This window comes from Nicotiana tomentosiformis, chromosome 1, assembly GCF_000390325.3.
Source record: "Nicotiana tomentosiformis chromosome 1, ASM39032v3, whole genome shotgun sequence".
In the NCBI taxonomy this organism is placed as follows: domain Eukaryota; kingdom Viridiplantae; phylum Streptophyta; class Magnoliopsida; order Solanales; family Solanaceae; genus Nicotiana; species Nicotiana tomentosiformis.
Genome location: NC_090812.1, coordinates 36604523 through 36676611, shown reverse-complemented (window position 1 = coordinate 36676611; position 72089 = coordinate 36604523). Strand labels below are relative to the sequence as shown.

The 72089-nt window shown below is 39.7% G+C and overlaps 3 protein-coding genes and 1 long non-coding RNA gene across 6 annotated transcripts; 2 read left to right on the top strand and 2 right to left on the bottom strand.

Annotated features, from left to right (window-relative positions):
* The first annotated feature begins 42441 nt into the window (after positions 1-42441).
* On the top strand, positions 42442-43841 carry LOC104097858 (carboxylesterase 1-like). Its single transcript, XM_009604475.3, has one exon. The coding sequence runs from the start codon at positions 42533-42535 to the stop codon at positions 43535-43537; it is 1005 nt and encodes a 334-aa protein (XP_009602770.1). The 5' UTR covers positions 42442-42532; the 3' UTR covers positions 43538-43841.
* A 14530-nt stretch (positions 43842-58371) lies between these two features.
* On the bottom strand, positions 58372-61400 carry LOC104097857 (pentatricopeptide repeat-containing protein At5g03800). The gene has a single exon (XM_009604473.4). It carries the CDS (start codon positions 61216-61218, stop codon positions 58546-58548), a length of 2673 nt encoding a protein of 890 aa, XP_009602768.1. The 5' UTR covers positions 61219-61400; the 3' UTR covers positions 58372-58545.
* Positions 61401-62568: 1168 nt separating this feature from the next.
* On the bottom strand, positions 62569-70593 carry LOC104097856 (probable serine/threonine-protein kinase At1g54610). 3 transcript variants are annotated; one of them, XM_009604471.4, is made up of 8 exons: positions 70445-70593; positions 69339-69832; positions 68948-69232; positions 68519-68836; positions 66827-67054; positions 65087-65187; positions 63693-63807; positions 62569-63192 (listed from the first exon to the last, which is right to left on the bottom strand). In XM_009604471.4, exons 2-8 carry the CDS (start codon positions 69741-69743, stop codon positions 62905-62907), a joined length of 1740 nt encoding a protein of 579 aa, XP_009602766.1. In that variant the 5' UTR covers positions 69744-69832; positions 70445-70593; the 3' UTR covers positions 62569-62904. The 3 variants fall into 3 exon arrangements, with proteins under 3 accessions (XP_009602766.1, XP_009602765.1, XP_009602767.1); XM_009604470.4 differs by lacking the exon at positions 70445-70593 and adding an exon at positions 70215-70410; XM_009604472.4 differs by lacking the exon at positions 70445-70593 and adding an exon at positions 70272-70397.
* Positions 70282-70551, top strand: LOC138896420 (uncharacterized). The gene is made up of 2 exons (XR_011409505.1): positions 70282-70404; positions 70488-70551. It is a non-coding gene; the product is annotated as an uncharacterized lncRNA (long non-coding RNA).
* Positions 70594-72089: the final 1496 nt, after the last annotated feature.

The window sequence follows — 72089 nt, the reverse complement described above, 5'->3', positions numbered from 1 at the left end:
GCTCGCTGTTTGGCCTCGTCACAGGTGGTGGTGGCGGGATTGTATATACCGGTGCGCCAGACACGACGAGAGGAGTGTCCCTGACTGGTGCGACTGGAGGTCTCACATTAGAGCTACCATGGGTAGCATGGAGGTTGTAGTTTGGCACATACCCTGGTGGTAAATGTGATCGCTCGTTGCATGGAGCGGTGGTTGAGTAGCCAGGGGTACGGTGGAAGTTCCCTCTGAGGGACCCCGGGGTGGAGGCTGACCAGAAACCCAAGCTTGATATATATCAGACAATTGCTGTCTCAATTTTCTTATTTCCTCCGACTCTTGCTCAACTGACTGACCCTGGGGGTCGTCACTGACCAGCTCGATCTCATCATCGTTAGCCATTACTACCGTTCCCTTAGATCTGGTGAAGTAATGATGTGTTTCCAGTTTTACCACAAACTAACCACCTTAAGCTTACTATATAAGAGACAACAAACATATTAGGGTTAAGCAATTTTATAGATATGAATCACAAGTAATATGCCATGCTCCTATCATTATCACTATTTCTAACATGCTTTTGGAGGCTTCATGTTTCATTCCGGCTTATCATGTTGCTTCTTATTAACACTCTTATTTTCTTCTCTCCCTTTTTTTTCTTTTCACTCACGCCTTATTTTGATCCCTCATCTTAGAATCGTTGAAAAATATTTTGATAGAACCTTTTGGGGGTTGCCTACGTATCATGTCGCCGCATGAATCAGATCATTACGTAGTTTAGGGACATGACCAATTTTTTTTATTACTCATATTTACAAAAACAACAACAACAAAAAAATCTTTTTGGTTCATTTTTGAATTTTTCTAAAACAATATCTTTTTCATTGATTTTCAACTTTTATTTTTTTTAATACAAGACCCAGAAATAGAAAGTACACAAATACGAACATCTAAACAAGACCAGACTTGACTCAAACAAACTTTTTAAGATGAAAAGCAAAACAACAAGACTCAACACACCAAAAGACTCTTATAGACTCAATGACAACAAATAAACAATCAAAATGCACTGCCAAGTAAAAGGAGACTCTGATATTTGCGGGAGAATCCAATGGCATCACTGTAGTCAAAGCACTTATTCCTGTGGCTAACCCCCAACATCGTGATATATCCTCTCTAGGTCTGCAGATATGTGACGGGCGACGTTCAATGATACTTCTGCAAACCACTCAGGCGTCATTCCCTGGCAACTCCTGTATGCTCGAGAGGTGTATGTGGCTACCTCGAGGATCTTTTCCTTAATGTGTTCCTGAGCCAAATGTAACTCTTAATTTTGCTGACCACGGGTCTCAGCTAGATTCAACGCATCATGCTCGCGCTCCATTGCCATATCTTTCTGGTACCGAATTTCTAGTGACTCTCCCTCCAAACGATTGATCATACTTTGGTAGTGATGTCTTTCTATTTCAAACTCCGCGATTTGGCGCTCCTTGCTTGACTCAACTCCCCCTATCTGATCCCTCATACCTTGGATTAATGGAGAAAAACCTTTGCGCTCATGATCATGGACCACCTTGAACTGAGCTTCTCTTTCTTCTTGTTATTGAGCAGTAGTGATCACTTTTTTCTATCTAATTTGAGCTTTGAGTGCTCACCTCTTTTGTGCCCACTGAGCCTTTTCCCGCTTGAAATCAACCTGTTGTATGTCCATAGCTGTCTCCAGAATGCCCTTATCTTCTTGTAAAATGTCAATACGAAATTGGTACTCTTGTGACACTTCCCTTCCATTTTCTCTAACTCTGACCTTGATCTCCTCCTCCCAATCAAATGCATTCCGTATGGATCTTTTTGGCCTTTGCTACGGGACAGCCTGGTGGTGAAACCACTCAAAGTATGCGAGTCTTACCTCCCCACATTCAAGATCAACTGCCATCTCGTCCAAGTCGGAAAATCGACCACCGAACCAAACCTTTTGTGCATATGGCTCCCTTGGAAGTTCTTCTTCCTTGAATTCCCACACAAACTGACGCATGTCCTCAATCGGGGCCCTCTTTTGCTCTCTCCCTAGCTAGCACATGACACGTAGGGGTGCGTAGGGTTGGAAACCTCTGAAACCCATGAGTATAAAGAACGGGCGATACGTCGACATATGCATGACCCTAGCAGAAGGGAACCAATAATAGTTCCAAGTGATTTTATTGGCACTCAATGAACCAAGTAATGTCCGCCATGCCTTCACCCCCTCTAGAAGATTATAACTCGCAGCCCTGTATGGGTGACATCCAATGTAATTCAGCCAATTATCATTGAAATTTACTACTATTGGATAATGATAAAGGTGCTCTATGATCCGCATATTCAGCAGAATGTTGCATCCCTCAAAGTAATCTTTACCCTCTTGGCAATGGGTCAAATCTCGAAAAATATCTCCCATAATCATGGGAAGAATGTTATGATCCTCGCTACTTTGCAAATACAAAACTACCGCAGCCAATCGAATTCTGAGGTGCCCACCATGTTCTAGAAAGACCATGGTCCCCAGAAATGATATCATGAACGCAAAGATTGTCAACTCCCTCCAAGCGTTGTAACTTAATTGGTTGACGAATTCTGTGCCCGAAAAGTTCTCAAACCCTTTCTCGTCCACAAATCTGTCTTAGAAATATTCCAAAGGAACCCAACCTTCATCCAAGCAATCCATTAGAATTCGACGGAGGCATAACTTTTTCAAAAAGTTGTTCACACCAACTTTTCTCGGAGCAGCAGGTTTTTTCCCAAGAAGGTCTCTCCCCAATCCGTTAAACCCACCTAATTCTTCCAATGTAGGCGTCATTTGACAATCTTTGAACCTGAAGACATTGTTCTCGGGGTCCCAAAAACCCACTAGAGCCTCGATTAAATCTCTGTTAGGATTAATTCCCATAATGTTTGTGAGGAACTTGAGGTACTTAAATACTTGATTTTGTTCCCATGTAGCAAAACTAGCCCACCAATTACAAAGACTACTCGGGATTTTATCTCTGATCAAGAACATAGGAGGTGTCTCGTCCCTTACCCTTTTCTGACTGCTTCTTTGTGGAGAATTCATGGTGAACCTAAGAATAAGATAAAAAGGGGTCAGGACTTACCTAATATATGCAAATTCTAATTATTCCTTTTTTTGCCAATTTAGGACTCGATCTATTTTTATATTATTATTATTTTTGAAATTACCGGACACAAAAGTTGAAATGATAAAAGTAGAAATAATGGCTATTATTATGAAAATGGCCCTTTAATACTTCCAAAGAAGGCTTAAAGGATGTCTCGGCAAAAACGGCCAAACATGGGACAAAATGATAAAAAGTAGACAAAATAAATAAAAAGGCTATTTTTACGAAAACGACCCTTCGGTACTCCCGAGAGAGGTTCAAAGGCTGTCTCAGCAAATATGACCAGATAAAACTAGATAAAATAGCCATTTTTATGAAAATAACCCTTCAGTACTTCTATGGAAGGTTTAAGGTTGTCTCGGTAAAACGACCGGACAAAACAAGATAAGATGGTTATTTATATGAAAATAGCCTTTCGGTACTTTCGTAGAAGGTTTAAAGCTCTCTCGGCAAAAATGGCCGGACATAAGGGCAAAATGATAAAAGGTGAACAAAGATGGATAAAGTAGCTATTTTACAAAAACGGCCTTTCAACACTTCCGAGGAAGATTTTAAGGCTGTCTCGGCAAAACGACCGGACAAAAACTAGATAAGATGGCTATTTTTATGAAAATAGCCTTTCGGTACTTCCGTAGAAGGTTTAAAGCTTTCTCATCAAAAATGGCCGGACATAAGGACAAAATGGTAGAAGGTGACCAAAAATAGCAATTTTTTTATTATTTTATTTTCAAAATTTTTATGCACATGCGTAATTTTTATGCTTTTTTTTTTTTTGAAAATATGGGTTGAACCCGATGGAGGTTGCCTACGTATCTCACATTCGGTGAGAATCAAACCCGCGTAGTTCGGTAAAATCGACTATGTTCTCTTTTAATTTTTATGAATTTTACACCTCACGCGAGACTACTAAAAAATCTTTAGTAAAAAAGAATTATTTGTACTAAACTAGGAGAATGTTTTTTAAAATTTTTTATTTTATTTTTATAATTTCGCTCAACTAATTTTCTAAAGTCGGTCAACAATGCAAGCAAACCTTCCAAATGATATAGCAAGTAGCACACAAGTGAACATGATGGTCTCAAACAGGATACCTGTCTTATATGGACCCGGCCCCAGTACCGAGTTCGCTAAGTCAAATGCATGAGATACAAATAAAGCGAACTTACTAGGTATATCGGGCATGAGGTTTGTTCTTCTAGGTTTAAATCCTATTGGAGAGGGTATCTAGACTGGCTTACTCGAGCGGACAACTCGAGCCGAGGAGGGTCAGCGTACCGGTAGCATTGCTTTCCGGCTTAGCTGGTGGTGATCCCCACCTAAAATATGTGTGACTAAAATCCTTCACCCGGTGACAAACACCTCGGCTATCTCAAAGAAAGCGGGCTATGTCAAGCAAGTGCCCAATTTTTAATTTCAAGAAGATTTCAAAGGGGGTGCGTGAGAAGACAGTTTATATGTACAGTTCAACAATATCAAAGCAGTAAAAAGCAGGCGAGTAGCACATTAGGCCCAAATAAATCACAGTATATACAAAATTAATAAAGCCAAATAAAAGTCAACATGTACAAGCTCGAATTCTGGTTGTCCCCAACAGAGTCGCCAGAGCTGTCATACCCTTTTTCTACACCCGAAAGATATATGTATATGGATTGTTGCAGGTTAAAGAGTTTTTCCAATTAAAGTGACAAACTTGAGTAGGGATTACTTTATTTACAGAGTCTCCGCTTGGAATTGATTTTTCGGTGTTCCAAGTCACCTTTTATTTGAATCTCTATTCAAAGAAAGATTTGACTCTTTTATTATTGGTCTGTAAAAATAAAGTTCGGGTAAGAAATTCTGTTGACCGGGGAGAAGGTGTAAGGCATTTCCCGAGCCCCGTGGTTCTAGCACGGTCGCTTTATTGACTACAACTTGGCTTGAATTAATTTTGAACAAACTCTGTTTTATATGATTTTCATATTTTTTTCCTATGTCCGCTTTTATTGCTTGATTATTAAAATTATTAAAGGATGTTTTGAATAATAAGATGTCGTAACCACACTACGCAAGCGAATGCGTGATCGAGACGAGATTTTTTTTTTGTGGTCATAATAGCGCTACGCAAACAAATCCGCAGTCATGACAAGTTATTACTTTTGGGAAAAAATACTACATGTGTGAAAATTAATTTTGAAATTCATCAAATGTCAAGTATCGCGCTATGCAAGCGAATCCGCGATTTTCGCAAAGGATTAATTAAAGATTAACTAAAACTAATGGATATGGTATTTATTTAATTAATTAATTAAATATTAAACATCACGCTACGCAAGCGAGTCCGTGAATAATAAAAAAAAGATAAAGCGCGCCTACTAGTTGCCTAGCTTTCAACTAAAATAAATAAGTTATCGAAAAGATTATTATTAAAGAAGTTCACTTTATTGGATCTTATTGAAAGAAACCTGATTTTCTAATCAACTAGGCCAACTGAAATACTCAATTGTTTTTATATGATATGGGCTTTATTAGCCAACGGACTGCTGAAAATTAATCGGCCCAACTCTTTTCTCAATTTCTAAACTCTCGTAACACAAACCAATTACTTTGAGGCCCACATCTGATTTAGCAAAAGAAAAAATAAATGATCCATATCTCTACCTTTTAATGGATAATTAATACACTACTAAACTGAGAAAACTCTAAATAATAAATAAATAAAACGAGCAGCCAGCAAAAATACAAAATAATAATAATAATTTAGATTAATAAATTAAAATGCATGGATAGATCTCCTTTTACTTAACAAATTGTTACCACCCAACTCATGCGCTAAAAGAGAAAATGCACATTCACTTGCTAAGATTGTATACTTAACTAACCTATTAAAGTTAATTAAAATTGGAGACCAAAAATTAGTTCACTCCAACACCCGAAAATCGAACTTAATGAACTATGCTAAAATCTATCAACCTTCAAACACCTCTCTTTATAACGTGCTTGCTCTAACCAATTTAACTTGAACATTGATTATAAGAAACACCTAACAATAGTACATGCTTAAAAACACCTCATCTTTCGAGAATTTAGACAAAGTAAAACATGTCAAAAACATATTGGCTAGTCAATAATCTTTTCTGTGACTAGACGGGATTAACATAGTGCTTCAACTAACATTTAAGGAAGAATAGAACTTCAAGCTATCAATTACATATTCACACGCTTGAGCCATACATAAAAACGTTAAAGCACTTAAACAAACTCATAAAGTGAATTCAACTCTATTCCAGCAGTCCAAAAAGGTTCAAATCTTGATTTATTGCTATGAAAATCTGCATTACAAAGGTTCAAAAGTTACCCGAAGAGCAGAAATACAATACAACAGTAAAAAACGAGTAGAAATAACATCGGAAATAGCAGAAAAATAGCAGCAAAAACGAGCACAAACAGCAGGAAAACCCCAGCTTTGTGACCAAGAATAACCCCAAAAAAAAAAAAACCAGCAAGAAGCACCTGAGACTAATCCCTAGTAATTTCAACAATCACCTAAGAGATCCTTCTATTTTGCGCTCTAAGATTCAACTCACAAAAACTCGTAATTTTCAGCTTATTATTAGATATTCAGTTGCTCTCTTACTCTCAAAGATGTATCTTTTTTTTAGTGAGTAGAGATGTCTAGCAGATGTGTGATCGATTGTGCGTAAAGTGAGGAAAGAGAAGCCCCTTAAATAGGCAAATAAAGTCACTTTTTAGACAGATTTTGGTTCACCAAATGTCTGTCCAAAAAGGACTGACTTTGTATGCTAAACACTGTTCAAAGGTTATCCTAAAGGTGAAAGGACAGCCTGAAAATCTGCTATGTCAGAAGCAAGGAGAAAAAACATCATTTCAGCCACCCTAATAGTAAAAAGTAAACCACTAGTACCCTAAGTCATGATCAAAACCTATCTAAACTTCAGATTTTAACATCAATACCATCCTATTGATTTTGAATCAAATCAAACTCAAACAACTAAGAATTGACAAATCAGAAACCAGACTTCAAATGGATTTAAAACTCAAACTGACTAGATTAAAACAAATTGATTTGTGCAAACTAAACATAGAACAAACAACTGAATTCACAAACTAATGCTCAAAACAGAACGAGCATTGTTAACAATCGGACGACGACGTTCAACAACTAAACAATCGATTAACTAAGTAAACGATTTAACTAACACACTAAAGATTACGTTTAATCAATAATAGTCTAACAAACAACTAAACTAACTTGAAACTCTAATTAACAACAAACAACCAAAACAGAAAAATCAAAAGTCAGAAACTAACCTACTAATAATAAAAGAAAAAAATCAAAAATTAATAAAAGAGATGACGATTATACCTAACGAGCGTGCTTGAAACTGTTCGAGCCACGAGAAGACACCAGAGATGACAAAAGGCGGTTGTACAACCCCAAAACACAAGTTTCCTTTTAGCAAACTCCCAAAACAAGTAAGATTTGGCATCATACTAGAAGGGAACATGAGTCTTTGGATCGAGTTGGCTAAAGAAAAATGAGGCGGTGGTGACCTTGGGGAGGAAGGAATTTGGGGGGGGGGAGGGGGAGGGGGGAGGGAGCGGCGGTGGTGCAGTGTTTGGGGGTGAAATGGTTAGGAAATAATAGATTTCAAGGAGATCTATCTGTTTATGTATGTATTTCAGGGTGTGGAAGGTTAGGTCTCGCTGGATTTAGGGTGGCAGCTGCTAGGGTTTGCGGTTTTAGGGGTAGATTTGGTGAGATTGAGGGTGATTTTGGGGATTTGGGGTTTGGATATGAGCAGAGGATGAAGAGAGGAGAAGATTGGTGTAATTTTGGGGTGTTTGGAGGATGGCCACTGCCGGTGGGCGATTTGCTGCAGGCGCCGCTGCCGTGGAGGGTGCAGGCGGTAGAGATAGGGAGAGGGAGAAGAGAGAGTGAAAGAGAGGAAGAAAAAGAAAATAGGGCAAAATGAGGGCAAATTTTGGGCTCTTTAGGCTTTAAATAGCCTAAGTGAAGATTAAATTAGGATCGTTGGATCAAGTCAAGATGTGTGGCTAAGATTAAATCTCAGCCACTTAACCAAAATAACATCGTTTTGGCGCGTCTCGTTGGGGTCTTGAGCTGGGCGGGTCGAGTACAATTGGGTCGCAGATTTGGTCCATGTTTTGGGCCAATTGTGCTTTAAAACAAACAAAATCAATCCCTATTAACCCCATTAACAAACTACTAAATATAATCTAATTCTAAAATCTATACATAATAAACCTAAAAGAAATATACAATGTAGAAGAAACGAAAAAGTAAAAATTAGGCATTTACATACCTGACTCACAACAGCCTTGAATTTCAAAGGATATTCTTACTCCCTCAATAACTTTTCGTTGTTCGTCAAAAAATCAGAAGGGAAGATCACTATACTAGATGTCTATATCTTAGTTACAGGGGATGAACCTATTTAGCATCTTCACCTTAAAGAGTTCCTTAATACTGAGTTTAAGATCAAGTACCTCAGGCAGGCACACTATTTTTTGAGTATGGAAATCATACGTGAACAACATGGTTTAATCTTGACACAAAAGCGTTATACTTTGGACTTACTAGACGAGTTTGCTTGTTTTGAGTTAAAACCAGCCCCCTCACCACTTGATCCTACTAGAAAATTACGAGCCGATGAAGGAGACTTGATACCTGATCCCACTTTTTATCGCCGACTTTTGGGAAAGTTGAATTTCCTGACTCACACTCGCCCAAACTTGTCTTTTGCGGTTCAACATCTAAGTAAATACATGAAATCTCCTCGTCCATCACACCTTGATGCCACTTTTCATTGTCTAAGATATCTCCTAGCTGAACCAAGTTTGGGCCTTTTTATGAATTCTGATTAATATCTCCGCCTCGTCGCCTTTTGTAATTCTGATTGGGGAACCTGCCCTGAGTCTCGTCGATCCATCAGTGGTTTCTATATCAGTTTTAGGGGTTCACCTGTCTCATGAAAATCAAAGAAGAAAACTTTAGTTTCTTTATCCTCTGCTGAGGAAGAATATCGATCTATGAGGAGGGTTGTAGTAGAGGTTACCTAGTTGGTTCGTTGCCGATCTCGCAATTTCTCCCTCTCTGCCAATCACTCTTCACTCTGATAGTCAGGCGGCTATCCATATCGCAAATAATCCAGTGTTCCATGAGCAAACTAAGCACGTGAAACTTGATTGTCATTTCGTCCGACAATAATTTCTTGTCGGGATAATCTCTCTCTTATGTGCCTTCTCGCACCTAGCTCGCTAATTTTTTTACTAAACCTTTATCGGGGCTAGTTCATCGTTCTATCATTGGCAAGTTGGGTGTGACTTCCCCCACCTCCAACTTGAGAGGGGGTGTGTTGGAACCAACTTCACAAAGTGTACAGATGAAGTGAAGAATGAGGGTTTGAAACAAAATGTCGATACAAACAAAGGAGATCAGACCATTTTATCTCTAGTGGGTCAAGTTAATCAGGGCCATTCTTCAAGTGTTATTACAAAGATTTAATCTGGTCCATTGATTCTTAGCACAAGCTGAACACGTGTCCAAGTACAGTCATCTATATCTAGAAGCTTCCCTATTCAGATAAAATCAGTGATACTGTTTGTATAGAAATAATTTATTTGTAAAATTCTTTGGATTATTTTAGTTAGTTATGAGCTAAGCAATAGAGGTAGGACCCCTGTAGATATGAATAACAGATTTTATTCCTTTTTCTTTGTTTATATAGATGTACAGTCATTCAATGAAAGATACAGAGAAGAAAATTTTCTACATTTTTCGGTTCTTATTCCAATAAATTGTTCACAAGTTAGACGGATTGACATGATTTTCGATTGACTTCAACATTTGCACACTAGTCATAAATGATATAACAGACCTATTAAAAATTTTAGAATCGGATTTTCGACCCCGATATCAAAAAGTCAACCCCCCGGTCAAACTTTCCAAAAATTCAACTTTCGGTATTTCAAGCTTAATTCCTCTACGGACTTCCAAATATTTTTCCGAACACGCTCCTAAGCCCAAAGTCACCATACGAAGCTATTAGAATCATAAACATTTAAATCCGAGGTCGTTTACATATAGGTCCATATCCGGTCTACTTTTCTAACTTAATTTTTTAATTATGAGACTAAGTGTCTCATTTCACTCCGAATTCCTTCCGGACCCGAACCAACTAACCCGATAAGTCATAAATCAATTACAAGGAATAAATTGAGCAGTAAATGTGGAAACAGGTTTATAATATTCAAAATAACTGGCCGGGTCGTTACAATATTTTTATTGGAATTAAATTCATGATGGGTTCTTTATCTGCAAATATTTATTAAATAAGTTTAAATTGAGGAGTTAATATAATTATCAAGAATTTGTATTAATGAAGGTGTTGTCCTATATTGAGTATTTTTCAGCTCTGTTGATTATTTTTGAGGTTTTATATACGTTGTGTGGAGCCTTGAGCTATTTGTTGAGAAATTTATTGATTCTGCTATATATTTAGAATTTGGTTGTGGTCAGTGACAAATTGTGATATGAATTATTGTATTGTGTTGTGGTTTATACACTCTCCTTGATGTTATTTATGCTTCCTACCTTGCTTGTTAATGATATACATGTGCTTGGTAAGGAAGAGTGTAAAGCACGAAGGGTGATGCCGTGCCATTTGAGAGTGTAAAGCACGAAGGGTGATGCCATGCTATTTGAATTATATTATCATGTGAGGGAGAGTGTAAATCACGAAGGGTGATACCGTGTCATTTAAGAGTGTAAATCACGAAGGGTGATACCGTGCCATTTGAGAGTGTAAAGCATGAAGGGTGATGTCGTGCCATTGAGAGTGTAAAAGCACAAAGGGTGATGCTGTACCATTTTATTTATATTATCAGGTGAGGATGAGATTAAAAGCACGAAGGGGGATACCGTGCCATTATTTATATATTATCATGTGTTCATGGCACGAAGGGTGTTTCCGTGCAGGCGAAGACAAGAGACATACCTTATATTGTGATATCTTTTCGTCGTGTATACCTTCATGCCTTTATCTTGAGATGTTATTGCGCACCTATGCTTTCTATGTGACTTGTAGTCGTTGTTTCTTCCTGTGTGCCTCCCACTTTATTTCTTTTATTGTTATTGGTATTTCTCCCACCTAGTTGGTATTGTTATGTGTATGCACGGTGAGAAAGAGATAAATGCATGAACGGTGTTGCCATATATATATATATATATATATATATATATATATATATATATATATATATATATATATATATATATATTGTGGGTGAGAATGAGACAAGTGCATGAAGGTATTGCTGTGCCATTTGATGTGATATGCTGAACATATTTCTCACACCAGAAAAGTTAAATGAGGTGTCACATGGTGACTTTTATTTGAAAAAATTATATTTGAAGGATATTTACTTGAAAGAATTATATTTGAAGGATATTTACTTGAAAGAATTATATTTGAAGGATATTTACTTGAAAGAATTATATTTGAAAGATATTTACTTGAAAGAATTATACTCGGAAGATATTTATTTGAAAGAATTATAATGAAGAAAGTATATTCGAAATATATTTATTGGAAAGGATTATATTCTAGAGACTTTTATTGAAAAACTTATAGATAAAAGATGTATATTTTGAAGGACTTGATTAATCGACTATACCTGTGTTTATTATTCGTTTGAGCAATATTTATGGTGTTCTTGTTGCATTGCTAGTTAAATCACTAGTTGGTTGGTGTTGCTATCACTACTATTTGTTTTCTATTATTTTTGTATGCTATATTGCGCAGGTTATTTGACTAGTGAGTGTCTTGATTGTACCTCGTCACTACTCCACTAAGGTTAGTCTTGATACTTACTGGGTACCGACCGTGGTGTACTCATACTACACTTCTGCATACTTTTGTGCAGAGCCATATATTGGAGATATCGGACTCGAACAGAGTTAAAGTGAGATCGCAAGGATTCAAAGTAGAGCTGCTTGACCGTCGCAGTTCCTTGGAGTCTTTCCATTTTATTGTAATGTTAATTATTTTTCAAACAGTATTGAGTATTCGATACTCGAGATCATTTTATGTATTCAGTTAGAGTTCGTGACTCAGTATTACCAGTCTTGGGAGGTTTTCATGTTTGTTTCCGTTGTTGGTTTCGATTATCAAAAATAAAAAAGGCTTGAAATGTAATTGTTATCGGCTTACCTAGTCTTAGAGACTAAGTGCCATCACGACGCATGTGGTGGGATTTTGGGTCGTGACAAACTTCTAATAAACGAAAAATCCATTAATTAAGAAAATATTTCCAATTAAGACTGACACTCTGAGAAGAACTTAAGATACTTAGGTACGCAGATTTAGGTAAGAGATTTTTACCTTCCTATACACTATTTGAAACCTTATTACCCTCCCTACTCAAGTTTCAATTTAATTACATAGTCATATATATTTTATCAATTATATACAAATAAGTTTTAAATGAGTATCACTTTATATTAGGAATTGAATAAGGAATATCAATTATTTCCTTATCCATTTATACTCGCCCACTCTCTCTCTCTCTGGCTCTCTCTGTCTCTGTCTCTCTACTCCCCTTCTCTATTTTTTTTTTCAATTTTTCTTCATTCGATGTTCACTGTTTTTTTATAATTTCTTGTTGTATAGAGTTTTAATAGAATTCATCAATGGATTTCAATAAATTTAACTTAGCATTTTCCTTTCATGTTTCACAATTGGTGTTCAAATTGAAATTGTCAATCAATAAATTTTGAAAGTGTTTGACTCTCCACCATTGACAGCCATTAAAAAGGTTTGAAGCTTTGAAATCGAGTTTGGGTTTTCAAAAACTATTATTTTTTTGGATTGGGTGTTGTTGCAAACAATTGGGAATACTGTCTGGAGTTTATATCTCAATTTTGAGGGTGTTTTGGTGAAGATTAGACTTGATTTTGGCTGAATTTCAGATTGAAACTCGAAGAAGAAGAAGAAGAAGAAGAAGAAGAAGAAGAAGAAGAAGAAGAAGAAGAAGAAGAAGAAGAAGAAGACATGACATACAATATACTTACGAAATTATAGTAAAGTTGTAGTATAATTGTATGTAAATTATATTCTGTTGTAGTTATATATTTTTTTATTTGAATATTGTATGAAAGTTGAAAAATAGTTGTATAATGTATGAATTGTTGTATAAAATTTGTATTTAAATTATCAATACAATCTTTTTACATAAAGTTATTGATATGTATCAAAATTGTATTAAGAGAGAAAGTTTTGATTGGAATTTTATAGAGGAAGATGCACACACCACAGACAAAATATATACAAATCAGATACAAAATATATACAAAATACATATTATATAAAATTTATATGAAATTTGTATTTAAGTTGTATGATGTTGTAGATGTATTTAACTGGGTAGAAATAATGTATGAAAGTTGTATATAAGTTATAAATAAGTTGTATAATATATAATTAGGTTTATGAAATTTATTTTTACTATGTATGTTGTTGTAGATATTCAAATTTGCATTAAATTTGTACGAAATTTATTTTTAAATTTGTATGTTGTTGTACCATCAAATTGCATAATATTAATTGTAAGTACGATGTATCCATTTTAGTGCTGATTTAAATAGGTTTCGTTAATTTGTGATAGATTAGTGTATTGGGTAAGTTAACCAATCAAGTGAAGCATAATACTTTACTAGCCCCGCACGATAGTTATTAACCTCGTAAAATCTTTTGACAAATTTGATACATATCAACAAATTTATGTAAAAAGATAGTATTGATAACTTAAATACAAATTTTATACAACGATTCATACATTATACAACTATTTTTCAACTTTCATACAACATTCAAATAATAAAAATACATAACTACAACAGAATACAATTTACATATAATTATACTACAACTTTTTTACAATTTTGTAGTACATGGTATGTCATGTGTTCTTCTTCTTCTTCTTCTTATTCGAGTTTCAATCTGAAATTTAGCCAAAATCAAGTATAATCTTAACCAAACACCCTCAAAATTGAGATATAAACTCCAAACAATATTCTCAATTATTTTCAACAACACCCAATCCAAATAAATAATGATTTTTGAAAACCCAAATTCTATTTCAAAGCTTCAAAGCTTTTTAATGGCTGTCAATGGTCAACAATCAGCGTGTGCTCCTATCGTATCCAACTTTTGCACAATCTGACTGGCTTATCAACTTCAATCCTCTGGATCCTTTATCTTTGTGTCGTTTACTCTTTCAAAAACATTAGGGGAGAAACTCGTACCCAGCCTAAGGCAATAAAATTCAATATCATATTTGAAGTGGCTCGCCATCACGCTGGAGAATATTTTAAACTCGTTAGAAGTTGTTGGCTGATAAAATTTTGTAATTGGTCGGACCTAAGGTTGGCCAATCAGCCACTAGAATTCTCTTTTTTAAGGCTTAAAATAGGTAATACACCTGGAAAGAATTTTATTAAAAAAAGAATGGGGAGAAAAAAGGAAAAGGGTGTAACTAAATCTCCTAATTTAAGTGTGATGACCCAAAAGGTCATCTTATATTTTAGAACTCGAATATGTTCTCTTAAGCCTTAAAAATCTCATTTTTACCCTCATCGATTTGCGTGCGCAGTCCGTGTAGGTTTCCGGAAAGCTTTTATGTTGAAAACTAATGAAAATAAGAATTTTTGCCTTAAAAGTTAATTTTAGTTGACTTCGGTCAACATATTTGGTAAACGGGCACGGATCCATACTTTGACGGTCCCGGTAGGTCCGTATCGAATTATGGGACCTGGGCGTATGCCCGAAATCCAATTCAGAGGTCCCTAGCTTGAGTTATGAATTTTTGATGAACATTAAAAGTTTGGAAATTATTTATTTTTAAGAATTAACTGATATTTGGCATTGTTAGTATCGGGTCCGTATTTTAGTTTCGGAGCCCGGTGGTGGTTCATTATGATATTTAAGATATGTCTATGAAATTTGATGAGAACCGGAGTTGATTTGACGTGATTCGGACGTCCAGTTGAGAAAATAGAAATTTTAAAGTGTTCTTGAGAATTTCATTTGATTTGGTGCTAAATTTAGAGTTCTATGTGTTATTTTGACGATTTAATCACGCGAGCAGGTCCCTATGATGTTTTTAGACTTGTGTGCGTGTTTGGTTTGGAGCCCCGAGGGCTCGGGTGAGTTTCGGATAGGCCACATGATGTTTTGGACTTAGAAAATCTAAGATTTTTGCTACAGCAGTTATTCTGGTGTGCCCTTCTTCGCATTCGTGTAGGTAGTGTCGCGAATGCGAAAGGTAAAATGGGGGCAGGGGAATTTTCTTCTTCGCGAATGCGATGGACTGGTCGCGAACGCGAAGCGTTGGGGGTGGTACCCTTCGCGAACGCGATTTGTCTCACGCGAACGCGATAGTCTAAGGGACCTGGGGGAGGGGAGTCATGTTCTTCTACACGAACGCGTCCATTGGGTCGCGAACACGAAGGCTTGGGGGGAGCTCCCTTACGCGAACGCGTAGATAGACTCGCGAAAGCGAAGGCCTTAGGCCGCTGTGCATCGCGATCACGACAGGCCTCTTGCGAACGCGATGAAGGCTTGTTGAGTGACTTAAAACAAACTCCAAACACGGGTTTAAGCCATTTCTTCAACATTTTTCAATAACCAAACGGGTAGAGGCGATTTTCAAGAGCCATTTTCTTTCCCAGAGTGTTGGTAAATGATTCTAAATCATTTTCTTTCAATTATCCATTACATTTTATGAATTATCAACCTAAAAATCTAGAATTTTCATGGTAGAATTAGGGCTTAGGGTAGAAACTAGGAATTTCAGAAATTTGAGGATTTAGACCCCAATTTGAGGTCAGATTCCAAAACTAATTACATATTCGGGCTCGGGGGTGAATGGGTAAAAGGATTTTGGTCCGAACCTCGGGTTTTGACCAAGCGGGCTCGTGGTCAATTTTTGACCTTTCGGAGTAAAATTTGGGAAATTTGATTTATGAAATATAATTGATTCCTTTAGAAATATTTGATATTATTGAATCATTTTTGAATAGATACGAGTGATTTGGAGGTGAATTCCAAAGGAAAAGTTGTGATTGAGAATTAAGTGGCCTTCGGAGCGAGGTAAGTGTCGTGTCTAACTTTGGCTTGAGGGAATAGGTATTATGTGTTCATTTGCTACGTGTTTGGTTGTTAAATACGATGTATAGGTGAGGTGACGAGCATCTATGCGTCGTTGTCGAGTCATAGCATGCGAGTGAAAGTTTATTCTTGTCTATTTTGTAGCCTTAAATTCTACTATCCATGCTTAGCGGGTTATTTGAAATATTGGGTGACTCATATCTAGTTTTACTAAGATTTGGTAACTTTCGAATATTGATTCATATTGTGAGGAAGAATGTAAAGCACGAAGGGTGATGTCGTGTATATTATGAGAGGTTTAATGCACGAAGGGTGATGCCGTGCCGTTCTATTTATTTATTTGGTAAGGTTGAGAGTAAAAGCACGAAGAGTGATGCCGTGCAGTTTTCCTTTGCTGTTTTAATTGCTCAATTCGTTTAAGGATTTTCTGTTTAATTCTGTCTTTTCATTATTCTCACTCTTTATGTTGTATTCCTCACTGTATGTCCCCTTCCTATTATTTCTGCACTATTTCTTCATTTACTGTTGTTGCCACTAGCATGATTATATTGTTCTGGTTATATGTGTGTGTCTTGTCCTAGCCTCGTTACTACTTCGCCGAGGTTAGGCTCGATACTTACCAATACATGGGGTCGGTTGTACTGATGTTGCACTCTGCACTTTCTGTGCAGATTTTGATACCGGCTCAGGTTGATCGAGATTTGCTATTAGTCCGCTGTCCGGAGACTCAAGGTAGATCTGTCGTCGTTCACAGACCTTGAAGTCCCCGACTATCTTTTATGTCCTATTATTTTCTTTCATTCTGACAGTTGTATTTTTTTAGACTATTACTTGTAGTAAATTCTATAATTCTCGTGAATTGTGACTCCAGATCCGGGTGGTAGTAATTAATACAGTTTTATAATATTCCGTACTTATTATATTTTATCTTAGTTAGTTATTGTTATTTACTGAATGGAAATAAGGAATTGGTTTAATGATTTTCTAATGTTGGCTTGCCTAGCAAGTGAAATGTTAGGTGCCATCACGGTTCCGTCGTGGGAAATTTTGGGTCGTGACAGTTGGTATCAGAGCCCTAGGTTGCTTAGGTCTCACGATTCACGAGCAAGCTTAGTAGAGTCTGAAGGATCGGGCCGGAGACGTATGTGCTTATCTTCCAGAGGCTATGAAGTTTAGGAACAAGTTTCACTTCTATTCTTCTCTGTCGTGCGATTTTGCTTTCTCAATACTGATTGAACTCTTCTACTCTTATTCTCTCATATGGCGAGAACACTTACCGCTTCCTCAGCTGAGCAGCAGCCAGAGCCTCCAGTGACAGCTTCTACGCGGGGCAGAGGTCGAGGCCGAGGATGTGCCAGAGGCCCAGGCATGACTCAGCCTAGGGGCCAAGCAGCAGCCCCGGCAGTGGAGCCTCAGATAGAGCTTGACGAGGAGGTTCCAGCCCAGGCTGTTCCTGTTGGACCAGCTCAGGTTCTAGAGGGGTCCATTGCTACCCCAGAATTTCAGGACGCTTTGATCCGTTTGGTGGGCCTTATGGAGAGTGTGGCAAAGAATGGTGCATTTCCCATGGCACCAGTAGTCTCTTAGGCTGCAGGAGGAGCCCAGACTCCCACCACTCCCGCTCCGGAGTAGATAGCTCCCCAGTATCAGGCTCCAGCAGCTCAGCCAGTCGGATTAGTTCAGCCGGTTATTGCGGCACAGGTCGGAGATGGGCCAGCTATGTCTTCTGAGGCTTTATGAAGATTGGACAGGTTTATCAAGCTCTTTCTTGTTCACTTCAGTGGTACTCCTTCAGAGGATCCCCAGGAGTATCTTGACAGCTGTCACGAGGTTTTACGGAATATGGGTATAGTGGAGACCAATGGGGTCGATTTTACTGCATTTCAGATGACTGGTTCCGCCAAGAAATGGTGGAGAGATTAGTTGTTGACCAGACCAGCTAGGTCGCCTGCTCTTACTTGCGACCAGTTCTCTCAGCTCTTCATAAAGAAATTTCTGCCTATCACATTGAGAGAGGAGCGTCGCCGTCAGTTTGAGCGTCTCCGGCAGGGCAGTATGACTGTTACTCAGTATGAGACCCGTTTTATGGATTTGGCCCGTCATACTATTCTTCTGCTTCCCACCGAGAGAGAGAGAGGGTGAGGAGGTTTATTGATGGACTTGCTCAGCCTATCAAATTGCAGATGGCTAAGGACACTGGGAGTGAGATTTCTTTTCAGGTGGTTGCTAATGTCGCCAGACGAGTCGAACTGGTTCTTACTCAGGGAGGTCAGGGGTCTGACAAGAGACCTTGTCATTCCGGTGAGTTCAGCGGTGCCACATATAGAGGCAGGAATACTTTTGGTAGAGGCCATCCTCCCAGGACGTTTCATTCAGCACTCCAGGCATCCCACGGTGCCTCAGGTGGTCGTGGCCCTCAGATGCATTATTCTGACCAGCTAGCCTACAGTGCATCACCAGCTCCTATTAGTGCACCTCCACTCCAGAGTTATCAGGGTGGTTATTCAGGTCGACGGGGTCAGTTTCAGGGTCAGTAGTCACAACAGCCGAGGTTATGTTATACTTATGGTGATCCGAGGCACATTGCTAGATTTTGCCCTCGGGCAAACAGGCAGCTCACAGTATCAGAGTTCTCGTGCCATGGTTCCGGCACTAGTTGTTGCACCACCTGCTCAGCCAGCCAGAGGCAGGGGTCAGGAAGCCAGAGGTATAGGCCAGACTGTTAGAGGTGTAGGTCAGGCCGTTAGAGGTAGAGACCATCCAGTTAGAAGTCGTCCCAAGGACGTAGTTCTGGGTAGTGGGTCCCAGCCCCGGTGTTATACTTTCCCAGCTAGGCCTGAGGCTGAGTCATCTGATGTTGTTATCACAGGTACTGTTTCAGTTTGCAGTATTGATGCTTCAGCTCTATTTGATCCGGGATCTACTTACTCCTATATGTCATCCTATTTTGCTTCATATTTGGTTATGCCCCGTGATTCTTTGAGTGCTCCAGTGTATGTGTCCATACCAGTGGGAGATGTTATTGTTGTAGATCGTGTTTATCGTTCGTGTGTGGTCACCATTGGGAGTCTTGAGACTCGTATATATCTCCTACTTCTCTACATGGTTGATTTTGATGTCATACTAGGTATGGATTGGCTATCACCTTATCATGTTATATTATATTGTCACACCAAGACAGTGACCTTAGCCTTGCAGAGGTTGCCTCGATTAGAGTGGAGAGGAAATCTTGGCCATTCTGCCAGCAGAGTTATCTCTTATGTGAAGGCTCGACATATGGTCGAGAAGGGGCATCTAGCTTAGTTGGCTTATGTCCGCGATTCTAGTACGGAGGTACCTTCCATAGATTCAGTGCCGGTTGTTCGTGAGTTTCCAGAGGTGTTTCCTGCAAACCTATCGGGGATGCCACCCGACAGGGATATTGATTTCTGCATTGATTTGGCTCCGGGCACTCAGCCTATTTCCATTCCGCCATATCGCATGGCCCCGCTAGAGTTGAAAGAATTGAAGGAGCAGTTGTAAGATTTGCTCAATAAGGGCTTCATCAGACCTAGTGTCTCGCCCTGGGGTGCACCTGTGTTGTTTGTGAAGAAGAAAGATGGATCGATGAGGATTTGTATAGATTATCGGTTGTTGAACAAAGTCACCATCAAGAACAAGTATCCATTGCCGAGGATTGATGATTTATTTGATCAGCTTCAGGGTGCCTAGGTGTTTCAAAGATTGATTTGAGATCTGGCTACCATCAGTTGAGTATTAGGGCATCCGATGTTCCTAAGACAGCTTTTCGGACTCGGTATGGGCATTATGAGTTTCTAGTGATGTCATTTGGGCTGACAAATGCCCCAGCATCATTCATGGATTTGATGAACCGGGTGTTCAAACCCTGCTTGGATTCCTTTATGGTTGTGTTTATTGATGATATCTTGATCTACTCCCACAGTCAAGAGGAGCATGAGCAGCACCTTCGAATCGTTCTTCAGACTCAGAAAGGCAACCAATTATATGCTAAGTTCTCAAAATATGAGTTTTGGTTGAGTCCAGTTGCTTTCTTAGGTCACGTTGTATCAGCAGAGGGTATTTAGATGGATCCTAAGAAGATTCAGGCAGTTTAGGACTGGCCTAGACCCACATCAGCTACAGAGATCCGTAGTTTCCTGGGTTTGGCGAACTATTACCGTCGATTTGTGGAGGGGTTTCATCCAAAGCAGCCTCGTTAACCAAATTGACCCAGAACGGTGCCCCGTTCAGGTGGTCAGATGAGTGTGAAGCGAGCTTTTAGAAACTCAAGACTTCTTTGACTACAACACCGGTATTGGTGTTACCCACAGGTTCAGGATCTTATACAGTTTACTGTGACGCCTCTCGTATTGGTCTGGGTGCGGTATTGATGCAGGGTGGCAAGGTTATTGCATATGCTTTATGGCAACTAAAGGTTCACGAGAAGAATTGCCATGTTCATGATCTAAAGTTGGCAGCCATTGTTCACGCGCTGAATATTTGGAGGAACTATCTTTACGGCATTCCATGTGAGGTATTCACTGATCATCAGAGCTTGCAGTATTTGTTCAAGCAGAAGGAACTCAATTTGAGGCAGAGGAGGTGGCTAGAGCTATTGAAAGACTACGATATCACCATATTGTATCATCTCGGGAAGGCCAACGTAGTGACCGACACTTTGAGTAGGAAGTCAGTAAGTATGGGTATCCCTGCATATAGTCCAGTTGGTGAGAGACCGCTTGCATTGGATGTTCAGGCCTTGGCCAACCAGTTCGTGAGGTTAGATGTTTCTGAGCCTAGCCGTATTCTAGCTTGTATAGTTACTCGGTCTTCTTTGTTTGAGCGCATCAGAGATCGGCAGGATGACGATCCTCATTTACTTGTCCTTAGACACAGTGCGGCACGGGGGTGCCAAGCAGGTTACTGTTGGAGATGACGGAGTTTTGAGGATGCAGGGTCGTATTTGTGTGCCTAATGTGGATGGACTTCATGAGTTGATCCTTGAGGAGTCCCACAGTTTCCGGTATTCTATTCATCCGGGCGCCGCCAAGATGTATCAGGACTTGAGGCAGCATTATTGGTGGAGGCGAATGAAGAAGGACATAGTTGCCTATGTAGCTAATGCCTAAATTGCCCGTGGTAAAGTGTGAGCATCAGAGACCTGGTGGTTCACTTCAGAGGTTAGATATTCCTGAGTAGAAGTGGGAGCGTATCACTATGGATTTTGTTGTTGGACTCCCACGGACTCAGAGGAAGTTCGATGCAGTTTGGGTTATTGTGGACAGGCTGACTAAGTCAGCTCACTTCATTCATGTGGAAGTTACCTATTCCCCGGAGCGGTTAGCAGAGATTTATATTCGGGAGATCATCCGTCTTCACGGTGTGCCTGTGTCTATCATTTCTGATTGAGGTACACAGTTTACCTCGTACTTTTGGAGGGCAGTACAACGTGAGTTGGGTACGCGGGTTGAGTTGAGCACAACGTTTCATCCTCAGACGGACGGGCAATCCAAGCGTACTATTCAGATCTTGGAGGATATGCCCTGCGCTTGTGTTATAGACTTCGGAGGATCGTGGGATCAGTTCTTGCCCCTTATAGAGTTCGCCTACAACAACAGCTACCAGTCGAGCATTCAGATGGCTCCCTATGAGGCATTATATGGTAGGTGGTGTCGGTCGCCAGTTAGGTGATTCGAGCCGAGATAGGCTCCGTTGGTGGGCACAGACTTAGTACAGGATGCCTTGGATAAGGTCAAGATTATTCAGGATTGATTTCGCACAGCTCAGTCCAGGCAGAAGAGTTATGCCGGCCGTAGATTTTGTGATGTTGCACTCATGGTCGAAGAGAGAGTGTTACTCCGGGTATCACCCATGAAGGTTGTAATGAGGTTCAAAAAGAAGGGCAAGTTGAGCCCTAGGTATATCGGACCTTTTGAGATTCTGGAGAGAGTGGGAGAGGTAGCTTACAGGCTTGCATTGCCACCCAGTTTAGCAGTTGTTCATCCGGTATTCCATGTGTCCATGCTTCTAAAGTATCACGGTGATCCATCCCATGTATTAGGTTTCAGCTCTGTCCAATTGGACAAGGATTTGACTTACGAGGAGGAGCCGGTGGCGATTCTATCCCGGCAAGTTCGCTAGTTGAGATAAAAGAGTTACCCTTTAGTTTGAGTGCACTGGAGTGGTCAGCCTATTGAGGCAGCTACTTGGGAGTCTGAGTCCGATATGCAGAGTAGATATCCCCACCTTTTCACCAGCCCAGATACTTTTCTCTGTCCGTTCGAGGACAAACGGTTGTTATAGAGGTGGAGAATGTGATGACTCAAAAGGTCATCTTATGTTTTAGAACTTGAATCTACACTGTTAAGCCTTAAAAATCTCATTTTTACCCTCCTCGATTGGCGTGCACAGTCCGGGCAGGTTTCCGAAAAACTTTTATGTTGAAAACTAATGAAAATAAGAATTTTTGCCTTAAAAGTTGATTTTAGATGACTTCGGTCAACATTTTTGGTAAACGGGCCCAAATTCATACTTTGACAGTCCCGATAGGTTCGTATCAAATTATGGGACCTGGGCGTATGCCCAGAATCGAATTCGGATATCCCTAGCTTGAGTTATGAATTTTTGATGAAAATTAAAAGTTTGGAAATTATTTATTTTTCAGAATTGATTGATATTTGGCATTGTTAGTAATCGGGTCTGTATTTTAGTTTCGGATCCCGGTGCAGGTTCATTATGATATTTAAGACATGTCTGTGAAATTTTGTGAGAAACGGAGTTGATTTGACGTGATTCGAACGTCCAGTTGAGAAAATAAAATTTTTAAAGTGTTCTTGAGAATTTCATTTGATTTGGTGCTAAATTTAGAGTTCTAGGTGTTATTTTGGCGATTTGATCACGCGAGCAGGTCCGTATGATATTTTTAGACTTGTGTGCATGTTTGGTTTGGAGCCCCGAGGGCTCGGGTGAGTTTCGGATAGGCCACGGGATGTTTTGGACTTAGAAACTCTGAGATTTTTGCTGCAGCAGCTGTTCTGGTGTGCCCTTCTTCGCGTTCGCATAGGTAATGTCGTGAACGCGAAAGTTAAAATGGGGGCAGGGGACTTTTCTTCTTCGCGAATGCAATGGACTGGTCGCGAACGCGAAGCGTTGGGGGTGGTACCCTTCGCGAACGCGATCTGTCTCACGCGAACACGATAGTCTAAGGGACCTGGGGAAGGGGAGTCATGTTCTTCTACGCAAACGCGTTCACTGGGTTGCAAAAGCAAAGGATTTGGGGAAGCTTCCTTACGTGAACGCGTAGATAGACTCGCGAACGCGAAGGCCTTAGGCCGTTGTGCATCGCGATCAAGACAGGTCTCTCGCGAACGTAAAGGCCTTAGGCCGTTGTGTATTGCGATCGCAACAGGCCTCTCGCGAACGCGATGAAGGCTTGTCCAGTGACTTAAAACAGACTCCAAAAACGAGTTTAAGCCATTTCTTCAACATTTTTCAAGAACCAAACAGGTAGAGGCGATTTTCAAGAGCCATTTTCTTACCCAAAGTGTTGGTAAGTGATTCTAAACCATTTTCTTTCAATTAGCCATTACATTTTATGAATTATCAACCTAAAAATCTAGAGTTTTCATGGTAGAATTAGGGGTTCGGGTAGAAACTAGGAATTTCATAAATTTGAGGATTTAGACCACAAATTGAGGTCAGATTTCAAAACTAATTACATATTCGGGCTCGGGGGTGAATGGATAAAAGGATTTTGGTCCGAATCTCGAGTTTTGACCAAGCGGGCCCGGGATCGATTTTTTGACTTTTTGGAGTAAAAATTGTGAAATTTGATTTATGAAATATAATTAATTCCTTGAGTCATTTTTGAATAGATACGAGTGGATTGGAGGTGAATTCCAAAGGAAAAGCTGTGATTAAGAATTAAGTGGCCTTCGGAGCGAGGTAAGTGTCGTGTCTAACTTTGGCTTGAGAGAATAGGTATTATGTGTTCATTTGCTACGTTTGGTTGTTAAATACGATGTATAGGTGAGGTGACAAGCATCTATGCGTCGTTGTCGAGTCATAGCATGCGAGTGAAATTCTATTCTTGTCTATTTTGTATCCTTAAACTCTACTATCCATGCTTAGCGGGTTATTTTTAATGTTGTGTGACTCATATCTTATTTCACTGTGATTTAGTAACTTTCGAATATTGATTCAAGGTTGAGATTACATTGTGCTATTAATTATGAGTAAAATACTGGTTCCTTTGTGATACTCTTATTTATCCGTTGTTATCGATTCTGTGATTGGTGAGGAAGAGTGTAAAGCACGAAGGGTGATGCTGTGCATGCTTTATTTATATTATGAGGAAGAGTGTAAAGCATGAAGGGTGATGCCGTGCATGCTTTATTTATATTGTGAGGAAGAGTGTAAAGCACGAAGGGTGATGTCGTGTATATTATGAGAGGTTTAATGCACGAAGGGTGATGCCGTGCCATTCTATTTATTTATTTGGTGAGGTTGAGAGTAAAAGCACGAAGGGTGATGTCGTACAGTTTTCCTTTACTGTTTTAATTGCTCAATTCGTTTAAGGATTTTCTGTTTAATTCTGTCTTTTCATTATTCTCACTCTTTATGTTGTATTCCTCACTGTATGTCCCCTTCCTATTATTTCTGTACTATTTCTTTATTTACTGTTATTGCCACTAGCATGATTATATTGTTCAGGTTATATGTGTGTGTCTTGTCCTAGCCTCGTCACTACTTCGCCGAGGTTAGGCTCGACACTTACCAATACATGGGGTCGGTTGTACTGATGTTGCACTCTGCACTTTCTGTGCAGATTTTGATAACGGCTCAGGTTGATCGAGATTTGCTATTGGTCCGCTGTCCGGAGACTCAAGGTAGATCTGTCGTCGTTCACAGACCTTGAAGTCCCCGACTATCTTTTATGTCCTACTGTTTTCTCTCATTCAAACAGTTGTATTTTTTTTTTCAGACTATTACTTGTAGTAAATTCTAGAATGCTCGTGAATTGTGACTCCAGATCCGGGTGATAGTAATTAATATAGTTTTATAATATTCCGTACTTATTATATTTCATCTTAGTTAATTATTGTTATTTACTGAATGGAAATAAGGAATTGGTTTAACGATTTTCTAACGTTGGCTTGCCTAGCAAGTGAAATGTTAGGCTCCATCACGGTCCCGTCGGTGAAAAATTTCGGGTCGTGACATTAAGGCACTAATAATTGATTGTATATAATTTGTAAGTAATTCTTGTTTATGGCGGGTAATATACAAAATTAGGACAATTTTGGTAAATAAGTTTCAAATATTATATAGGAAGGAAAAAATCCCTTTAGGTAAAGCACATCAAGTTCCAAAAAGAAACCTTAATTTATCAGCAAAAGAAAAATTAAGAGCAAACAAAAGAAAATTGGAAACAAAGATTTAACTAGTTAAGATGTCTTTCATAGAAATAAAAACCAAGCAGAAAGATCAACAAAGCAACAGCAAAAATTGAAAAGTAAACGAAAATAAAACTCCAATATGAGGTAACTCATGAGCTAATACGGGAAACCAACTACAGGAAAGAACTGGAATTAACTAAGTTCAAAACAAAACATGAAATTTGGAACGTCAAACGTGATTAAAAGAAATAGAGCAAACCAAGTAATAGATTAAGACATTTAATTGTGGATCCTAAGAGCTTCGAGAAACAACCTGCACTAAAAGGATATGATAATTATATACGAAAGTTGGAAGAACGAATTCACTTATATACATTAACACTATAAATTACATTATTAACGTATCTTTTAACTCTTGTAGCAGGTATTTCTTATTTTTTGGTATATTAATCCTAGTTTTTATGAATAATTATTTGTAATTATTTTTTTACATGATCTGATAGTATAAAAAATTATTTTACGTTCTGAATTAAACTACGGACCAAATAACTTTCAAATTTACATTATACACGGTCTCAGAGAACTTAGAAAGCTTACATGACTTTGGGGGTACCACAAACCAAACCAAAAATAGTGGTTTGACGATTTTTATTTCTTACGTGTTGAAGAATCTTCAAGCCGATGGTGCATAATTCTTTTGAGTAAATCCTAACCTTTTAAATGAGATCGTCTCAGACTGTAGAAATTAGCAGACGAAAATCTTAGATTCGAGTCTCATCACGACTCATTACTAAACCAAAATTTCACGTGTCGTGCCTATGAAAAAAATCACACCCGCATATAAGGAATATATTAAAAAATAATCAAATATATAAATAAAATTGTGCATGTCGAACAACTTTAGCTTTTAACTAAAATGATTACATATTTCTAACATGTTTCACTTTATTCCTTAAGTGTTTACCTTTTAAATGGTAAAAGAAACACTTGAATATTTCACTTTGTTCCGTTCCGTAGTGTTTAACGTAAATTAAAGCTTCAAATGTTAGAATATAAAACTTCATTTCATTTAGTGATTCTTGATTTTAAAAAAAAACAAAAGGAAACGTAAAAATTAAAACAAATCAACTATTGTTAAAAGCACAAACCAAAAAATGAATATTAAACCATAACCATTAAAATAATGTTTGATATATTGTTCAAAATTATCAAAAAATAACCTTTATGAATTGTTTAATACTCCCTCCATTTCCGAAAAGTTGACAATGTTTTAAGTATTAGTGTCAAACCATTCAATTCTAAGTCGTATTTAGAGATTGATTCCGTTAGCTCTATGTTCTCATTCCATTTTATATGATATTATAATTCTTTGGAATTCATACATTTTTTCCTTTGATTAGGTACGAGTAATCTATTTTTGAAGTTGATTTCATTGATGTTACTCATGGTACGTGGTTTTACGATGTTCACTACTTTGTCGAATCTTCTACGTACACACAAGAACTGTTGGTTTGAATAGGAAACTGTTGGTTTGAATAGGCTATTTTCTTTCCAGTGAAAAGGCTATATAAGGCAATAAAATTTTCAAGATTGCTATATTGTTCCTCTTCATCACTAGCCTGATTCTAATTAACTTGTCCGATTTAGTCACCATGCCTAATCAAATTGCTCTAATCGATCCAAATGTTGATCCTTATCTATACTTAGGCAATATCAGTGACAGACTCAAATTTTTGTACAAGCGGGTTCAGCCAAAGATTGCGATAGTCAATTGTATAAGTGCACCAATAAACCTCATTTGCGCAATACTCTTCTTTTTTTTTTTCATCACACGACTTCAAAATGAAGTCATTATTATTTTTTTTTAAAGTTTGGGATTTTTTTTAAAAAGAAAATCTATTTACTTTAAATGTTTAAAATTTATCTATATAAATTAACAAATTTTATTTCAGAAAATTTAGCAATTTTTACCAAAAAGTGTTTAACCAACTTAAAAATCGTATTATAACTCTAAAAAATAGAACATACAAAATAAAAATAGAAGACATGGCAAAAAAGAGTTTGAAACTAAACTAATTAATCTTAAATGATTAAAGAAAAAGATATTTTACGCCAAACTAAAATTTTGAGTACAATACAAATTAACAATTTCCATATAAACTAAAGTAAATTAAATTAAAAAATTACAAGTAATTTCAATAAAGCACTCTCATTCTTTTAGCAAAACTTATGAAAAAGAGAACCAAAATTCACTTTGAAGAAAGCTTTAAAAAATTTTGAACAAAAATGAAGTTTAATAAGAATAGCAAGGAATCATAAAATGAAGTAGAAAAACAAAGACAAGAAAAAAAAAATAACAAGGCAACAATAAGCAAAATAATATACTCATACGATTATAATAAAAGTGATGAAGTGGAAAATGAATTCAAATATGTGTTCAAAATACATGTTTAGCAAAAAGGGCTTCAAATATGTGTTCAAAATACACGTTTAGCAAAAGGGGAAAAGTTAAAAGAAACGATGCTTCAATTCAGTTCTTCAGCGGAGGTCCGAACTGCCAACCCTGGACTTATCCTGAACTCACTTGACCGTTGCTCTGCAACTTATATTTGTGTCAAGTAGGTTCAAGTCTTTAGTATTTATCCCTTTCATGGTTTTTTGATGAAATTCACAAGTAAAAATAATTAATTTTTCTGATGAAGCGTGTTCAACTGAACCCCTTCGTACAAGATGAGTCTGCCTCTGGACATTATTCGTAACACTAACGATTCTATCACATGTCTATCAGAAGCGACCCGTCCATTTGCCACAACTACTCCTCCTCCTCCTGATGTATCCTTCATCTTCACTAAGGATATCATCATTAACCCCACGCTAAAAATCATGGGCTCGTAAATAATAATAAAAATGTAGAATTAAAGCTTCAAATAGTAGAATATAAAGCTTTATTTTATTGGGATGACAAAATAGTATTATTAATCATTCTTGGTTTAAAAAAAAAAAAGAAGAGAAAAATGTACAATAAAACAAAAATATGTCACCCCCCAATTTCTCCTATAGGCCGTGATAGAGTCCAATATTACCGTTAGGCAAGCCAACCTTAAGCTAACTCCGTGATCTTTCTTTTAACGGTTTAAAATAGTTAATTTTTAATTTATGCACAAATAAGAAATGAAAGTTTTATAAGAATGAGAGATTAGAATTTTTAAAGCAAGTGAGAAAAGATAAATAACCCAAAACCATCAAGTGCCTACTAACGTAAGTTTCCAAGATCTGGTGTCACAAGTGTATGAGCTACTAGTAGAATATAGAAAGAGTACTACACTGCTATCTGAAATCAAATAGACAAAAAATAATGCAAAAAAGAAGACTTCGGCTGCTGCAGGACGGGCTCGGAAGACATCTCACAACAAAGTCTCGCAGTAGTAATCAAGTGTGCGCGCCGGACTGATATCCAAAAGTACCTACCTCGGATCCTGCACATTAAGTACAGAAGTATAGCGTGATTACATAAACAACATGTACCCAGTAAGTATCTAGTATAACCTCGAAGAAGTAGTGACTGGGATCGACTTTGACACTTACTATGGGACAATAATAAAAAATATATAAAAATACTAATTAATCATGGGATATATAAATGACAATAGAACTCAGAAGCAAGAATTTAAATAGACAATCCTTTCGCCGATAGCAATTACCAATTCAATTTCTCTCCATTAATCTTTTAACCTTTCAAACAAATGGAGCAATATCAAACATATTGGAATTTTCAGTATCATTTCGCACGAGTTATGCTGAGTACGTACGACCCGATCCAAAATACATATAAATATACTATGTGCACTGCCGAGGGTCGAACGGCGGGAACCATAGATGCATTTATTAACCTGTCGAGGCGAACGGCCCGCTCCCATGAGAGTAATGGAAATTTACCCCGCTCGCAGAATATACTTGCGATGTGGTTGATCATAGATTTCTTAAGTTATCCCTCAATTCTTTCCAAAATAAGAAAATTCAGCTAGAACTTTAAAAATTATTGAAATCCTCAATCTCAGCTCTATCTGAGGCAATTAGTAAGCATAATCAAATAATGATATCAACAAAGCATAGTATAAACCAAAAACTACCTGGACATAAGCAAAATTAGTAGCTACGTACGGACTCTCGTCACCTCATGCATAAATAGCCCCCACAATTAAAATACATATTAATTAAACTCACTTATGGGATAAATTCCCTCTTACAAGATTAGAAAAGAGACTTACCTCGTCTCAAAGCCTACTTTCCGGTACAAGATTGTGCTAAAACCCTCAATCTAGTGCCGAACAATCCAAAACTAGTCAAATGGTTTAATAATAAATCAATACATGTTCAAAAGTTCATATTCCAACTAATAAAGGGATTACCCAACCCCAAATACAGGATTTCTAAAATTCACCCCCGGGTTCACGTACCCGGATTCCGAAAATTTTCGAAGAAAGTTATTACCCATAATCTCACGAACTCAAATATATGATTTTTACTAAATTTCATAACAAATTTCGTGGTTAAATCTCATTTTTATCAAAAACCTAGGTTTTCACCTAAACCCCAAGATTTTCACTAATTTACATGTTATAATCTACCCATAAACTATGTATTTAACTCAAATTTGATAGAAATTACTTACCTCAATTAGTTAATAAAAATCACTCTCTAACCAGCTCCAAAATCGCCCCCAAGAAGTGTAAGAAATGAGCAAAATGGTCAAAGCCCGATTTAAAACAACCCACTACCTTCAGCGATTTTTTGCACTTGCGGTGCCTTGGCCGCATTTGCGGTACCGCATTTTCAGTACCGCATATGCGGTGCTTAGCCCGCTTCTGTGGAGTTCCTCAAGCCAGCGAGGGTCGCTCCTACAGTCCCGCTTCTGTGGCAAGTGTGTCGCTCTTGCGGCTTGATCCGCTTATGCGCCCTTCATATTCGCAGGTGCGCACAAGGACTCGCACCTACGGTCCATGGCCACACGTTCCCTAATCGCTTGTAATGACCCGACCGGTAGTTTTGAGTATTATAACTCCGTTTTCCCATTTACTGCTCAATTTATACTTTACAGTTATTTTATGACTTACCGGGTTAGTTGGTTCGGGTCCGGAAACAATTCAGAGTGAAACAAGACACTTAGTCTCATAATTGAAAACTTAAATTGAAAAAAATTAATCGGATATTTATTTATATGTAAACGACCTCAGAATTTAATTCTGATGATTCCAATAGTTCTGTATAGTGATTTTGAATTTAGGAACGTGTCCGAAAAATTATTTGGAGGTCAGTAGAGGAATTAGGCTTGAAATGGCGAAAATTGAATTTCTCGGGAAGTTTGACCGGGGGTTGACTTTTTGATATCGGGGTCCGAATCCAATTCTAAAAATTAGAATACCTCCGTTATGTCATTTATGACTTGTGTGCAAAATTTGAGGTCAATCGGACGTGATTTGATAGGTTCCGACGTCGTTTGTAGAAATTAAAAGTTTCAAATTTCATTAGGCTTGAATCTATGTGTGGTTCGTATTTTTAGTGTTGTTAGATGTGAGTTGAAGACTCAACTAAGTTCGTATGATGTTTTAAGACTTGTTGGTACGTTTGGATGGGGTCCCAAGGGGCTCGGGCGTGTTTCAGATGGTATTCGAATTATTTTCCTTCATTTGGGCACTGCTGGTAGCTGCTGTTTGCTGGTGTTTCAGACCTTCTTTGCAATTGCGAAGATTGAGACGCGATCGCGTAGGCTTAGTTGAGTCAGTATTGATTTTGTTCTTCGTGATCGCGTGAGGTTAACCGCGATCGCGTAGGTTAGGCCAGTCTGTGCTACGCGAACGCGTGGAAGAGGTCGCGATCGCGTAAGGGAAACCTGAGAGGAAGCTAGGCCACGCGTTTGCTCTATGCGATCGCATGAAGAGGGATACAATCGCGTAGAGCTGGAATCTTGTGCATTGCGATCGCGTGTGATTGTTCGCGATCGCATAGGGTTAAACCTGGGCAGTGAAAAATTGTTCTTCGTGATCGCATGTGATTGTTCGCGATCGCATAGAGCAAATGACTGGGCAGAGAGTTTAAGTTCTGAAAATGCCATTTTCCATTTTCGACGGATTGGAGCTCGGGAAGAGGCAATTTTTGGGAGATTTTTAGAGAAAAAATAACGGGGTAAATGTTCTTAACTCAATATTGGTTAAATTACCCGAATCCATGGCTGTTTTTATCATTTATTGGGAGAATCAATTTGAAAAATTTAGAAAACCCTCTTGGTTTAAATTGAAGATTTTAAGGTCGAGTTGAGGTCGAATTTTGGTAAAACTGGTATGGTTAGACTCATGGTTGAATGAGCTTTCGGATTTTGTAACTTTTGTCGGGTTCCGAGACGTGATCCCACCGGGTGATTTTTGAGCTAAATTTCGAATTTTGTTGGAAAATTAGTATTTTCTCATGGAATTAATTCCAATAAATTTTATTGACTGAATCAAATTATTTGTGGCTAGATTCAGGGCGTTTGGAGGCAAATTCACGAGGAAAAGACATTGCAGAATAAAGAATTATACGGTTTGAGGCAAGTAACAATTTTAAATCTGGTCCTGAGGGTACGAAACCCCGGAATTTGTGTCATGTGATTATTTTGGAGGTGACGCACATGCTAGGTGACGGGCGTGTGGGCGTGCACCGAGGGGATTGTGACTTGGTCCGTCCAGTAAAACTGTAAAGTTGAATAACTTGTTAGTATATGCTCTCTATGTGTTAAAGAAATTTGACTATAAATCATGCTTAGGCTATGTGATAGTACTGTTGGGACCCGCAGAGTCGCGTACTTGTTGAATTATTTGCTAATTGTTGTCTTGTACTCAGTCATGATTTTACTTGTGTATCATCCCTCAGTCTTTCTTGATTTTTGTTGATACACTATGTTATCTTTGTTTGGGCTGATCTTTGTGAATTACGAGAGCCTGAGAGACTAGAGAGGTTGATGACTGAGTGAGGTCGAGGGCTTGTCGGTGAGGTATGGATATTATAGCACGTGAGTTGTTCGTGTAGGATATTATAGCACGTGAGTTATCCATGCAGCACGTAAGTTATCCGTGCAGCACGTGAGTTATCCGTGCAGGTTATTATAGCATGTGAGTTGTCCGTGAAGATTATAGCGCTTGGGCTATAGGAGCCCGGCCGGAGTCTGTACACCCCAGTAAGCGCGGGTACCTATTGAGTGTGAGTGCTGAGGGTTGAGAGACGAGTGGTTGAGCTGTTGTGATGAGTTTAGTGATTGTTGCCCTGAGAGGCTGTACTTGTTTTCCATTTGTTGTTGCACTTAATTGCTATCTATTATTGTGGTGAAATTTTATGAAAGATTTTATATCCGGAATACATGAACTGTATAAAATTGATTTGACTTAAATTGCTGGATTTAAAAGCATGTCTATTCTTTGCTGGAATTATTGAAAGTGAACTATAACTGTGTAGCTAGTCACTATCTTCAGTTCCTAATTTATTATTGTTACTTACTGAGTTGGTTGTACTCATACTATACCCTGCACTTCGTGTGCAGATCCAGGTGTTCCCGGACATAGCGGGTGTTGAATCTTTTGCGCAGTTGGTTTTCCGGAGATTTTGAGGTAGCTGCACAGTTATGAGCAGGTTTTGGGAGTATTTATATTTGTACTTGTGAGATTTTTTTCCCGCTGAATTTAATCATTCTATTTCCAAATTTAAAATATATGGGAGTTTATTGAGATTGTTGGCTTGCCTAGTATTGAGATAGGCGCCATCACGACGGGTGAGATTTTTGGATCGTGACAAGTTGGTATCAGAGCCTAGGTTACATAGGTCTCACGAGTCATGAGCAGGTTTCGTAGAGTCTTGCGGATCGGTACGGAGACGTTTGTACTTATCTGCGAGAGGCTGCAGAACCCTTAGAAAAATTTTACTTTCTTGTATTCTGTCGTGCGAATTTGTTGATTTCGAAAACTAAATTTCTATTATTCTATTCTCTCACAGAAAGTGAGGACACGTACTACCGGATCGGATGGCCAGCCACCAGTGCCACCAGTTAGGGGTGGTAGAGGCCGGGGCCGAGGTATAGCTCGTGCAGCAGTTGGAGCAGCACCTGTAGTACCACCAGTTGCTCTAGCTCAGGAGCAGATTCCGGATACAGTTGAGCCAGCGGGACCAACTCAGGCACCAGCTACACCTATTGTGATTCCAGGCCTTTAGGAGGCTCTGGCCCAAATATTGACAGTTTGTACTAGTCTTGCTCAGGTGGTTTCGGCTCAGGCCGCACCTGCCACTTCTCAGGCCGGGGGAGGTACTCATACCTCTGTTGCCCGTACTCCAGACCAGGTAGTACAGGGACTTCAGATACCGGGGGCACTACCAGCTCAGCCGGCTGCAGCTGCTCAAGCCCCGGTAGTTCCTGTTATGACAAACGATGAGCAGAGAAGAATTGAGAGATTTGAAAGGCTTCGACCTCCACCATTTAGCGGCACTGAGTTAGAGGATGCTCAGGGTTTTCTGGATAGGTGTCAGCGGATGCTTCGGACAGCGGCTATTCTGGAGACCAATGGGGTCTCGTTCACTACTTTTCAGTTTTCTGGGGCTGCCTTCAGATGGTGAGAGGCTTACGAGAGACGTAGGTCGGTCGGTGTAGCACCCCTTACCTGGCAGCAGTTCTCCGGTCTATTCCTGGAGAAGTTCGTGCCTCAGTCCCGCAGAGAGGAGCTGCGCAGGCAGTTCGAGCAGCTTCGTCAGGGTGATATGTTCGTGATGCAGTATGAGATGAGATTTTCAGAGTTGGTCCGTCATGCTATCTGGTTGATTCCCACAGACAGAGAAAGGATCAGAAGGTTCATAGATGGCCTCACTTTTCGACTACAATTACTCATGACTAGAGAGAGAGTGTCTGGTACCACTTTCGATGAGGTGGTAGACATTGCTCGTCAAATTGAGATGGTTCACAGTCAAGAGAGGGTTGAGAGGGAGGCTAAGAGGCCTCGAAGTTCAGGTGATTTCAGCGGTGTTCCTTCAGGGGGTCAGTTTTACAACGGTAAGGGTCGTTCTTTCAGACACGCTCAGGCGACTCGTCCAACTCATCGTGGTGCATCAGCTAGCCACAGTTCTTACAGTGCTCACTCAGGCCAGTCTTCATTCAGTGCACTACAAGGAAGAGTTATCATCATGCCTCGTCCGCTCAGGCTTCTACAGGTGATTCCTCGGGTTATCAGGAGCAGCAGTTCCGTCAGAGTAGGGGTTGTTTCGAGTGCGGAGAGTTGGGTCATTTCAAGAGAGATTGTCCTATGCTGTTGAGTGGGGCTCTACAGCAGAGTTCTCGACCAACGCACTAGCACCAGCAGTTACACCACCCGTCCAGCCAGCTCGGGGTGGGAGTCAGGCAGCTAGGGGTCGCCCAAGAGGGGGAGGCCGGTCAGGTGGCAGTCAGGCCCGATTCTATGCTTTTCCTGCTAGGCTAGATGTTGTTGCTTCAAATGCAGTGATCACAGATATTGTTTCAGTGTGCCACATGGAGGCTTCTATATTATTTGACCCTGGATCCACTTATTCATATATATCATCGTATTTTGCTCATTATCTGTACATGCCCTGTGAGTCCTTAGTTTCACCTGTTTGTGTGTCTACACCGGTGGGTGACATTATTACTGTAGACCGTATGTATCGGTCGTGTGTGGTAACTATTGGGGAATTGGAGACTAGAGTTTATCTCTTATTACTCAGTATGGTTGATTTCGATGTAATCTTGGGTATGGATTAGTTGTCTTCATGTCATGCTATTCTGGATTATCACGCAAAAACTGTGACGTTGACAATGCCGGGGTTGCCAAATATTGAATGGAGAGGTTTTCTAGATTGTGTTCCTAGCAGGGTAATTTCTTATTTGAAGGCCCAACGTATGGTTGGAAAGGGAAGTTTGTCATATTTGGCCTTTGTGAGAGATGTTGGTGCAGACGCTCCTATTATTGATTCAATATCGGTCGTACGAGACTTTCCTGATGTATTTCCTGCAGACCTGCCGGGTATGCCACCCGACAGGGACATTGATTTTGGTATCGACTTGGTGCAGGGCACTCAGCCCATTTCTATTCCTCCCTATCGTATGGCACCAGCTGAGTTAAAAGAATTGAAAGAGCAACTGTAGAAACTCCTTGAAAAGGGGTTTATTAGGCCTAGTGTGTCATCTTGGGGTGCACCGGTTTTGTTTGTGATAAAGAAAGATGGTACTATACGGATGTACATTGATTACAGACAACTGAACAAGTTACAATCAAGAATAAATATCCTTTGTCGCGTATCGATGACTTATTTGACCAGCTTAAGGGAGCGAGGGTGTTCTTCAAAATTGATTTGAGATCTGGGTATCACCAGTTTAAAATTTGGGATTCGGATATTCTAAAGACGGCATTCAGAACTCGTTATGGCCACTATGAATTTCTTGTGATGTCTTTTGGGCTAACCAACGCCCTAGCACCATTTATACACTTGATGAATAGTGTATTCCATCCATATCTTGATATCCTGGTGTACTCACATAGCCAGGTGGAATAATATCCCGGTATACTCATGTAGCCAGGAGGAACATGCACAACACTTTGGTATTGTATTACAAAGATTGGGAAAGGAGAGACTTTATACCAAATTCTCTAAGTGCGAGTTTTGGTTTAGTTCGGTGTCATTCTTGGGACATATAATGTCCAGTGAAGGAATTAAGGAGGATCCGAAGAAAATAGAGGCAGTTCAGAGTTGGCCCAGGCCATCTTCAATTACTGAGATTCTGAGTTTTCTCGGCTTGGCCGGTTATTATCGTCGCTTCGTGGAGGGTTTCCCTTTCTATTGCATCACCTATGACTAAATTGACCCAGAAAGGTGCTCCGCTCAGGTGGTCGGATGAATATGAAGAGAGCTTTCAGAAGCTCAAAATAGCCTTGACTACAGCTCCAGTATTGGTGTTGCCTACAGGTTCAGAGTCATATACTGTGTATTGTGACATGTCGTGTATTGGTCTCGGCGTAGTGCTGAAGCAAGACGGTAGGGTGATTGCCTATGCATCCAGATAGTTAAAGGTACATAAGAAGAATTATCCAGTCCACGACTTTGAATTAGCAGCTATTGTTCATGCCTTGAAGATTTGGCGGCACTATTTGTACGGTGTCCATTGTGAGGTTTATACCAATCACCGGAGTCTACAGCATCTGTTCAAACAGAAGGATCTTAATCTGCGGAGCGAAGGTGGTTGGAGTAGCTTAAGGATTATGATATCACCATTCTCTATCATCCCGGAAAGGCCAATGTGGTGGCCGATGCCTTGAGTCGTAAGGCATAGAGTCTGGGCAGCTTAGCATACTTACCGGTAACAGAGAGGCCTTTAGCCTTGGATGTTCATGCCTTGGCCAACCAGTTTGTTAGATTGGATGTTTCCGAGCCGAATCGAGTTTTGGCTTGTGTGGTTTCTCGGTCTTCTTTATATGATTACATCAGAGAGCGCCAGTATAATGATCCACATCTGCTTGTTCTTAAGGACACGGTTCAGCACGGTGATGCCAAGGAAGTCACTATTGGAGATGACAGTGTGTTACGGATGTAGGGCAAGCTATGTGTGTCTAAAGTAGATGGTTTGCGTGAGTTGATTCTCCAGGAAGCTCACAGTTTGCGATACTCCATTCATCCAAGTGCCACAAAAATATATCAGGATTTGAGGCAACACTATTGGTGGAGGCGAATGAAGAAAGATATAGTTGGATTTGTAGCTCGGTGTTTAAATTGTCAACAGGTAAAGTACGAGCATCAGAGACCAGGAGGATTACTTCAGAGGCTTGAAATTTCGCAGTGGAAATGGGAGGGTATTACTATGAACTTTGTAGTTGGGCTTCCACGGACTTTGAGGAAGTTTGATGCGGTATGGGTAATTGTAGATCGGTTGACTAAGTCCGCGCATTTTATTCCAATTGGTACCAATTATTCTTCGGAGAGGTTGGCTGGGATTTATATCCGCGAGATTGTTGGCCCACATGGTGTGCTAGTGTCCATCATTTCAGATCGGGGCACGCAGTTTACATCACAGTTTTGGAGAGCAGTGCATCGATAATTGGGCATACAGGTTCAGTTGAGTATAACATTTCATTCTCAGACGGACGGATAGTCCGAGCGCACTATTCAGATATTAAAGGATATGTTATGCGCTTGTGTCATTGATTTTGGGGGTTCTTGGGATCAATTTCTGCCACTCGTAGAGTTTGCTTATAATAAAAGCTACCAGTCAAGCATTCAGATGGCTCCATATGAGGTTTTGTATGGGAGACGATGCCGGTCCCCGGTGGGTTGGTTTGAGCCAGGTGAGGCTAGGCTATTGGGTTCTGACTTGGTTCAGGATACTTTAGAGAAGGTCAGAGTGATTCAAGAACGGCTTCGCACGGCACAGTCTAGACAGAAGAGTTATGCCGACAGGAAGGTTTGTGATGTTGTTTACATAGTCGGGGAGAAGGTTCTGCTCAAGATTTCACCCATGAAGGGTGTGTTGAGGTTCGGAAAGAAGGGCAAGTTGAGCCCTCGGTATATTGGGCCTTTTGAGATACTTAAGAAGATTGGAGAGGCGGCTTATGAACTTGCTTTGCCACCTAGTCTATCAGGTGTTCATCCAGTGTTTCATGTATCCATGCTCCGAAAGTATGTCGGGGATCCGTCTCATATTCTGGATTTCAGTACAGTACAGCTGGACGGTAATCTGACTTATGATGTAGAGTCGGTGGCTATTTTAGACCGGCAGGTTCGAAAGCTGAGATCAAAGACCATAGCATCAGTGAAGGCACAGTGGAGAGGCCAGCCAGTCGGAGAAGCTACTTGGGAGATTGAGTAGGAGATGCGGAGAAAATATCCACGCCTATTTGAGACTCCGGGTATGATTCTAAACCCGTTCGACGACGAACGTTTGTTTAAGAAGGGAAGAATGTAACGATCCGGCCGGTCATTATGAGTATTATAACCCCGTTCTCCCATTTACTGCTCAATTTATGCTTTACAGTTATTTTATGACTTACCAGGTTAGTTGGTTCGGGTCCGGAAGGAATTCAGAATGAAACGAGATACTTAGTCTCATAATTAAAAACTTAAGTTGGAAAAAATTGATCGGATATTTAATTATGTGTAAACAACCTCAGAATTTAATTCTGATAATTTCAATAGCTCTGTATGGTGATTTTGAACTTAGGAGCGTGTCCGAAAAATTATTTGGAGGTCGGTAGAGGAATTAGGCTTGAAATGGTGAAAATTAAATTTCTCGGGAAGTTTGACCGGGGAGTTGACTTTTTGACATCGGGGTTGGAATCCGATTAAAAATTGGAATACCTCTGTTATGTAATTTATGACTTGTGTGCAAAATTTGGGTCAATCGGACGTGATTTGATAGGTACCGGCATCGTTTGTAGAAATTGAAAGTTTCAAAGTTCATTAGGCTTGAATCTATGTGTGATTCGTGTTTTTAGTGTTGTTGGATGTAAGTTGAAGACTCGACTAAATTCGTATGATGTTTTAGGAATTGTTGGTATATTTGGCAGGGGTCCCGAGGGGCTCGGGCGTGTTTCGGATGGTATTCAGATAATTTTCCTTCATTTTTTCATTGCTGGTAGTTGCTGTTTGCTGGTGTTACAGACCTTCTTCGCGAGGCAGTGTTGATTTTGTTCTTCGCAATCGCGTGAGGTTAACCGCGATCACGTAGGTTGGGCCAGTCTATTCTACATGAATGCGTGAAAGAGGCCACGATCGCGTAGGGGAATCTGAGAGGAAGCTGGGCCACGCATTTGCTCTATATGATCGCGTGAAGACATTTTCCATTTTTGACGGATTGGAGCTTGGGAAGAGGCGATATTTGGGAGATTTTTAGAGAAAATAACGGGGTAAGTGTTCTTAACTCAATATTAGTTAAATTACCTGAATCCATGGTTGTTTTTATCATTTATTTGGTGAATCAAGTTGGAAAATTTAGAAAACTCTCTTGGTTTAAATTGAAGATTTGACGATCGAGTTGAGGTCGGATTTTGGTATGGTTAGACTCGTGGTTGAATGGACTTTAGGATTTTATAACTTTTGTCGGGTTCCGAGATGTGGGCCCCACGGGCAATTTTGGAGCTAAATTTCGAATTTTGTTGGAAAATTAGTATTTTCTCATGGAATTAATTCCAATAAATTTTATTGACTGAATCGAATTATTTGTAGCTAGATTTGAGGTGTTTGGAGGACAATTCGCGAGGAAAAGACATTGGAGAATAAATAATTATACGGCTTGAGGTAAGTAACAGTTTTAAATCTGGTCCTGAGGGTACAAAACCTCGGATTTTGTGTCATGTAATTATTTTGGAGGTGACGCACATGCTTGGTGATGGGCGTGTGAGCGTGCACCGAGGGGATTGTGACTTGGTACGTCCCGTAAAACTGTAAACTTGAATAACTTGTTGTTAGCTATATGCTCTCTATGTATTAAAGAAATTTGACTATAAATCATGCTTAGGCTATGTGATAGTACTGTTAGGACCTGCAGAGGTCGCGTACTTGTTGAATTATTTGCTAATTGATGTCTTGTACTCAGTCATGATTTTACTTGCGTCATACCTCAGTCTTTTTTTATTTTTGTTGATACACTATGTTATCTTTGTTTGGGCTGATCTTTGTGAATTACGAGAGCCCGAGAGACTAGAGAAGTTGATGACTGAGTGAGGCCGAGGGCCTGTCGGTGAGGTATGGATATTATAGCACGTGAGTTGTCCGTGCAGCACGTGAGTTGTTCGTGCAGGATATTATAGCACGTGAGTTGTCCGTGCAGAATATTATAGCACGTGAGTTGTCCGTGCAGAATATAGCGCTTGGGCTGTAGGAGCCCCTCCGGAATCTGTACACCCCCAGTAAGCACGGGTACCCATTGAGTGTGAGTGCTGAGGGCTGAGAGCCGAGTGGTTGAGTTGTTGTGACGAGTTTAGTGATTGTTGCCTTGAGAGGCTGTACTTACTTTTTATTTGTTGTTGCACTTAATTGCTATTTGTTATTTTGGTGAAATTTTCTGAAAGATTTTATAACCAGAATACATGAACTGTATAAAATTGATTTGACTTAAACCGCTGGATTTGAAAGCATGTCTATTCTTTGCTGGAATTATTGAATTATTGAAAGCTTGGGCTGGAATTATTGCTGGAATTACTTACTGAGTTGGTTGTACTCATACTACACGCTGCACTTCGTGTACAGATCCAGGTGTTCCCAAACATAGCGGGTATTGATTCTTTCGCGCAGTTGATTTTTCGGAGATTTTGAGGTAGCTGTCATGTTTCGCAGACCTTGTCTTTCCTTCCCTATCTCCTTGTTTACTGTATTTGGTCTTAGACTATTATAGACCGTATTTTCCCGACTTTTATTCATACTAGATACTCATGTACTCAGTGACACCATATTTTGGGAGTATTTATATCTGTACTTGTGAGATTTTTTTGTTCCGCTAAATTTAATCATTCTGTTTTCAAATTTAAAAGATATGGGAGTTTATTAAGATCGTCGGCTTGCCTAGTATTGAGATATGCGTCATCACAATGGGTGAGATTTTTGAGTCGTGACACCGCTTCTGCCACCCAACCAACGCACCTGCGGGCTCGTACCTACGGCCCAAAGCTCGCAGGTGCAGGCACACCAGAACTGGTGCACCAGCAGCCCTTTTTTGAGTCTTGACTCAATCCGCGCATCGTCCAAATGGCATCCGAGGCCCCGTTCAAATATACCAACAAGTCTATAAATATAATACGGACTTGCTCGAACTCTCAAAATGCATAAAACAACAACAAAACCAAGAATCACATCCCAAAACCAAATCGAATCAATATATGAACTTCAAGTTCTTCAATTTACTCCCAACGTGCCGAAACGTACTTAGACTACTCGGAATGACACCAAATTTTGCGTGCAAGTCTTAAATCACCATACGGAACCATTCCCGATCTCGGAATCCCATTTGGACCTCGATATCACCAAAACCTACTCCAAACCAAATTTAAAGAACTTTTAGATCCTTCAAAGAACCAACTTCACTATTAGGCGCCGAAACGCTCCCGATTCATCCAAAATCCGATCTGAACATACGCTCAAGTCTGAAATTATTATACGAACCTATTAGAACCGTCAAATCCCGATTCCGAGGTCATTTACTCAAAATGTTGACCGAAGTCAAACTTAGACTTTTTAGCCAACCTTAAGGGACCAAGTGTTCCGATTTCAACCCGAACCCTTCCAAATCCCGAACTAACCATCCCCGAAAGTCATAAAACAGTAAAAGCACGTACGGAGAGTCTTATTTAAGGGAACGGGGTTCTAAAAAGTAAAACGACCGGTTAGGTCGTTACAAAACAAATGTTAAAGTATAATCCAATAAATGAAAGTTAAACCATGACCTATAAAATATTGTTTGGTATATTATTTAAAATTATGAAAACATAGAGTTTAACTGAATTGTTTAGTACTCGTTCTATTTCAAAAAGTTTGACAATATATGTCAACCATATATTCAATTTTACTCCTATTCAGACATTGATTCATTTATGATCTTTAAAAAAGATGGAAAGTCACATGCCACGTGGTTTGACGATGTTTACTACTTTGTTGAACCTTCTACATACGAAAGAAAAACAGTTGTTTTGAAAAGGCTATATATTGCTACTATAAAGTTTCAACATTGCTCTCATAAACATCCCACACTTTTAATTTCCTACTTTCATCACTATAGTCTGCAGGTTCTAACTTGTCCAGTTTAATTACCATGTCTGGTCAAAATGATGAAATTGCTCTAATTGATCCAAATGTCGATCCATATCGATATTTGGGCATTAGGCGTAATACGGACGACTCTATTATACGTCTACCAGAATCAACTCTTCCGTTTGCCACTACTATTCCTGATCTTTCCTTAGTCTTCACTAAAGATCTCATCATTAACCCCACCAAAAACACATTGGCTCGTATTGTCATCCCTCGTAAAGTACTAAACTCAAACAATATCAATACCACAACCAAACTCCCTCTTATAGTATATTTTCATGGCGGAGGATTCGTAATTGCAGCTAGTGTAGACACACCGTTCTTACAAACGTTTTATGAAACACTTGTGGCTGAAATTCCAGCCATAGTTGTATCTGTCGATTATCGATACGCACCCGAAAATCGACTTCCAGCAGCTTATGATGATTGTATCGAATCACTGCATTGGATCAAGAACAATCCTGATGAGTTGCTGAAAAAATATGCTGATTTTTCTAAGTGTTTTCTCATGGGGACAAGTGCAGGTGGTAACATAACTTACCATGTAGGTTTACAAGTCGCTGGAATTAGTGAATACCTTAAGCCTTTAGAAATCAAAGGATTGATTTTACATCATGCTTTCTTTGGTGGGAATGAAAGGACACAATCGGAACTAAGGTTAGCTTTTAACAAGATATTGTCACTAAATGTGAGTGATATTATGTGGGAGTTAGGTTTGCCTATAGGAAGTGATCGTGATCATCCTTATTGCAATCCAATGGGGGAGATTAAATCAAATGAAAATTTGTTTGACCAAGTGAAAATACAAGGTTGGAAAGTTTTGGTGATTGGTTGTGATGGTGATCCTTTGATTGATAGACAAACTGAACTTTCGAAAATGTTGAAAGAAAAAGGGGTGCAAGTTGTGGACATTTTTAGTGAGGGAGGGTTTCATGCCTGTGAATTTTTTGATCCTAACAAGTTGAAAGAATTGGCCGTTGTTATAATGGAGTTCGTGAGAGGTTAAGCAATTTTTGGATCGTATTATTATTTTAGTCGTGTTGTGGCAAGTGATGTTTCTATGAAATAATTAATACCGATTATAAAAATAAGAGTTTACTCAGAGAGGTATAGCTCCTCAAATCCTATTTTATGGGACGATACTATGTTTATTATTATTATTACTCGAAGAGATATTGCAAGAGATATTGCAGTGTATCAAGGAGAAAAAGAAAAATAATGTTGAGATTTTGAATGTTAGAGTTCCAAATAAGTGACAAGTATTGTTTTTACTACTACATTTGAATAAATTGAAATATTCCTGATTTCAATTAGCTATTTGGATATTCCTATTATTTGCTACTTGGCTCCTAAAAAAGATCAAATCCGCACATGACGAGGAATATTAATAACATAATTAAGTATAAATGGATATATTACTTAGCTTGCCTATCATTCAACTTTGCTAAGACAGAAATAACTTATTTCTCCCTCTCTCACGCTTTATAGATTCATCTAACTAGCTTGACACAACACCATATAATATTGGAAGATAGCTGGTCTATAAAACTTCATTAAAATAACTGAAACTTCTTTATGAAATAACACAAATACCGCAGTCTCACTAGCTTGGCATATTTTATTTATTTTATTAAATAGTCATTACCTTTCATCAACACAGATATTAATAAATCATTTATTTTCGCAATAAAATTTGAATGGAAATCTCCCATCGACCACTTATTTATTTGGTGTACGATTTACCAAAACTCCCTAACTCATAACTTTTCGTGATGGAGGTCTCGTCATGTGCAATGTTAGATACGACTATCCATAATTATAATATATGGAAAAGTTGCGTTCCATTAGGGAACACCATAGAATGGTGATAAGTGTCAAAAAAGGTTGGTCATTGACAAGGTCCAACTTCCAATTATATGTCAAGCAATATTATTTTTTTGGCAATTAGGGTCGAGAAAGGTGTGGACAATGATCACAGCTAAAGGAAATGGAAGAAATGGGTGTGCAATTGATTGGTACCTTCATTAATATTGTGGATCTCATGTACTATCAGTGCCTAATATGGCATTTAAATACATTTCTTATTTTATTCATTTTCGTTTCATTTCATGGTTAGGAGATAAAAGGGGAGCTATGGAGCAAAGGTAAAGTTGTCTCCATGTGACCTATAGGCTACGGATTCGAGCCGCGAAAGCAGACACTGTAGGTTCTCTACATCATACCCATAAGGGGTGGGCATCCTTCTCTGAATACTGCGTGAATACGGAATGCTTTGTGTACAGGATTATCTTTTTTTCATGGTTTGTGTATACGGATGAAACCGGTCCCATAAGCTGGCCCGATTTCCGATAAAATAAATCGATTAAGGAACACGATGACAAGGAACTGGAATCGAGATAAGGGACTCATCGAGTTAGGTATCGGGGGCACGACGCCCGCCCTCGAGTATATTGAAGCCATGACCCCGGGATCGGTCCAAATCCCAAAAGACTTCGGAGAGCATTATTGGGCAATCGAACACGATTGACGGAAGGCCGTAATATCCATGACCAACTGGGTATCACGGCGCTGATCTCGGCACGTACCGACGGAAATCCAGTAATTAGTTAAACGGAAGATTTTTACCTTTTATAGAATTATACCTAGAGTGGGATTCCCCTACTATATAAAGAGATGTCTGATTATTCATTGAACACATCTGATTATTCATTGAACACATTGTAACACGCATCACAAAGCAATATACTATTATTTATGTTATTCATAACTCTTACGTTGCTGATCAGTGTTTTGTTTTTCGTTATTATAAGCCTGGGATCGAAGACGAATACCTTGTTGAGGCTACCCTCGAGTCGAGAATCCTCCCCCTCCCCCCCTTATTTTCAAGCGGTTTGATAATTTATTACATCTCTTGCCTGTTTATTCTAGCAATCTTTACCATTTGTATTGAATAAATCCATGTATCCTTAAAACCACTTACAAATTTAATTGTTATCCTTTTTTAGGATAAACAATTTCTATTTTACACTTATTCTTTGAAGTGTCTTTAATTTCAAGTCAAAGTTTAAAATGTCGAACTCTCAATCTACCCCTCTAAACGTGGATGCTGAGTTCAGTCATCATGGCGAGAACAACGATATGGTACCTAGTAACGAGGTGCCCCCTGTCAATCCCAACGGAGTTCCAACCGCGGACCCAATTGACGCTAAGTCACATATGGCCATCAATGCGAATTTGCCTACCGATCCTGGGAATAGTGTACACGGGGGAGTCCGATCGGTAGCCCAAAATACACATGACGGTGAAGGGGATGCGATAAACTTGCGAGTGATCTTCGAAATGCTACAAGCTCAACATACAGCGATAGCCCAGCTGCAGAACCAGAGTCGCGCCCCCAGCAGGGTTGAGCCTGAGCCGCCGCGGGAAATCGCTCACAGAAACGAACCAGTCACGGAGAGGCCGAGTGATGCCGAACCCGGGACTAACCCCGAGATCAAAAAAATGCTCGAGAAACTGAAAAAACGGGTAGAATTGGGAGAAAAGAAAATTGAAGCCAGTGACAAAAAGATGGAAACCTACAATTCAAGGGTCAACCAAATTCCAGAAGCACCACCGATATTGAAGGGCCTGGATTCTAAGAAGTTTGTTAAAAACCTTTTCCTCCAAGCACAGCTCCGAAGCCAATCCCGAAGAAGTTCTGCATGCCCGAGATTCCTAAGTACAACGGAACAACCTATCCAAATGAGCATGTGACCTCCTACAAGTGTGCCATCAAAGGGAACGACTTAGAGGATGATGAGATCGAGTTCGTCCTGCTGAAAAAATTCAGGGAAACTTTGTCGAAGGGAGCTATGATATGGTATCACAACTTACCCCTAATTTTATTGACTCGTTTGCTATGCTTACAGACTCCTTCATGAAAGCACACGCCGGAGCCATCAAGATCGATACCAGGAAGTCCGACCTTTTCAAAGTGAAACAGAGAGATAATGAGATACTCAGGAAATTTGTGTCTTGGTTTCAAATAGAACGAATGGACTTGCCTCCGATCGCGAACGATTGGGCCGTTCAGGCCTTCACCCAAGGACTCAATACTCGAAGCGCATTATCTTCACAGCAGTTGAAGCAAAATATAGTAGAATATCCTGCTGTAACTTGGGCCGATGTACATAACCAGTATCAATCAAAAATTAGGGTCGAATATGATAAGCTTAGGACCCCTTCCGGGTCCTCTTATCCCGTCAAAGCTATCGACAGACCCAAGAGAGACATTGATCATGAACCGAGATTAAGTAGGGATCGGTATTAACCATACAATTAGAACTGGAGAGGTAATGGGTCTGGACGAAACCCTATGAGAAGTGAAAGGAAAAGCGATCGAGGTCAAAATAACTGAGGACTCATGAGCAAAAGCGGTTTCGACAGGCCCATCGGGACTAATGAAGCGCCAAAGTTATCGCAGTATCACTTCAACCCCAATGTTGTTGCCGTCGTATCTACCATCGGATGCATCAAAGACACCAAGTGGCCTCAACTTCTGCAATCCGATCTAGCCCAAAGGGACCCCAACCTAATGTGTAAGTATCACGGCATTCACGGCCACAAAATGATTGCTGACAATTGAGAGAGTAAGTAGCCCGATTATTCAACAACGGACATCTCTGAGAGTTCCTGAGCGATCGAGCCAAAAACCATTTCAAGAATAGAGACTCTAATAAGCAAATCGAGCAGGAGGAACCTCAGCATGTCATTAACATGATCATCGGTAGGGTCAACGTCCCCCAGGGGTCGATGTTAAAGAGCACCAAAGTGTCCATCACTAGAAAAAAACGGACTCGAGATTACATGCCAGAAGGAACCTTGTCTTTCAACGAAGAGGATGCTGAAGGCATCGTGCAGCCACACAACGACGCACTGGTAATATCTATACTCATAAATAGATCTCGAGTTAAGCGTGTGTTAATTTATCCAGGTAGCTCAGCCAATATCATCAGATCGAGAGTCGTAGAGCAGTTGGGTCTACAAGACCAAATTGTGCCTGCAGTCCGAGTTCTAAACGGATTCAACATGGCATGTGAGACCACTAAAAGGGAGATAACACTACCGGTGAACACCGTCGGAACCATTCAGGAAGCAAAGTTCTACGTGACCGAAGGAGATATGAGATACAACGCTCTATTCGGGAGGTCATGGATTCACAACATGAGGGCAGTGCCCTCGACACTACATCAGGTGTTGAAATTCCCAATGCCAGGAGGGATTAAAATAATTTACGGAGAATAACCGGCCCCAAAGGAGATGTTTGCGGTCGACGAGGTGGTCCCGATATCTGCACTTTCTACACCAAAGGGTCTAAGTTCGGTCGTCAAGGAAGGAATCAAATAGCAATCACCGACACCGGCCCCGACTGAACCGGAGAAGCAGGGGACGGATGAGGACGATATCTACGGAGTTCCCAAATCTATCATAGTCCTCGACAATTCTGACGCCACCAAATCAACGGTCGAAGAACTTGAGCAGGTCATATTGATCGAGCATCTGCCCGATCGTAAGGTATACCTGGGCACGGGGTTAAATCCCAAGCTTAGGAAAAAATGCATTAAATTCCTTATGGCTAACATAGATTGTTTCGCTTGGTCCCACCTCAACATGACAGGGATACCGCCGAAGATAACTATCCATAAGTTGAGCCTGGATTTGAAGTTCCACCCGATAAAATAGAAAAGGAGGCATCAGTTTGAAGTCAAGCATGCATTCATCAAAGACGTGGTATCTAAACTCCTTAAAATAGGGCCCATCCGGGAGGTTAAATACCCGGATTGGTTAGCAAACATAGTGGTAGTCCCTAAAAAGGGAATAAATTAAGAATGTGTGTAGACTACAAAGACTTGAATAAGGCATGCCCTAAAGAATACTTCCCTCTGCCCAACATCAATCGCATGATCCATGCGACGGCCATCCACTAGATCCCCAGCTTTCTCAAAGCCTATTCCGGGTAAAACCAAATTCGGATGGACCCGGGCGACCAGAAAAAAATGTCCTTCATTACTAAGTATGGCACCTACTGCTATAACGTAATGTCATTCGGACTAAAAAGCGCTGGTGCCACTTACCAACGCCTAGTAAATCGAATATTCGAACAACAAATAAGAAAATCAATGGAAGTTTACATTGATGATATGTTAGTTAAGTCCCTGCGAACAGAGGACCATTTGAAACATTTGCAGGAAACCTTCAACATATTGAAGAAATATAATATGAAGCTGAACCCGGAGAAATGCGCATTCGGAGTGAGGTCCGGAAAATTTCTCGGATTCATGGTGTCTAACCAGGGAATCGAGATCAATCCCGATAAAATCAAGGCCATAGAGGAAATTACCGTGGTGGACAATGTCAAGGCCATTCAAAGGCTAACCAAGCACATAGCCGCGTTGGGCCGATTCATTTCAAGGTCCTCCAACAGGAGCCATCGGTTCTTCTCGTTATTGAAGAAGAAGAATAATTTCTCATGGACACCGGAGTGTCAGCAAGCCTTGGAAGAACTCAAGCGGTACCTTTCGATCCCGCATTTGCTTCATACTCCGAAGGCAGATGGAAAGTTGTACCTATACTTAGCGGTATCCGAGATAGCGGTAAGTGGAGTCCTAGTCCGGGAAGAGGAAGGTACACAATTTCCTATCTACTATGTTAGCAGGACTCTAGACGAGTCCGAAACTAGGTATCCTCTCCTGGAAAAAATTGGTGCTTGCTTTGCTAAGAGCCTCTAGGAAGTTAAAACCGTATTTTCAATGTCATCCCATATGTGTCATGACTACTTACCTATTGAGGAACATAATGCATAAGCCCGAGCTCTTGGGATGATTGGCCAAATGGGTCATGGAATCAACGGGTACGATATCGAATATCGACCCTGAACCACCATTAAATCTCAAATTTTGGTGGACTTCGTGGCCGACTTCACGCCGGACCTGATACCCGAGGTCGAGAAGGAATTGTTGTTGAACTCAGGGACCTCCTCCGAAATCTGGATCCTCTTTACGGATGGCGCCTCGAACTTAAAGGGGTCCGGACTTGGCATCATGTTGAAGCCACTGACAGGTGACGTTACATCGGTTCAAGGAATGGACTTTGCAACATGTACCTCGAGATCTAAACAGCGAAACCGATGCTCTTGACAACTTAGGATCATCGATTGATGATGATGAATTCAACTCAAGAGTGGTCGTACAACTCATGAAATCGGTAGTGGAAGAAGGCCATGCCGAGATAAACTCAACAAGCTTAACCTGGGACTAGAGAAACAAGTATATAGATTACCTGAAGACCAGAAAACTGCCCTCGAATCCTAAAGTATCAAGAGCTTTGCGCACAAAGGCGGCCAGGTTCAGCTTGTCCGAAGACAACGCCCTATTCAGGAGAACGTTCGATGGCCCACTCGGCGTATGTCTGGGACCGGGCGATACCGAGTATGTTTTGAGGAAAGTTCACGAAGGCACCTGCGGGAATCATTCGGGTTCCGAATTGTTGGTTCGTAAGATAATCAGAGCTGGATACTACTAGATCGACATGGAAAAAGACGCAAAGAAGTTCGTGCAAAAATGCGACGGATATCAGAGACATGCACCGATTATTCATCAGCCCGAGGAGCTGTTACATTTGTTCTTGTCACCCTGTCCATTCATGAAATGGGGGATGGACATCGTTGGCCCCCTGCCATGGGCACCCGGTAAGACTCAATTTAAATTATTTATGACTGACTATTTTTCTAAATGGGTAGAAGCCAAATCATTTGAGAAATCCAGGGAGAAAGAAGATATTGACTTCATTTGGGACCACATAATATGCCGGTTTGAAATGTCGGCCGAGATCATGTGCGACAATGGGAAGCAATTCATCGGTAATAAGGTGAGTAAATATTTCGAGGACCATAAGATCAAAATGATCCTATCAATACTCTATCACCCTAGTGGGAACGGGTAGGCGGAGTCTACGAACAAAACCATACTCCAAAATCTTAAGAAGAGGTTGAACGACGCCAAAGGAAAATGGAAGGAAATTTTACCCAAAGTCCTGTGGGCATATCGAACGATCTCAAAATCTAGTATCGGGGCTACCCCGTTCTCGTTGGTCTACGGTGCCGAAGTGCTAATACCGGTCGAAGTAGGAGAACTGATTCTCCGATTTTGATACACGACCGAAGAGTCAAACAATGAGGCCATGAACATGAGCCTGGAACTGTTGGACGAGAGGCGCGAGGCTGCCCTCGTCCGGCTGACCGCCGAAAAATATCGGATCGAAGGGTATTACAACCAGAGAGCCAACCTCTAACACTTCAACATCAGGGACTTAGTGTTAATAAAATTGAAACTAAACACTTGGAAACCGAACGAAGTCAAGAATTATCGAGATCACCGGCAAAGGATCATACAAACTTGAATAAGGGAGCGGTGAGCGACTACCAAACAATTGGAACGTGACCCACTTAAAACGGTAGTACTGCTAAGGTATGACCCCATTCATTCTTTTCTTTACCTATATTAGGAATTGAACTAACACTTACAGGCAACGCCCAAAGAATGATGCAGTTATTAGACCTGAAAGCATGCATTGCACTCTTTTTTCCTTGAACCGGTTTTGTCCAAAATGGATTTTCCGGCAAGGTTTTTAACGAGGCAACAGTAGATCGTGCTAACTTAGAATTGAAGACCCGCTATGAACCGGAGTCGAGGGTCAAATCAACAGTATCCGAGCCCTCTCTACGATCGGCCTCGAATACTGGGGGCCATCACCATTGATAATGATTTTAGCAAGGAAGGAAACTTTATGCTCGAAAAGTCTGGGCTTGGTGGATAGGATTTATTGTAAGGGCCAAACGGTCAAAATGAACTGTGCCCACATAGACCACTTAAGCCATAACATGGAGCTTGTACACATTCGTAATTTTGTATGTTGCGCATAGAAATGATAGAAAGTTCCTACCTTGCAGGTACATATTTTGTCTCTAAAAAACTACTATATTTTGTTCCTTAAAGACATCGGGCCCAAGGGCCACCTCTGTCTGGATCCAAAAGATCAACACCACTCGAGGACTGTAGTCCAAGGCAAACTCAGACGGCTCGGGCTGTCAAAGCTCAGGGGCACAAAAATCTATTAGGCAGTGCCCGAACTTTAAAGGCTACGGCCGCCCCCACTCGGGGACTGTCGTCCTGGGCAAACCCGGATGGTTCGGGCATTGAAGCCCGGGGTAAGAAGCCTATTAGGCAATACCCGAACTTAAAAGGCTACGATCATCCTAGAAACGGCTCGGAGGCATCTGTAACCCGTAACCCGATTCAAAGGCTACCATTGGCAAAATTATAATATAAAAAATTCTAAGTACGCACTTCGGGGAAAGCTTCCGGTCATACCAATCCCCTACAAGTCTTAAGAAAATTTTTATCGAGAACATGCCTTGTTCGAACCTCCGAACAAGACCTTATTACTACGTGCCAAGGCATTTGAAATCTTTGCAATCGTAAAGAAAAAAACAAAAGAAACAAACTTGAAATTGTCGAAGGGAAAAAAGGAAGAGGCCTCAACATAATATACAAAAATACAAAAACAAAGAAAAATCAACAAGGCACCTAAGCCTGATCTTCGCCGGAGCCCACCTCATCACCAGGGCCATCGGGGTCTCCTCCGCCCTAGGATCCGTGGGAACCCTCAGAGCCCTCGTCATCCTCGAGGTATGCAAACCTCTTTGCCTCGGCCTTGAGCCTCTTAGCGTTTTCGATCTCGACCAATAGGTCAAAAAATTCAAGCATGAACTTCTTCGAAGGCCTCCCTTCGGGACTGCCACTTCACGTATTCAACAATGACTGTCAGGCGGTCCTGGGCTGCCTCAGTGTCAGCTTTGTACTGGGCCACCATCTCTTGAGTGTTGGTCCTGATTATTTCCACCACTGACTTGGCTGCTTTAAGCTTCTTGGCAAGGGTATCCCATTCGGCAATGGCCGAGACCAGTTGAGATTGGAGGTCTTCGATGTTTTGGGACCGGGCCTCATCTTTATCCCTCGCCACTCAAAGTTGGGCCTCCGTCGATGCCAGTTGCTCCCGGACAGTCTCATTTTCCGAAGCCACTCGGTCCATTTTGTCCTTCCACTCTTCGGCCATGGCCTTGACCTCGACTATCTCCGCTCGGAGCTGGTCGACCCGATCAACCTTCTGCTGGACCTGCGGGTTCTGACCGTTAGTCACCATGTCTAACTCACCATCACTAACTTCAAAGATCTTTACCTGTTCCACCAGGTTGGCATGTTCTTTCTGAGCCGCGTCCAACTCGGATCGAAGGTTCTTGACTTCTCATTCGCGTTTCTCGCTGAGAAGCTTATACATGTCCCTCTTCTTATCAAGCTCTTTGACTTCGACCTCGAGTTGGCTAAGCTCATCCCGGTACTGGAGAAAGGTTTCATGGTGAAGCAATGAGGCCTGCAAAATAAGGAGAGGAAAAGGCATTAGAGTCATCAAAAACTGAACCCGAAGATAAAAGAGTATGATAACACCTTACCCGGTTCAACGCCTATTGCGCTTCGTTGAACAAGTATGGCACATCTACCTCGTTAATATTTTCCTGGTCTTCGTCGGTTACCAGTCACCGAAGGTAACTAGCTATCCATACAGGGGCGAAAAGAACCCGGGCATCCTCCAGAATGGTAATAACAACAGATCACTTCCGACCAGGATCCGTGCTCACAGCAGGGAACCGATTGATCAACCTCGGGCTCAAGTTCGACCCACCGACCTCCGAGGATTGACTTTTCCTCTGCACCTCTAAATTGCCCAACCCGATGAAGTCTTCTAGGGCGGTTGAGTCCACACCATCAAAGATGCATCGAAGGGGATCGTCCGCTCCATGGACCCCTTCGTTGGATCGCTCCTTCGTCGCTCGGGATTCATCAAACATAGACTCCGTGAACGAGGGCGATCCTGAAATTTCTATGACACCGGGCGGGGCAGAGCCGGCATCTCGAGGAGTCTCGACCCTCGCCCCTGCGCCAGCCTCGTACACTTGAGGAGGATTAGCCTTCGTCGTTTCCCCATCGGCTGCCACTTGCTCCTCAGGGACAGACGGCTCGTGGGCCACAGAAATTTTGTCCTCCTTGGGCTCGTCCCTGAGCCGGTAAAGTAATTCCGAGATAGGCACTCGGGACCTGGAGCTTTCCTTTGGCTTACGAGCCAACCTTCTCCTTAGTTTCTTTATTTTCGAGCTCGGGGAATTCGGGGCCCTCCTCCTTTTTTTCTCTTTGGTTGTGGCTCCGGGATACACCGAAGCAGGAGGATCGGCGGGTAGGTCCTCTCCCCCACCAAGGCCTAAGCTCGATTGACTTAGGCAAGCCTGCAAAAAAAAAAAGCAATGAGGACATAGTAATGAAAAAAGAAGGTTTAAGGCCACTTATCTGGAGAAAGGAATCTTACAATGAGATCGGGCCTCCCAACGGCCCTTCGAGAGCTCGCGCCACGAGTGCTCGGTATAAGGCATTTGCGAACAAATGCCTCTGATCCACTCCTTGAGACAAGGAATGGCGTTTGGAACTCGAGCGAGGGTTGTACCACAGCAAACACCAATGAAAAAAGGAAAGATAAAACATGAAATCGACGTTTAAAAGAAGTTATACTTACGTGATACGTTCCACTTATCGGGGAATGGCCTCCACTTGGTAGGTATCAGGTCGGCGGTTCTCACTCAGACAAAGCGTCCTTGCCAACCCCGATCCCGGTCCTCGTCGGTACTCAAAAATGGGGCTTTGCTGGCCCAACGTACAAGCTTTATCAGTCGCTCCCCCCCTCCCCCCTCCCCCGGAAGATTCGGGGACTGTATAAGTGGAGAAGGTGATCGATGGTAAACGTGCATGAATCGATTTTATTCACAAAGAATCAGAGGAGGATCACGATCCTTTACAATGATGGGTGAATTTGGCAGAGGCATACGTCCTTATGCAAAAGTTCAAGATGACCGGGTCCACCGGGCCCAATATAAAGGGATAAGTGTAAACATTTAGATATCCCTCAACATGTGTAGTGATATCGTCATCGGGTCTGGGAATCACTACATCCTTATCCGCCCAACCGCAGTCCTTTCGAACTGCAGGAAGAACGGCCTCGGTGATATAGCAGATGTACTGTGACACCGCCTCGCATCAGCCTTAAACCGAAGAGGGCTTTCAACATTGAAGTCGTCATTGACCGAACACCCCACGGGGACAAACATTTTCAAGGGGGGCTCGGTTGCCGGTTCATCAATGGCCGCGCTCGAAACGGACTTCTTGAGGATGACCACATTAGGGGCGATCTCCTCGACCTCAGTGATCGGCCGCGAAGAAGAAGGGGCATCTTTCTGGGGAACGGTCTTGGAAGTATTTGCCATTTCTTTTATCTAGTTAAAAGGGTTTGAAATTATGAAGGAGGATGAGGAGATGAGGGGTGAGAACTTGCTAATAAAAACAAGCACACTGCTTAAGTAAGGTATAAAAGAAAGGTTGTAACCTGAAGAACGAAGGTAAGAATATTGAGGGATGAAAGAAGACTGTAATATCTTAAAGGATCGAAGGTAGAAGCTTGGTCAAAAGTAAAAAATGAATCAACTAAGGAACGCGATGACAAGGAACTGGAATAGAGGTAAGGGACTCATCGAGTCAGGCACTGGGGGCACGACGCCCGCCCTCGAATATATCGAGGCCATGACCCCGGGATTGGTCCAAATCCCAAAAGACTTTGGAGAGCATTATTGGACAATCGAACACGATTGACGGAAGACCGTAATATCCATGACCAACCGGGTATCACGTTGCGGATTTCGGTACGTACCAACGGGAATCCAATAATTAGTTAAACGGAAAATTTTTACCTTTTATGAAATTGTACCTAGAGTGGGATTCCCCTACTATATAAAGGGGGGTTTGATTATTCATTGAACACATTGTAACACGCATCACAAAGCAATATACTATTATTTCTATTATTCATAGCTCTTACATTGCTGATCAGTGTTTCGTTTTTCGTCATTATAAGCCCGGGATAGAAGACGGATATCTCGTTGAGACTGCCCTCGAGTCGAGAATCCTCCCCCTCCCCCCTTATTTTCAAGCGGTTTGATAATTTATTACATCTCTTGCATGTTTATTCTAGCAATCTTTACCGTTTGTATTGAATAAATTCACGTATCCTTAAAACCACTTACAAATTTAATTGTTATCCGTTTTTTAGGGTAAACAGTTCGAAGATGCAATAGTAGAACAAAATTATTATTTGGTAATTTATTTATTTTTCCTTTACATTTCTTGATTTTAGTTCACTGTGTTTGTTCATGTAAGCATTTCTCAAAGTAAAAGAGAGACATTTCAAAAACTAGAGAAGGAAATGTCAGGGCAGTACACCTAGGCCCTAGCTAATATTCAAATTCATGAGCTGTAATTTTGGGACACAGAAAAAAACTTGAAAATGGTTAAAATTAGAAAGTCGGATGCTCAGAAAAGTATTGTACATGTACACTGATCTGAACTTCCCACTGATGAGAAGCATCTTCCACACGTGACGATTAAGCAATAGATAGAAACTTATTCTAGTTTTCCAAGTAGGTAAGCCAAGGTAAAACATGTAACAAAATATCATTGAAAGAACTGAAATATGCAGTTTAAAGTTGAAAAAAGTTAATATAAAAGAAAAACAGTCCTAGTCCCGTCATACAAAGAATCAAATAAGTATCGCGTTATTCTAGTCTTAGTTTATAATCAACAACAAATAAGATAGCTCAGTAGTCATACTGCTAAATGGATACAACTTTTATAAAGTCTCCAACTTTGATATAGTACAAATTTGAATATATGCTTACAAAATCTAAGTTCCCTTTTCTTACAACCCCAGCGGCCTTATTTTTCTTGTTTTTCACCCTGCTTGTGTCTGCACTTTTTAGCTTTATCTATATTACAAGCCAAAATTAGCTAACAGGTATAAGTTGGTCATTCCCAAGTCTCAACTTACAACTTTACAACTTTTTTAGCTTATTAGCATTTTTAGTTGGACCAAACATTTTACTATTTTCTCCTCACTATGAAATATCATTTCCAAAAAACCCTATCACCCTCTCTTTCATTTGTCATTCACCTTTTCCATGTAAAAATAATTTTAAATTTATTTTTGATAAATAAACTTAAGGGAATTCAAGTCATTTCAATACAAAAGGTGCTTATCAACATTTTTTACCAAACACATCAATTACTTATTACTATCAGTTTTAGCACCGTACTTATATATTAAATCAACTTCAGCACTTATGCCTATAGGTCACGGTTTCGAGACGTGGAAGCAGTCACTAATGCTTGCATTAAGTTAGACCGTCTATATCACACCCTTTGGGGGTGCGACTCTTCGATGGACCCTACGTGAATGCGGGATGCTTTGTGTACCGGACTATACTTGAAATTTCAGGACTTAGTATTTATCAGCTACTTTTAATCAACTAGTGAACTTTGGGAAGAATTCCATAATATGGTGAGATTAAACGTTAGAAACGGAAGAATATGTCAAGACCCATGGATTTAGCAGGCCATGCTAAAGGATGAGTTCTTTAACTTGTATAATCTGGCCACACATAAGAAGCTACAATTGCAAAAAGGGCAGCCCGGTGCACTAAGCTCCCGCTATGCGCGGAGTCCGAGGAAGGACCGGACCACAAGGATCTATTGTACGCAGTCTTACCCTACATTTCTACGAGAGACTGTTTCCACGGCTCGAATCCGTGACCTCCCGAACATATGTCAACAACTTTACTAGAAGCTACAACTGCGGAAAGCAGAAAAGATGATGGCTGGCATTTGCATTTCAGAAGGATGTTCATAACTAGGAGATGGATAGAACAGCTCAGCTGTTTAGGAGGTTAGTGAACAAACAATCACATCTTCAGAGGAGGATACTCTACATTGGAATGCTGAAAGATGGATGGTATAGAGTAAACTCATGCAACAGGACATTTATGAAGTCCGATAATAGAAGAGAAAACCTTGCAGAGTAAAGTTCAAATTCCAATTGAAACAAAAAATACTAGGTTATTTCTTGCCATATGCCTAAGTCTTAGTGAGAAGAGTCACACGGTACCTATGCTAACGGGAGATAACAAGTACCCAATGGAATAGTCGAGGTGCACACAAGTGTCCTGGACACCACCATCATAAAAAAGAAAGATATTAGAAGAGGAAAATGGCATTGGAAGATGATATTCAAGACAAGAGCTAAGTTGCTTGGTTTGGATGGATAGACAGTAGAGGGTCATTGTTGACCCAAGATATAGCATACAGAAAAGAGGATTGTTGATTTGCAACAGAAGCTACATGTATGAGCAGCCTCCAGAAAGTACCAGCCATCTTTTACTACATTGCAGAAAAGGATGGCAGATTTGGAATCTATTCCTCAACCTTTTTTAGTGTGCAGCGGGTGATGCCATGTACTTTATAAGAGAAACTACTCAGCTGGGAATATGGACACTCAGACTCCTGCGGAATATGGACAGTTTGGCTGGAGAGAAATTACATCACATATATTTTCAGGGCAAATCAACTGTAATTTTTTGTTTAAATCAAGGTGCTGTCAATTTTTGATGTAAACAGAAGACTGAAGTATGTACATGATTTAGGATCGACGTTAGAAACATTGGACTCCCGGCTGGATGACAGCAGCTAAATCATTGTACCTCTACATAAATTTTTAGCATCTCACTGGTAATATAATCAATAAATTATCTTACTTATCACCAAAATCCTTTAGCATTCAAAAGCAAGAATATAATGAAAAATAAGAGAGGAAGATAACTTTGTAGACAGAGAAAAGTATTTTTGTTAAACTGAGTGATCAAAAGTTCTTTACATGGTGTAAATACATTCTTATTGCTGTATATCTAACAACAGGTTTAAAAACCTTACCAACAAAAACTTGAAATCAACAATCAAAACTACAGCTAGAATTATCAAAATAGCTAATTTTTCATCACCAATTATCCCTGCAGGAGCATTTACCATTTACAAAATGATGAAAACCTGAAGCATCTCTTACATGTATATCTCTCTTGGTGACAACTGAAACATATTTGAAGAATGTATGGCAGTCACCACAGAGATGCACATTCTTCATAACACGAACGGGTTTTCCAGGTCTCGTCATAAGAAGCCCAAAGGTTACAGCTAGTTTTGAACTGTGGTAGAACAAGAAGTCTTTCTTTTGATGCTCCTCTACTTCGTGAAGTACAAAACTTGTATCAGGTACATATCCAGCTTTCAGACACTCCGGAATGAGTATTTGTAAGCCACTGTATATGTCTTTTGACTGTGAATGCAATTTGTCTCTACCAAAAAAGGAGTGAACCTTATCACCAAGTATGATCCAACTCCGTCCTGGTATTTTTCGGAAACCCTTTTCCCTCATCTCTGCCCTAACAAGTTCTGAACACTGCCATCTTCCGGATGCTGAGTAAAGATTTGACTTCAGTATGAACGTCGAAGGATCCCGTGGCACAATAGAAAGGATTTCCTTCATCGCCCTTTTACCAATGATAGCATTCGCATGTATCCTGCAACCATCAAGCAAAGCATGCCAAACAGAAGCCTTGGGCTCAAATCGCATTGCACTAATAATCTGCTCTGCTTCTTCAAGCAGACCCCAATAACTTAACACAGCTACAAAGCCTGCATAATGCTCCGAGGTGGGTTCTATGTTATATAACGTTTGCATTGAGGAAAAGAACTTTTGGCAACAATCAACTAAATTTCTGGAAGTATGTCTATAAGCTGATATCACAAGGACACAGGTAATAGAATCTGGGTTTACTCCTAACTTCTCCATCTTCGCCCACATATCCAATGCCGCATCGCCCTGCCTATGAAGGACATAGCAAGTCAACAAACCATTCCATGATACTAAATCATGTGTAGGCATAGCCTCAAAGGCCTTAATTGCACTTTGCATTTCATCACACTTAGAGTACATGCTGATCATGGCATTCCCAACACCGGTATCAGAGATTATACCATGTTTCACAGCATAGGAATGGATTTGTTCGCCTAACTTTAGAATCCCTAATGTTCCACAAACACCAAGAATAGTGGCTAATGCAACTTCATCAACAACCAGTGATTCTTCTGAATGTCTGACCAAGAACAGAGAAATAGCTTCTTCTGGATGTCCATTTCTAGCATACGCACACATCATTGATGTCAATGCAATTGAATTATCATGGTCAAGTGGAGGCTGATGAAATAACTTTTTGGCATCATCCATTCTCCCACACCGCGTGCACATATCAAGCAATGCCGTCTCAATACGATCATTTGATTCTAAACCAAGCTTGAGGATGAATGCATGAATCTGTTCGCTTATCTTCCTTTCCATCACCGACCCACAAGCATTAAGAACACTGGTCAACGTAAAATCAGTCAATTCCAATCCTCCCTCCAACATTCTACAAAATAACCCCAGTGCCTTAAACCCTTCATGATTTTGAATAAATCCAGCCAAAAGAGCATTATAAGAAACACAGTTCCTCTCAGGCATGCTGTTAAAAATCTCCATCGCAAAATCAACATAACCAAATTCCATATACGCCACAATCATTTCAGTCCAACTAAAGACATCCTTCACAGGCATCCTCTCAAACACATCCACTACATTTTTCAAGGTTCCACATTTGGTATAAAAACCTATAAGTGCATTATTCACACTCAAATTACCATGTAATCCACTTTTAAGAGCATGCATATGTAGTTCTTGGCCTTCTCTGACCGCCAAACAGCGGGAAGATGCAGCCAAAAGCGTTGAAAGAGTAAAATGGTCAACTATTAAGCAATCATTTCTCCTCAATTCACGGTACAGTTCGAATACTCTTTCATACATGCACTCTTCAACCATACACGAAATCATAGTGTTCCACGAAACAATGTCCCGTTGTGGCATATCATTAAACAAAAGAATCACAGATTCCAGTAAACCACACTTACTATACAATCCCATAAGTGCATTAACAACATAAGTATAACTCAAATACCCTAATTTGACAACAAGACCATGTACTTGACAACCTAACTCAAGATTCAACGAACGAATACAAGCAGTCAAAATAGCAACAAATGTATATTCATTTGGTTCAATACCTAAGTCCCTCATTTCAAGAAACAGCTCAAAGGCTTCTCTTTGACGATTCGACTTAGCAAAAGCCGATATAATTGCTGTAAACGACACAACATCAGGGCTCAAAAGCGAATCGAATACTTTCTCAGCAAGATTCAAGTGACCAAGCTTGAGATAAGCCGCAATTAAAGCATTTTTCAAATAAACATCCTCTTCTTCAAGTTTGAGAATTGAAGAGTGAATAATCTTTGCGAGTTCAACATCACCACACCTAACAGAAATACGAAGCAAATTGGCATAATCTATCCTATTAGTGTCAGCAGCTACTGTGACATTAGAGTCCTTAAAATGCTGAGGGATCAAAAGGGGTTGAAAAGGACGAGATTTTGAAGGGTATTGAAGGAAAAAGGAAGGTTTTTGCTTATATTTGGTTTTCTTGGTAGTTGCTAGGCTTGAAGTGGAATGAAGGTTAAAGGGTCCAGTAGGACGGAGAAAGGAGAGAGGAATAGAGATGGTGGGGCTGTGGATAACGGCAGCCATGAAAGAAGAAAGGCGCCAAGCATAGTCAAGGAGCTGGAATCGCTAAGCTAAGTTTGGTGTGAAGTGTATTTCCACTGTGTTTTTTTGGGGGGGTTTATGGCTATCCAAGAATTGGGTATCCATATTTTTTCAGAAGGGTTTATCTTTGTTTTCTCAGTATCTTCGTAAGTGAGAAGCTTAACTGTCGGATAAAGTTTTGTAAAGGGGTCTTGTAAGTGGTGGGAATTCCACTTTACCCCTAATGGTTTTGGGTGTTGAGACTTATTCCCCCTAGAAGTTACTATATCCTTCAAAATAACAGTATACAATTTATATAAAAGAAAACGGTCTTATAAATATCTCATAAGTAATATATGGTATCGATAATTTACATATTAACATAAAGATTTCTTTAAAATGAATTATATAAAAAAAATTGCAACGGATCATATCCACGACACATTTTGAACTGTTTATCTTAAGTCTTAACTTACATGGGTATAAGAAAAAATATTTGTTAGAATGTACTCCGCGCCTAATTGATGTTTAACTCGGGGCATTTTCCATTATTTTCTTTAGATATTGAAGGAAGATGAGCTCAATTAGACCAATTTACAATTTGTGCAGGTAAATGTACAATTTCCAATTATCTATTGGTAGCTCAAACTACCGTCTAAGGCGGAACCATCATTTTGTTTATGTGCTATAATATTCTAAACGAGATCAGAGACACTTATAAATTACTGAATAGAAAATAATTTACGAATTTTCCTGTAGCCATTATGATCTGAAGTAACGAGCTCAGAGACACTTGTAAATAACCTCGAATAGAAAATAATTTACGAATTTTCCTGTAGCCATTATGAGTTGATGTCCACTAACACAAAAGAAAAACTAGAACTAGAATTTCTTGCTCCGCCTCTTTTAGCACAAAGTAAGTTAGAAACACAAAGGATAATGGGTTCATTCTTGTTATTTGTTTATAGCTTCTTGCATACCTACAGTAAGGAGACAGGACCATTTTGGTTCGGAAGTTTTGGACTTGAAGTGGAAGGCAGAACATGATATTACTGGTTGGTTCAGCTCCTCATGACCATTTCAAAAGGACTCAGTAACACGTAGAGAAAAATTGGAGCTACACTTCATTTAACCCATCTGTAAATTCAAACATCTGTTTGCAGTTTCTCCTAAAAGAATTACATTAGTGCAAACTGTTTTCAACTTCGTCGTTGCAGGATAAAACCAACATCACCAAAAGTTTAATGCCCAGACCTATAAACATAGGAGTTTCCCTTTTCAACAACAAAGAACATGGAAAATTGTACAGAATGTCCAGGATTTGGGTAAAGTAGACATGCAACTGGACTGCGGTCAGATAGTAAAATTTTCCACTAACTGCAAAAGTCAAACATCCCATCACAAAGAATTAACTCTGGAAATACTAATATACATGTAACTGGGGAGCTTCTCGCCACCACAACAAATGGAGCAGTCAAAAACTAGAAAGATCCTTCTATATTTGGAAAATGGAAAGGAAAACAATGTTTCAGCTCTGGACATGCTATAAACCCTTCCCTGGAAGGTGCATAATCACAAAATGCTTCAAAGTGTTGCCATGGCCAAGCCCCACTTTTGTTATCTCCAGAATAGGCCATAGAAACACTCGTCTGAAGCCCGATCTGCTGCTACAGAAAATGCTGTTGCTTCTCATCTTTTCCTTGTCAAATGCTTTTTGGCTTCCCTAGCATCACCTGCAGTATGCTTCTTCCGCCTTCCACCAGCTGAAGCAGGCTCTACTAAAGGCCCCGACCAATTCTGTACAGGTTCTTTTGAATATGTGAATGAGGTCGAACTGAATGGCACATCAGGAGGGACAAGGCCAGGATCAATGTGATGTGAAGCACCCAATGGAACACCAAGTCCTCCATCCTGGTGTGGTGGGGGAAACTTCTCACTCTTGCTCTTTGCATTTGCATGTGTGATTAGGCGCCGCCGCTGCAATGTAAACAGATTGCCAAAATACCAGTTGAAGAAAATCAATGGAACAAAAAATAGAAGTTATGCAGTAGTCATGTACATGCAAAATATAAGTTATATGGTGGACTATAAACCACTGAAACCTGGCAAATAGAAGGCATGTATACCAAATAAATAAAAAAGGCTAATGACGTCAAAAAAGTGCCAAGCCTGAAACTTGCCGAAGTAGAACGAACAAAAGGAACAATCACTTCAAACAAGTTGCCCAAGAAGCATAACAGAAAAAACTGATGGCTACTGTCAATTCCACTATAGACTGGCAAATCATATTTCCAGAACAACTACTTTTCAAATCTGCTTAATTGACAGTTAATATGAAAACTTGGTTCAATCTTTTCAAATTTTCTCGGTGATGAAAGGAACAAAACAAATGATAATGAAGTAATGAACATGGTAAATAAAAAAACAAATTTATAACTGAACCACAACAAAGCAGGAGACTTGTCATAGAGACATACATCAATATTAGCTTGAAGTTCAGCATTGGCATCTGGAGCAGGGCCAGCACGGGCCCGTTCACGATGGCGTACTCTCTTAGTACCATCTCCCTGAGCTTTGTTAGCAGCTCTTAGCCTGCACAACAAGATGAAATGAGCAGCTATACCACATTTGTCACCTCTTCACAAGCATTGAACAGAACCCAAAGGAATGGATATTACATATAGTTATTTCCAATCAGGAAGAGAGGATGAAATTAAAAATATCAATTGCATCCATACATTATTGAAGTTAACTGTTAAACACAATGGGAGAAGAATGAGATCTTGAAAGATCAATTGCATCCGAGCATAGTACAATTAACAAGAAAAACAGCATTGACAAATTGACAAGCCAACTATTAAGTCCAGGTCCAGTACTCCACAAAATAATTATAAAAAGGTATAAAAGGTCAAGAGCAATTCTAATTCATGGTCAAAATAATGGCTTGATTAACAGAATGCTACTTTTTGTGATGAAGTGTTGAATTAAAGGTTTTAAGCTATAGGGCATGCCTAGTTGATTAAGATAATCTAGAGGGCTACTTAATGTAATTGAGCATAATACTCCCTCCGCTTCAATTTATGACGTATGTGTCTTACTTTCTTTTGGTTTGTCCCAAAAAGAATGCCTCTTTCTCTATCTAGTAAATTTGCAATTCCAACATCCCCATTTTACCCTTAATGACACTCTCTTATAGATATGATATGACATATATAAGATCACAAGATTCAAAAGGTATTTTTGGTATGTTATACCCACCTTTAGTTCAAAACCAAAAGAATCAAGTCTTCTTTACATTCTTAAACTTCTTGACCAGTCAAACTAAGAGACACAAAATGAAGAGGAGTGAGTATATGTAAGGTTGAATCCTGGCAGAAAGAAATTCTCCAAGTGGTTTGTGCTGTAGGAGATCTACAAGCATGGAGAGCTCCTTGAAGTTTCCCCAGATACATGATGTTGAGCTAGAGGAGAGGTATTCTGTGATGTTTTAAACTAGATGGTAGGTCCTGCTTAATTAGACAAACTAGAAAAAGGGCCAATGTAATTGAACCTAATATGTGTAAGCTTGAAAACTGGCAGAAGGAAATTCTCCATCTGATTGTACCCAGAGCCCATAGGAGATATAGAAGGACAAGAGCTCCTTCAAGTTTCTCAAATACATGTCCTAACAGATGGCTGGCATAAGTGCTCTCACTCATTAACTAGTTCAAGCACTTTTAGTTTGCTTAAACCGGAAAGGGGACTATGAAAAACTATGAAAGCAGGCCCACACGCATTATGTAACATTCTACCAACATTAAAGAGCTTGCAGTAAAAGTGAGGAAGGCAAACAGATGCCTGATTCACACTACACAAATAAAAAAGTGCTGACCGTCTAGCTTCATCATCCCGCCGTTTGGCATCCATTTCTTTGGTCGGAGGATACTTTGGAAGACTAGATGGATCACAAGCATATGGCTCTGTATTGAAGAACTGCAGAAATAGAATGTCATTAACCATATAGAAGGCAACATCAGGAAAATACAAGTGAGAAAACGTTACCCAAAATAAGATGTTCAGGGAACAAAGCAGAATATCACAAAAACACACATGCTAAACCAAAACACCTGGAAATAGAATTTGAGGCAGTGCTGCACCAAAAAGGGATAATAGGAGGACAAGTAGTTAAACTAGTTCGCCGCCATACTTGTCCCCCTCCTCTATGTCAAAGGAACCAAACATTAAGGATTTTCAAAGTCAGTTCACTAACAATCCCTTCATCCAAATTTGCTCGACACTTTTTTGCTTATTAAGGGTCAATTTGACCAATTTTAGAGCTAAATCAGATGACATTAGATTATCTTTTAAATTTATAATTTTAGATTGTTGGGAGTTGTGAACTCGTGATTACGTAAATAAAAGTGTGCTCTCTCTAACAGCTTAAGCTTTTAGATGAGATGATCACACAACTTTAATATGGTTTCAAAGCAAGCAAAGGTCCTGGATTCGAGTCCCACCACCCTTTAACAAAAAGAATTACCATGTGCTTGGCCCATGGGAAAGAGTAAAGCCCGCATGTGAAGGAGTGTGTTGAAGACATAATTACATAAATAAACTTGTGCTCTCTCTAACCGGTTAAGGTTTTAGATGAGATTGTCACACAACTTTAATATAGATAATCAAAAACTAAATAAGCGGCTGCATAAATTGCAAGTTTCCTCATATCAGCAGGGTAGGATACATCTTAAAATGTCTGTCAAAATTCACTTAGTTATGACTCTTTGCAGGCTAAAAGTGGAATATTTTAGTATAAGGAGAGTGATCAAGATTGTCTTTTCTTTGAATAGCCTGCATCAGCAAAATGTTAATTACTTACTGCAGACATTCATTAACCTTTTAGATAAGGTGCAGACATTCATTAACCTTTTGGATAAGGTGCAGACATTCATGCTTATTGAGTTATTTTGACCAGAGATCCCAATTTAAACATCATAAATAGCAATAATCTGCCAGCAGCAGATGAAGTACTGAAGTCCCAAAACATTGATTAATTGCTAAAAATATTCACAAGAGAACCTGAACTTAAAACATCACAAGTTAGCAGACAAATTTGCCACGAACAGTAGTAAAAGTATGCAACCACTAACAGAAAAAGCAGAGCTGAGAGTAGTCTTATTATCAAAATATATTACATGGGCTGAATTCCATAATAACAGGTGTCAGGCTATTGACAATTTCTCTTTTACATCCACAACTACAAACTACAAGACCTCCTAATTGAAAAAGCACACTGATGGAACGCGGACCCATCTAATCTACTTTATTTCTATCTCACAGAAAGCACAATTTACATGCGAGCATACCAGGTCAAACAAATGGGAATCTCTTCTGCCACTCAAGCTATAGAAAGTACCTCTTCAGTAACAACATATGCATACCTTAGTAGTTATCACACAATAAGGCTCTAAAACGTACTCACAATCTCTCCCAGCAAGCAGAATTAGTGATGCCAAGACATTAGCATAACAAAAGGCATACTGTAGATTTCTATCAGCAACAGATACCTGTTAGTGAGAGGAGAACCAAGACAACTTAGTATAACAAACACTCTGGAAACAGAAAAGCTACTCACTTCACTTTGTAATGCATCAGTTGCCGTCTTGCGCTCAGCTGGATCAATTGCAAGTAATGTATCAATTAGCGGAAGTGAAGACTGAGGAAAATCTTTAAAAGTCTCCCTAATGCATCGTTTGTAGGGTTCTCGGGGCTTGAATAGTGTTGCATTCGGCAACTTAGACTTCTTCCAGTACTCCTCTGATGGCGAGCCACATAGTTTATATATCTTATGCAGTTGTTCTACCTTGGTGACATAAGATATTGTTGTTAATAACTCATGCAGGAAAATGGAAACAGATATGTGTTCATACACATTCCAAACAAGCTTAAATAAGAAGACATTTTAACGTGACAATTAGTATGTCTGTCACAAAAATTCTATATTGTGTAAATAGGACAGCCCGGTGCACTAAGTTCCCGCTATGCGCGGGGTCCGGGGAAGGGCCGGACCACAAGGGTCTATCGTACGCAGCCTTACCATACATTTCTGCAAGAGGTTGTTTCCACGGCTCGAACCCGTGATCTCCTGGTCACATGGAGGCAACTTTACAAGTTACGCCAAGGCTCCCCTTCAAAAATTCTATATTGTGTAGCCTTAAAATATAAAAATAAATGCTAATTAGAACAATCCGCCAGACCCGGCACTCCTGATTCAAAATAATCCCTACAAGAGACAGTTTAGAACTATGGATGACAAAAACAACATCAATTTAAAGCTAAATGCAATTTTTCCGCAGTTTTCTTTCAATTTTAAAACGACTCAATGGGAAAATGTCATCTTTATAAATGATGTTAGGTTATTATGCAATAAGAGCAAGAAAAACCAATGTTTACCCTTAGCAATTGCTGTCGAGATGATATGCACTCAGCCTAATTACTAATGGGAGGGAACCCATAAACTCTTATCCAAATTGAGAGCATCGCTTCAAAGATAGTAAACAATCATAAAGACTCTTTTTTTTTCCATAAGCAAATAGATCATCCTAGTCGATTTCACTGAATTTTGTATGTTGATGCCATGAGCCTTGTAATAACAATGGATCACCCTAGATCAAAATTTGGATTGCCCATTTTGGGATTAGCCTCCTCTACAAAATCTGACCATTCATATATGCAGCAACAGGAAATGCATACAAGTGCTCAGCAACAGCTAGAGAGAGAGAGAGAGAGAGAGAGAGAGAGAGAGAGAGAGAGAGAGAGAGAGAGAGAGAGAGAGAGAGAGAGAGAGAGAGAGAGAGAAATCAAGTTCAGCTATTGTCTTCGAAATATAACTATTTACTCCCAAACAAAAGGGGTAACAAAGCTCAAGAAACAACTGGACTGATTCCAAGATTTCTCTATAATCCTAGGGATCCTTTAGATTAGAGAGATGTCCTTAAATGAAAATGACCAGCGAAGGAGCTCGATTTAGTTAAACTCTATTTTCAATACAATATATCAAGTTGTTATTTAGAGTCACCTAGCTTAATTTTCACTCCTCGAGCTAAGTTCCAGAAAGGAAAAAATCAACAAAGCAAATATTTCTCTATCAGCCAGCGGAACACCTAAGCCATTAGGACTCTTTAAGTTAAAATTAATAAAGGAAACATATTACTACTCCCCCAAAGGAAAGACAATACAGTCGATGCAGAAAAAAGCATCATATTAACACAAAGGATTAACAAGAAGAAGATTGAACAAAGAAATATATCAAGAAAAGAGGAAGTACCTCAGTTCGACCCGGCATAATAGGTTTTCCAGCCAATAACTCAGCTAAGATGCAACCTGCACTCCATAAATCAATGCCTACGCTATAATCAGTAGCACCTAGAAGCAGCTCTGGTGGTCTATACCACAAAGTAACCACTCGACTAGTCATAGGATGCTTATGCCGAGGATCAAAAATAGTGGCCAATCCAAAATCAGCAATTCTGAGAATGCCAGAATTGTCAAGAAGAAGATTTGACCCCTTAATATCACGATGAAGCACATGACGATTGTGACAATGCTCAAGGCCAGATAATAGCTGATGCATGTAGCATTTAACCTGCAACGGGGGAACAATAATCAGCTAACTCTAACTACAACTGAGATAGAGATGGTCTAACTCACACCCCTCATTCTTCAAAGCAGAACTTCTACAGTGCAGCACCCTAACCTGTGCTTCTGTAAACTTGATCTCTGGACTTGCAGCAAGCCCAGCCAAATCATGCTCCATGTACTCAAATACCAGGTATAAACTACATGACATTCTTGAAGTAACCAAACCTTCCAATTTGATTACATTGGGATGATCTAGTCGTCGCAAAATGATAATTTCTCTAGCCATGAATCTCACACTCTCAGGTTCTAGATTGTCAAAACGCACTTTCTTCAGAGCAACAATTTTACCAGTTATGGTGTCTCTCGCTTTGTAAACGTTACTGTATGTCCCTTGACCAATCTATTGAGAACAGAAAGAAAGAAACATAGACTGTTAACATCAACAAGCAGAAGTGTAATTCAGGAGAATAGAAATGTATATACACAAAAACCAATCTGAAAGCTACCTTATCGATTTTCTCAAAAGTGTCAGCACGTCGAGGGAGCCAACCATCAATTGCTTCCCCAACATGAGCAGAAAGCCAGGATGGCCATCCAGCAGCAACCTGCTCCCCATGTTTATGCTTAGGTGGATTACTTAATCTTGGATCAGGCTTTGACCTTCTCCTTTCTTTCCTAGGTTTTTCGTCATGTTCCGCCTTGTCCTCCTTCTTAGTTACATCACCTTCATTGGCTTCCACAGCTTCATTATCAACAGTTACATTTTCCGCCCCCTTGACCTCTAAAGTTTCAGTAGATTCAGCAGCACTAATGCTCTTACTCTTCTTCTCATAATTCACACCTTCCCTCTTCTCCTCCCTGCCGTTGTGTACTAAGCCTGATGAAACCTCCCGACCCAGAACACACCCCATCTTTCAAGTCTACACTTCATAACTCAACATTCTCACTGAGTAACCAACTAATTTCCACAAATCAGCTCAAAGTCTACAACTTTAACCACCTAAAATAGCAATACGAGAGTACATCATTAAATTGGCCAAACAAGGAAAAGGAGTAAATAATTAAATTGGCTAAAGAAAACAGAAAACAGTAAATCATTAAATTGGCACAGGAAAAAAAAAAAAAAAAAAAAGGAAAATGAGCAAATCATTAAATTAGCAGTAGTTGAACTGCCTACTTAACATTACAAGAAGAATCCAAAGAAACAATTGCTCAATACCGGGCAAAGTTAGGTGAATTTTTCCGGGGTGTGGTCAATTGGACAGAATAATCACAGATTCAAGCATAATCACCAAATAATAGCAAAAACTCATAACAGTAAACTCAACAACTTATATGAATCAACGATCAGCAAAAACACAAAAACAACCCTTTTTACTTACTTGCACTGATCACACAATTTCAGATTCACAGTGAAACCCAAAAATCAATCTTTTTACCTAACCCAAAACAGAACCACGGTAGAGCAGCAAAAATACAGCTAATAAAACGATAAAACCCTAATATCCAAAATTGATGTAACTGCAACCCACGTCCACAAGCAAGAAAATGACAGTCTTTGTGCAAGTGAAAGTGAAATAAAGTCCAAAAAAAAGGGGTAAGTGGAATTTACTTGCTGGGGTTGATCGAATCTGAGCCAAAAAGAAAGGAGAGAGAGAGAGAGAGAGAGAGAGAGAGAGTTATGTGGTGTCTGTAGTCTTCAACGTTTCTATGCTGTAAGACAAGAAAAGAGTATAATCATAAAAGAATCAATTGGACAACTAATCTTTCAGTATTATGGACTACAAATTATAAATATAGAAAGAGATGGAGTGGGAGGGGGTTGGGTGGGTGGGTGAGAGCACTCTACGGTAAGTTATGTCATATAGTTTGACTTACACGAAATTTAGAATTAAAAAAATTAAACTTGTGCTCTTGAAAACTTAAATTATATAAGTTTTTGTGGGACTTTTAATTTATTTGTCTGACTGTAAAATGAGTAAAATAAAAAATTTGAAATTAAATTATTTTTAAATATAAAAATATTTTTTTAAAATATATTTATTAGGAGATTGTGTCATATAAATTGAAATAAATGAAGTGAATTATGTGAACCGTCTCATCTAAAAAACTTAGATATCATAGAGGAAACACTTCGATTTAATTAATTATGTATTAATAGCTAGTACATTGTTGCTAAGTTAGAATACCCCAAACAATATCATTTGAACACTTGGTTAAATAAGAATTTTGAACAAAGTCAAACGAGAGCGACTGGGGCGATTAGAGAACGAATGGAAGATAAGAGTGCGGGGCAAAGAGTAAAAAATGGGATGAGGAAAGGCAAAGCTATTAATCTACCTCTAAGGTAAAGGTGATATTTCACCTTCAAGATTTCGATTAATTAAATCTTCCGCCCCTACTTCTACTAAAGCTACCTCCTCCTTCATCGTCCTTTTTTATTTTTTAGCTAACACTTCCTCTTTATACACAAACCTTTTTTTTTTAGGGTGTGCTGTAATAAGAAAGATCTTGCTACGACCATACCGATTCTCTCAACGCTCTCTTTTTTTTTCGCCAATTAATTATTTTGATTCTTTTAGTGTGGGCTAACACTTTCTTGTGATCCTTAGAATCAAATTAGTAGGCTTTAAGATGAATATTGAACTATTTGTGACTTTACTGAAAGTCAAAATAATGGACTGTGGGACAGGGAGAGAAGACTGAAGAGGAGGGTCTTTTTGGAATCACGGGCGAGATATTCTCCAACAAAATGGAATTCTTTTCTTTAGTACACAAAAAGTAGTCAAAATCATAATTAGATGAAATCATAATTCATAATTCCATTTGTTAAAAAGCCTAATTTCGCTTTTAAAAGAGATTGAATTTGCAACTGTACTGAAGTGGTGTAAGACACTTGCAATATCAGAAACGGTTTGACCCGCTGTAAATTGTAATATGTCATTTCTATTCTAAAAAGGCATTCATTATTCTATTAAAGAATACATAATGATATACTCGTAAAAAAAAAATTATGATTAATAATATTAAATAAATTTGTTAGTGGGGATTGGGGAAGTGTGAAGTTGTAAATGAAAGTATTACGGTGATAGTTAGGCTATGTAGATAAATTTTATAACATCATTTTAATTTGATTAATTCAACTGTCTCTATGGATTATATTGAATTTTTATTTCATATTTATATACATGTAACTAACATCTAGATATCCAATTTTAAAACGGCTTATGATTCCTTATTATCTTCTTTTATTTTTT

Excerpts from the sequence above, each read along its gene's own strand:
- LOC104097857 (XM_009604473.4), bottom strand. The coding sequence starts at position 61,218 with ATGGCTGCCGTTATCCACAGCCCCACCATCTCTATTCCTCTCTCCTTT.
- LOC104097856 (XM_009604471.4), bottom strand. The coding sequence starts at position 69,743 with ATGGGGTGTGTTCTGGGTCGGGAGGTTTCATCAGGCTTAGTACACAAC. Across the intron at positions 67,055-68,518 it reads TTATGCCGGGTCGAACTGAG|GTAGAACAACTGCATAAGAT; the intron begins GTACTTCCTCTT and ends TATGTCACCAAG. Across the intron at positions 63,808-65,086 it reads CGGGATGATGAAGCTAGACG|GCTAAGAGCTGCTAACAAAG; the intron begins GTCAGCACTTTT and ends CTTGTTGTGCAG.
- LOC104097858 (XM_009604475.3), top strand. The coding sequence starts at position 42,533 with ATGTCTGGTCAAAATGATGAAATTGCTCTAATTGATCCAAATGTCGAT.